The sequence below is a fragment of the Crinia signifera genome, chromosome 4 (genome assembly GCF_055691185.1).
Source record: "Crinia signifera chromosome 4, ASM5569118v1, whole genome shotgun sequence".
Classification (NCBI taxonomy): Eukaryota; Metazoa; Chordata; class Amphibia; order Anura; family Myobatrachidae; genus Crinia; species Crinia signifera.
The window spans coordinates 40,383,324-40,450,920 of NC_139220.1; the positions used below are offsets into that span (position 1 = coordinate 40,383,324).

The 67,597-nt window shown below is 44.3% G+C and overlaps 1 protein-coding gene across 1 annotated transcript; it reads left to right on the forward strand.

Moving 5' to 3' along the window:
* The first annotated feature begins 1,205 nt into the window (after nucleotides 1–1,205).
* Nucleotides 1,206–45,255, forward strand: LOC146073984 (solute carrier family 45 member 3-like). Its single transcript, XM_083181623.1, has 5 exons — nucleotides 1,206–1,492; nucleotides 20,743–21,027; nucleotides 33,768–34,595; nucleotides 40,669–40,934; nucleotides 41,856–45,255. The coding sequence occupies exons 2-5, from the start codon at nucleotides 20,880–20,882 to the stop codon at nucleotides 42,315–42,317; spliced, it is 1,704 nt and encodes a 567-aa protein (XP_083037749.1). The 5' UTR covers nucleotides 1,206–1,492; nucleotides 20,743–20,879; the 3' UTR covers nucleotides 42,318–45,255.
* Nucleotides 45,256–67,597: the final 22,342 nt, after the last annotated feature.

Here is a 67,597-nt window from a genome sequence, read left to right on the forward strand (position 1 = left end):
AGATATCGAATTCGATATCCGTTCATGGTACATTGTACACATTCGATTTACTAGATCGGATTCAATATTTCCTTGGCTGCACAGTAGATTTTTCTGTTCGATTTTGTGAAAACGGGAGCACACATCGAATCGAATGTAGATCGAAAGTGACACAAAAGCCATTCGATTTCATTTAGGATTCGATTTTGCTTCTATAAGCTTAATTGAATCGAAAAATCGGGAAAAATCGATGCATGTGTACAGGGCTTAACTCTCTGCACAGAGAGCCCCACCTGCAGTGCATATGGTTTTGTCCATTAGAGAGTAATTGCGCCTTTCCGAGTGAATCAGAATAACCCCCAAAATGTGTACATAGCCTTTACATTAGTCTACAGTATATACACTTGTATTTATGAGGTATTATAAAATACATTTTACACATAAATAAAAACCACATAAATAAATATAAAGCCTATGTACGCATTTAAATCAATTTAGACATGTTTTCCAGACTGTAGCTGCCCTTTTTGCCCGTCACACTGTGGGGACCGAGGCCCGGATGTCCTGCGGTGAACTGATGGAAAGCTTTCCCTCTGTCCCTGCTGTTTTTGGGAAACGTAACGATATTCTCCATATAATGCCATTTTGAGATGGCGTTATACAAACTCTTCTCGAGAACGTCAACGTTTTTATGCTTGCTGAATAGTGCGAAACATTAAACCACTGTAGGGACCCACGGCTTGCTCCCTACGGTGCGAGATGGGAGGAGATACTTCTCTGTTAACCCTTTGCTGAATAGTTTTGTACAAAAACGTGGAAATTCTCATTTCCAAATTTCTTTACGAGGAAAGTAATGTGCGGAATACAGCCCTACATGTATATCACAGAAATATATGCTCACAGAATAGCAATAATGATTTGTATTGCCTATTATCGTTGATATACCACCTTAGGATAGGGCACCGAGAACCACTGTGTATCTAAATATATTCTGGCACCATTGAAAATAAAGAAAAAAATAATAGAAATAATAATAATAATTATATATATATATATATATATATATATATATATATATATATATATATATATATATATATATAAATGTTTTTTTTTTTATTATTTATATTTTAAGCATATGAGAAGTAGGGAGTGTGGTAATGATGATGATGACTCCCTGCCTCCAGCAGCAGCAGTAGCCGCCGCCTGGTGATGATGATGAGCCCACCCCCGTTGATCCCCCTCCCAGGCTCCTCACACCCACCGGCTGTCCCCCCTCAGCCAGTCTCGCCCTGTGTCTGTGAGTCAGGCTCACAGTCTCGCCCCCTCTCCCTCTCTCACACTTCCCGGAGTTTCCGTTTCCTGCTGCCTCCAGCAGACCCCGAACAAGCCTGGAACTTCCGATCCTCGCCGCCGCCGCCGCCGCTGTGACCGGTGCCCCGGAGGGATCCGGTAGGAGGAGGAGGAGGATGATGAGAGCGACGCTGCCCCGGATGGTGGGCAGGATGGTGGGGTAAGCGGAGACTGCGCTGTATCACACTCACTGCCTGTGCCCCTGTCACTCACACTTATATAACTGTGCGGGACAAACTTTCCCCGGCTTGTCCCGCACTGTGCTCTGCTCCTGCTGCCGCTGCCACATCAGCCCGGATTCCAGCACACAGGAGCAGCCTGGTACTGCAGGACACAGTGCTGATGCCAGCTGCCTCTGCTGTGCTGTGGTGGGCTAACTTCTCTTGTAGTATAGTATTACACAATATAGTGCAGGTAAGAGCGCATGCTGGGACTTGTAGTGCACCCAAAGCAGTTACAGGTGAACTCTGGTTGCGAAAGCATTAGGTCGACAATGGCATGGTTGACAGTCAAAAGGTCGACTTGGATTTTTCATTTTTTGTTTCCCGAATGTCAACATGGACACCGTCTAAGCGCACTGCGTCCCCTCTCATGGTTTGCTGCGCGCAGGTGCCATTTTATTCTCACACCACGCAGTAGTGGATGGTAGGGCATGAAATACTGCCGAAATACTGTCGGCACATGTCAGCTGAAAAAATAAGTGGACACCCATGTTGATTTTTGACTGTCTACCTAATTATTGCATCCTTGGGTCAACCAGCCATGTTGACATTAGGTATTTCAACCTTTTCAGGCGTCGACCTAACGACCATATACACTTGACTAGTATACATTGCAAAGTATTAGGGAGGGTTACCCGGTACATGTGAACGTGGTGGTAAATGAGTACAGTTCTGCGTGACTGCCACATGGGTTAAGTTGTAATACCGCTGCTAATCCTATATCTAAATAACCTATATAATACTATATCAGTTCTGTAATTTGGGATCGTCCGATTTAGGTTGAGTGTATATAAGTGAAGGGACTAGTCCATTTTCTTGGTGTGATGCTGTCTTTTTCAGTGTTGTATATAAGGTGACCTACAGATGTATCGACCTTGGCTCAGGTTGCCCCAGGTAGCCTCATCTGGACCGCCACAGACTTTTCCCCCACCAAGCGTCCCTTTAAACATGCCGTGTTCACACTGCTAGGCAAATTCCCAGGTGAAGCAGTTCTTCCTGGTAATTTTCCTTTTAACACATTTTTTTTGCAGTGTGAACGGGTCAGCCCGTGTCTGCATACCCGGATCTCAAACACGGGTAAAAAGAAGGGTTTTACCCGTGTATGACATCCGAGTATGCAGACAGTTCACACTGCAAAAAAACCTGTGTTAAAAGGCAAATTACCGGGTCGACATGCTAGACCCGGGAATTTGCCAGCAGTGAGAACGGGGTATTAGTTTAAGTCGCATCAAGTCAAGTTCCCTTAAACTCCCCTGGGAGCAATTCTGTGCAATTTTTTATATCGCGATTTATCGTATGTAATAGGACTCCTGGGGAGCTGCCGGGGGAGTTCAAAGGAAATCGGATGCAAAAATCACAGGTGCTAAAAAGCACACGCAATATGCCGCTGGAGGGACCAATTTCAACTTATCCTATGTTTGGCAGGTCCGACCTCCAACTAAAGGTGCCCATACACTTGTCCGATTTGGGCCAATTTCACCCAATCCCGACGGATCGGGCCAAGCAATCGGCCCACATCAGATGTGTTTGATGTTCCCCTCGTGTCCAATGCGTGATTTCGTTCACATTGGACATGAGCCGGAGGTCGGACCTGCTGTTCGTCTGACCTCCTACTCTTCCCACTTCCCAGTGGCGGGGAGCGGGGTCATCTGGGAAGGTCCCGGGCAGCTCAAGGGTGTCGCAGTATTACATCACAGTAGTGTATGGGTACCTTTACCAATAATGTGCCCGGGAATGCACATCGGATCTGATCAGACTTCATCCACCTGCTATTTGGCCACTTTTCATCCGATTTCTTGGGCCGATCCTTCGGAATCGGATGAAAACAGGCCAGATTGTACTAGTGTATGGGGCCTTTAGTTGTGTCGCCAATGCAATAAATGTACATTGCGTGGGAGCATGGACTACTGGGGTGGCATTACATGTAGTTGTAATACTCCCAGCTGCCTCATGTCTCCCTGAATGTATGACTATGTTCAGTCTGCAACTTTGTATGCCTTTATACCAATTCCTTTGTGACATAAGTAGTGATCTAGTGTCCCGTGTTCACTAGTATCTTGGTATTGAGCTATGATGCGTAATGAACGATAGGCTGTTTTAGCACTGCTCGATATTTTTAAAAGTTAAAAGGGCCCTGCCCAAACAGCCAACATGCGCAATGCGTCTATTAATATTAACCAGACAGCTTGGAGGAACCCAGCACATCCCTCAGTGCCGGGCATGCCCCCATTGGTGATGTTGGTGGGGCTGCCTCCCCCACATTGGTGAAACCAGTGGGGCTGTCCCACCCACATCACTCCACACTCATGCTGCCCCTATACCTCTGAAATCTGCCCTACCCTGATTCTAGCGGGATCACTCCATAAAATAAGCGGATATACCACACCTGGGGTGGAGCATCTACATTTTACATACCTCATACTTGGTGACTTTTTGGCTGCCCTCTCCGGGAGCTCAGGGGACAGGGGCAGAGCCACAGACATGCTGGCCTGTTTGGGGGTGTGGCTAGAGTAATCGTGTCATTTTAGCCAACCCTGATATACGTCTAATGCCATTTGGTGTAAAACATGAATTGAATGAGAACACTTCTGTATATGACAAGTTGTGTATGTAGCAGAGATAGGTAACTGTAGTTGTGTACACACGGGCAAAAATCGCTGGCAATATGGACGCTGAGTGACCATATTGCCAGTGATTGGAGTGTGCACCGGCGATACATCGCGAGGTGCGCGCTCCTATTTTTAGCCCCCTTATGATCGCAAGCTCCTGTGACCAGTTGATTCCCTCTGGGGCTCCACTGGCAGTAGTTCCCTTTAGAAAATGGGCGATATATCGCCCCGTGTGTATGCACCTTATGTCCTTCAAGCTTTGCGGAAGTAGATGCTTTAGCATGCAAACAAGGGCCTGCAGCTCAACATCAACTAGAGCAGAGTTTCCCAAACACAACTATTTTAATCCAGGTTTTAAGGATATCCATGTTTGAGCACAGATGGATTAAGTAGTACCTCAGACAATTTGATTAACCATGGATATCCTTAAAACCTTGCCTGTAATAATGCCGTTCGGGAAGCTGAACTAGAGCATCACAGTCTGAACCTTGGTTATGGTTAGGAGGGTTTGGGCCCTCGTTTCAAAATCTGCTCAGTAGTCTTGGCTCGGTTGGCTTTGAAAGTTAAGTAAATATAAGATGTTCAGTGCAATTATTTACTGTTGTAAATCCTGGTTTTAGTAATTTCTTAATCCCGAGTGCATAGCCACACAATGGGGGCAGTCCATTTTGGAACAATGGTGCAATGTATTACGCCTGACAAAGTGATAACGCACCAGCCAAATCCACTCCGGACTGTCCTTATTCAAACACAGCTGATTGGCTGGTGCTTTATCATCACTTCATCAGGCTTAAAACATCTTCCCCAGAATGCACTACGCAACCTGGCTCTTCTGTCATCTTCCCTCACACACATAGAGTTGTGCATACAAATTAGATTACTTTTAATGAATAAACTTACACAAAGCCAATAGGCTACACAGAATCATCACTACATCTCAGTATATCTGAGCTTGATAAATACTGGTCATCCTGGAGGCTGAGGGGAGGTGTATGAAAGATTAGATAGAAATTAAGTATTCACCAATCATCTCGTCACAATCATCTCGTCATTTTTTCAAACCTAATCTGTAAACAGAAGTTGATTGGTTGGTACTTTATCTTGACCCAAGCGATGATAAATCTCCCACTAGATCTTCACACACACTAGATGACCCATGGGACGGACACTATCCGCTCACGAGTGGATGATATGGTGCATACGCACTGAATGATATTATTCAGTTACGTCACCAGCACCCAATAGTCTCCAACTGGGGAGTGACTGATAGTTTATCTAGTTTCATTATAATGGGCCAGATGTACTAAAAAGTGATAAAGTGGTGAGTGATAAACAACCAACCAATCAGCTCCTGCCTGACAGTTTTCAATCCCAGCCTGTAACATGGCAGATAGGAGCTGATTGGTTGGTTGTTTATCGCTCTCCATTTTATCACTTTTTAGTGCATCTGGCCCAATGTCTGGCCCGCTGCTGCGGTGATTCACCTCCACGACATCATCGGGGCTAACTGGACTGACACCATAGTGGTATTTTGAATAATAATCATTTGTTTTCTTAGTATTCGACACCTATAGAACTATTTCTTTTTACTACTCTCACATGTGGAAGTACCACTGTTATTTTGGTGTCGTCTTGCTCTTCCCCTACCTCAGACATTTGCACTTTAGACAACCTTTTTGGACTCTGGCCAGTTAATTAGCCATCAGGGTTGACCTCTTTTGACCTCAGGCTGCCATTTATCTTAAAGGGGTCCTCTGCCTAAATAATGGCAACCGACTACAAGTCTGCAAATGTATCAACTGGTCTCTTAATGCAAAGGCCATTTGTTTTTGGCAGTTAACACATTATATCAATATTCTTAAGTATGCGGCCACAAGTGTTAATAATTAATAATTAATATAATAATTAATAATATAATACTAATTGTATTTCTTTGATCATTTATATCAATTATTTCTTATAAGAAATGTCTGCAGAAAAACGTATGACTTTTTAAAATGTATATTATGGGGCAGGTTCATTTTTGGGCGGGACAGTCAAAACCCCTCGCTATCCAATTACAGGACTGGAAATGAGATGCTGGCATTTCTATAGAAATCACTCGCGCCTCAGGGACAAGTCAGATTAAAATAGTTATCTTAAGGAAAAATCACTGGGACATGCTGTGGCATATATATACAACTAACTACTCCTCACCTTTAAGAGGTGAAGTACCTTCAATGACAACTAGAGGCCAGTCGACAGGCCAAATTACTCCTTTGTGTGCTAAACTAACAGACTGTGAAAGCAAATTTTGCAGGGACCCTGGTCTGTTTCAGACTCGCTGGATATGGAGAGAGGGAGCTGTGAAGACAGGGATTGGAGGTAGGAGCAGATAGGGACTGGGGGTGGGAAGGAAAGTTTGTGGGCTAAAAACGGTCACAGCTCAAAATGAAACTAAAACACAGAGAGAAAGTACATTGCAGAAGTCGTCATTTTGATGGGCTTTTAACTAGTTACTCTACTTCCGAAGCAGTGTCTTCATTCAGTGTCGGGATCTGGACTGCAGTAGTGTTGATTATATAGTATTGTGAATGTGTGTGTGTGACGATATACGGTCGTTAGGTCAACAGTATTAAGGTTGACCACTGAAGGTTGACAGGCATAAAGTGGACACAAGAATAAGGTTGTCAGGGTCAAAAGGTTGTCGCAAGAATTAGGTCGACATTGGGAACGTAGACAGTCAAATGGTTGACTTGGTTTTTTTACGTTGTTTTTTTTTTTTTTTAGCTGCCATGTGCTGACAGGCGGTATTCCATGTTCTGCCATCCTCTAGGGCATGGGTCCTTAAACTGCGGCCCTCCAGATGTTGTGAAACTACAAATCCCAGCATGCCTTGCCACAGTTTTAACACTCCCTTATAGCAAAACTGTGGCAAGGCATGCTGGGATTTGTAGTTTCACAACATCTGGAGGGCCGCAGTTTTAGGACCCATGCTCTAGGGCATGGAGGGAGAATCATGGCAAGCCATGCGAGGGAACATGGTGCACTTTTTCGGTGTCCATGTTGACTATGTCGACAGGGGGGGGCTTGACAGATCCATGTCGACCTATTGGCTGTTGAACTTCTTAATGCTTGTGTCAACCTTTTGACCCTGTTGTCCTTTTTCCTGTGTTGACCTTCAGTGGTTGACCCAATGCATGTCGTCCCAATGATCCTCACCCTGTGTGACCACCTCTTGTGTGTGTTTGCCCATGGAAGCATACATCGGCTGCCACTAGATGGCCATTCAAGTCTTGCTCCGTTTGGGCATGCACACATAGAGGGGAACACATTTTATGTAGCTCGCAGTCTGCTCACTGTGATGGGTTTAGCTCAGGGATGGGGAACTTTCGGCCCTCCGGCTGTTGTAGAACTATACATCCCAGCATGCCCTGCTACACGTTTGCAATTTGGCTATGCTAAAACTGTTGCAGGGCATGCTGGGATGTGTAGTTCAACAACAGCTGGAGGGCCGAAGGTTCCCCATGCCTGGTATAGGTAATATTGGTAATAATGGCTGTGCATACAAGGCATTTGTACCCAACAAAAAAATAAACAGGTCACAATTAAAAATTATTGTTTAATGCAGGCATGTCCAAACTGTGGTCCTCCAGCTGTTGTGAAACTACAAGTCCCATCATGCCTTGCTACAGTTTTTCTAATAGGGAATGCTAAAACTATGGCAAGGCATGCTGGGATGTGTAGTTTCACAACAGCTGGAGGGCCACAGTTTGGACATGCCTGCATTAAACAATCATTTTTAATTGTGACCTGTTTATTTTTCCTTCATGAGAGGAGCGTTTCAAATGTCTGCAGTGTGCTTACGTCCTACTTCGGTCAGTCAAAGGCGATCTTCTTAGATTTCGTTTTGTTACAAAGAAATAAAACCCCTGGCCATGGTAACAGGGTCCTCTCCCCTCAGGTTATAGATACAGTTAATTGATAACCTGCGACAATTGGATCATGTATTGTAGAACGTATGGAATGCAGTTGGCGATCCTGCCAGATACAGTAACACGTGTATTACTGCCATCGTTGGTTCCAGTCTCACAGTGTCCTAGTCCGTTGCGTTCCATTCCGCGCATACCTTGATTCTTTGTGTCTCTGCTAACAATAGATTGCAAGAGATCATTCTGGACCATGTGACTGCGAGGAGGAGAATCTCTGGATAACAGTGGAAATAGGATTAGGAATCTAGGGGCAGATGTATGAAGCAGTGATAACGGAGGAGAAGTGATGAAGTGCCTGGTACTTTATCACCAGCCAATCAGCTCCTGACTGACCCTTTTCAAACCCAGCCTGTAACTTAACTGTCTAGAGCTGATTGGCCGGTGATAAAGTACCAGGCACTTGTGTATCACTTCTCCATTATCACTGCTACATACATCTACCTCTAAGTTTTGAATGTGCTTGATGGTCCTTTTGTATTTCATAATACCATGTTGTCCAGAGGGCAGCCCTGGTTCATCTGCTATGGGGCAAAGTGGCACCCAGCTGGAATCTCCCTGCAGTCATCAAGTTGGTCAATAATGTAGGGTCTGATTCTGGTTAATTTGGACATATTTGCACTGGTGACTGATGTTTAGTGCACATGTGTAGGACTGCTGTGCGGACGCCTTCGGCAGGCGGCGTAAGAGTGAACCAGAATCAGGCCCTTAGTACTGTGCGTAGGATCTAAAGGATCCCTTAAAGGAATGCATAAGGCATAGCTACATAACTGTAGTAATAAAACACTACCACCAGCAAAAGCTTGTTATCAAAATTCAGTCTTTGCAAATTGCTTACCCTTAGGCCCAGGGAATAAATACGGATGACCAGCGGTGAGGCTGCCGGCGGTATAATAGCGATTCTGGCATCCAGTCCGTCAGGATCGTCACCACATCCCATCCTTAGAAGAAACTGAATAGTACTAGGGCGGCCTCTGACCCTGGTAATTTGCAGCAGTGTCGGAGACCCGTAGTTTAAGATCCGGATTAACCCTTTCACTCAGAAAAATGACCTGTGTTTTTCATGAAATTCCTGGGTGGATCTGCTTGACCTGGGAATTTCAATTTTTTTTGTGAAAGGTATTAGAAATTGAGAACAGATTGCGCCGCATGTACACCCTCCCAGCGAGGGCAATGCGCGGTCCTGCGTGTCGCCATTGCCTGACTAGATTTAAACTGCGTGCAGTATACATCTAGTTAGATCGCCAGTGTTCTCGGCATAAAACATTGGTCCATCGCATGTGAGCTGAGCAATCTGTGCTAACCTACACCACATAGCACGGGGCATCAGAAGCTCTGTGTGTATGCCACGTAAGTCTACCCACCTTACATTACTTTCGGCAGAGAAGAAGCTTGTTTGTGTTACAGAAATGTATTTGACAACAGTCCTAGCTTAATCTACTTTTCCTTTTACAAATGTGTCCCTCACTACTTGGAATAGGACATTTCCCAAAATAAATATTCCAAGAATGAAGGCTGGATGGAGCAGAATTCTCAGTGTGCCCATATCACAAGACATTTCACATTTTCAGATGATCGTTTTCCAAGCATGTCGCTACTATGTTTGCGCTTCAATAATTACGTTCTGTATTCTGAAATAACTTTATGTTCTCTCAAAAAAAGAACGGAAACAATATTGCAGCATAGTGCATCGCAGAGGGTCTCGCCTCCAGCCCTCACATACCACCAACAGCTCATGTGCTGTGGATGTCCAGTGGCAAATGCAGTATTTTTAGAGGGGAGTTTCCAAATGTAATACCCCTTTCAGACAGAAAAGTCTGAAAATCCCGGCAAATACACAGCATTTCAAATGCCGTGTCATTTTGCCGGGAGCAGCGTGACCCCCCTTCATACGGAAGAACAAATTACTGAGTAGAAAATTTCTACTCACTCTAGGGAGCCAGGAATCAAGGAATTCAGGAACCACTGGTATAGTGGAAGTAGCAGGTTCTCCCTGCAGCACAGAGTTGTGATGTGACGCGTACCCAACCAACTGCTCATATTATTAGTGAGAGTTACAATTTAGATTCTTTGTCCTATGGCAGTTTCTGCCATATTAGGTTACCATTTTTTTATTCTACTATCATTTACAGCGCTTTACAGAGAATGTTTGAACATTCACATCAGTCCCTGCTCCAGTGGAGCTTACTATCTATATTCCCTACCACACACACACACACAGACATTCTAGGGTTATTTTTTTGGGAGCCAATTAGCCAACCAGTATATTTTTGGATTGTGGGAGGAAACCAGATTACCCAGAGAAAATGCACGTAAGTACGGGGAGAATATACAAACTCTACACAGTTAGGGCCATAGTGGGAATGCATGCTATACAAAATGCCGTACTGCCAATATCTTTAACGATATCGGCAGTGCCACAAAGCGAGGGATTTCTGGATTAAACACTGAACAATATCGTTCAGTGACGCCACCGTCGAAGTCGTCCGATTTGACGGAATGTTCAGACGATATGGGTTGTCCTTAACAATCTGCGGGAGAATGCATCGTTAACACAATAGTGGGGACACACTGGACAATATGCACAATTATATCATTATCGTGCATATAGTCCTGAATGTTATATATAGGGTGAAATGTAATAGGATGAGAGATTCAGAAAGTGAGAGATTTGGTAAGAAATCTCCAGGTTTTTTTTTAAAGCGGCAATCATTTACACTGCAAAATCCAACTGGTATTGCAGTGTAAATGATTGCCGCTTTAAAAAAAAAAGTGTTTCCTCGCCTTAAGGGTTCCCTGAGCACCGAGTTTGAGAAATGTGATGGCTGTGGGAAAAGTCTCCACCTGCTGTATTTAGGAGGTCTGATACTCCCCCCCCCCCCCACTGACTTTCAAAATAAAATGTTTATCATGTAATATCTCAGTGTTTGCCACACTAAAATTGGGGACGTTCTGCTGGTGTCCCCTGTGCATTCTGTAATGCTTGATTGCCTAGTAATCCAGTCACTGCAGGAAGTTATACAGACAGAGAGCTAGGTGATCAAGGTGTCCGTCCGAGCAAAACGGCATTACCCATAATCCACCTCATGCTCTGCAGCAATAAATCATGTTCCGTTTGTTTGAATTGTAAATGGAGCGTGGCTCTTGATCACTAGCGGGTGGCTGATTATGTATATCCCACGCCTTCAAAGAGACAACTTAATTTCCTCTTCCTGTCGTCAGTAATATATATCAAACTGGAACATTAATGGCAGTTCATATTCTGCTCTCCCTGCATTCATTTACATGGACATGGAAGTCTTCAGCCAATTATCCTTCTATCTCTATACAAAAGACGAAATTTTAATATTCATTTTTCTATGGGTAACGGTTTCTTTTTTTTTTTTTAAATAAAAAGGGGGTATCAAAGCTTGAAGAGAGATTTCCAACCAATCAGCTAATTTTACAGGCTGTGTTTGAAAAATCTGAGAAGCTGATTGGTGGTTTCTTTTTTTCTTGTTTTATGTACAAGCTTCGCTAAATCTCCCCTAAATTTCCATAACCCTAAACGGTTAATACTCTAGCATAGCAGTTATGTGTGCAAAGTAGACCTCTCTGAATGTAGTTTGCATATTTATAGCCCCTAAAAAATAGACTCTGCTTTTCCTCACAATGCATTTTCTTATTCTTTGCCTCAAATCTATGGTATTGAAAGTGTTCCTTTTTCTAACTTCCGCTATTGAAATTTAGATCAGATTTCTGGCCATTAAGTTGCGGGGTAAGCCTCTCATGCCAATTATTGCAGTCTGGAAATTTTTAGCATTCCGCAAATTATTCCCAATCCGTCTAATTCTATTGTGACCGGTGTCTTCATCCTTACTTGAATCAATAGAAAGGATTCATTGTTAATGTTTAATTGCACCACATAAAAGAACACCGGCATCGTTATTCTGCATTTACAGGAACTAATATAGGCTGCTAGAATGATCTGTACTTTTGTGTTTTTCAAAACCTTTTTTTTTTACAAAATTAATCAGAAGTTTTGTTTTTTTTGGTATCAGGATTAAAAAAATAAATAAAAATAGTGGCTTCTGATAGACTGGAGTGTACCGATTAAACTACTCTATGTACTAAACCTTGGAGAGCAAGCGATAAAGTGGATGGACATAAAGTACCAGCCAACCAGTTTTTGTGATTTTTCAAACACAGCCTGTAACAAAGCAGCTAGGAGCTGATTGGCTGGTACTTTATCTCTCAGCAATGCTTAGTACATAGACCGCATTGTCACCTGTTAAAGCATCATTAAACAATAACTTTTTAACTATGTTGTTAAGTTTGGTGGTGAAGGGTTTTTTTTCTTAAGCTGGGAACACAGCTCAGTCACACATCATTGTACCTCATTATTAACGTCTTTGATACTTACTGCCCCGAGAGTTACATATTGGAAGAATAGTCCCAGCAGCACAGAGTATATCAGGAGCCTAGTGATGTATTAGTGAGGATGGGGCTGCATGTGGCAGGAAGCCACATAATGAGGCTCACAGTGCTGAGGTCATGGGTTTGATTCTCACCATGGCCCTAACTGTGCAGAATTTGTATATTCTCCCCGTGCTTGCATGAGTTTCCTCCGGGTAATCCGGTTTCCTCCCACAATCCAAAAATATACTGGTAGGTGAATTGGCTCCCAATAAAATTAACCCTAGAATGTCTGTGTGCACATGTGGTAGGGAATATAGATTGGAAGCTCCACTGGGGCAGGGACTGATGTGAGTGTTCAAATATTCTCTGCACAGCACTGCGGAATATTTGTGCGCTATATAAAATATCTGTTAATAAATAATAAAATAAATTAATAATAATGAGAGTTATACTGTATAGTGCAGTGGTTCCCAAACTGCATGCCTGGGCACCTTGGGGTGGCACGAGACTCTTGCAGGGGTGCCCCTGGTTGGTGGTCTAGGACTATATAAAATGATTTATGGTCAAGGTGATAGGAAAAACCAGTGCTGGTGGCTGCCAATCATAAAACATCTAGCCAGTCGGAAGCACAACTATACACCACCATATAAAGTAACCATAAGGGGCAAGCAACCATTGAGTTGTGTGCTTAACTATTGTGTTAAGTGAATAAGGGTGGGCGATTTCACTTAACTTTCCCTGTGTGTAGATCGCCCATACACACGTAGCGATCTGGTTATTATAAATAGTCAATCGCAATCACTCATACTGAACACACAGAGAAGCTTAAACCCGCTTGCTAAGTGATCTAACTAGATTTTGCCTGCCTGTGCTAAAGATCTGAGCCAGGACCGTACATTGATATCGCGTGTACACACACAGCAATTTGGGCTTAATTTCTAAACAATCTAAACCGATCATTTCGAAAATAGCCAAAAATCGCCCAGTGCCCATACGAAGGACAGGTTTCGCAGTCTTTTTCTTTTTCCAAATGTATCAATAAAAAAAAAAAAAAAGCTTTTATAACAGGCGTAGTAAAAACAATGCTGATACTCACTCTAGTGAGCCTGGATTCAAGAACATTCAGGAAATAGTGGAAGTAGCAGGTTCTCCCTGCAGCACAGAGTTGTGATGTGAAACGTACCCAACCAACTTGCTCATATTATTAGTGTGAGTTACAATTTAGATTATTTGCCCTATGTCAGTTTCTGCCATATTGGGTTACCATTTTTTTTATTCTACTATCACATGCTTGTTATTTGTGTTAGAATTTTTACATGGCAGACCCATGAAGCTTGTTCTGCCTGGTCTCGCCAAAAATTAGGACTACCAAAACCTCAAGCATGATCCCTTTTATAAGGATTTGATAGCTAATTTCTGATTGCCGCTGTCACACACACACACACACACACAGGTGACTACAATAATAAAGAAAGCAAAAACTGCAGGGGCAGAGCAATTTGGGGGTGATTCAAGATTGATCGGACGGGGCTGAATTCATCCCCATTCTGATGGTGTCTGCGCATGCGTGTATTTGTGCATGTGCAGGCCCCCTGTTCGTACGCCTTCGATGAGTATCACACTCATTCACACGGGTGAAGTAGGGGGGCGGCACCATAAAAGTGCTGGGCGTTCTCCTGGGAACTCGGGCAGGCCGATGCCTGTCACATGACATCAGGGCCCGCCCCCTCTTCAGCGGACTCCAGTGGAAAGAAGTCAGTTTAGGCTGACTCTTATTTCTGAAGGGGAGAGAAATCATTCGCTGGTGCGAGGGGAAGGTGTTCTCTGACCACTCCCCTCGCATGTTACCGAGGGGATGCGGGCGGGTCTGGCGGCGGGGAGACAGTAAGCCGCTCGCTAAGCTGACCTCTGCTTATCGGTACTGAATCTGCACTGCCTCTGATAATCCCCTCTACCCTGCATATTTCTTCTGCCTCACACATTGTAGGTTCCAAGTGTCTGTAACTACAACTATGAAAAGCATTTTGCTGTACAACTGCAGTGTAAATGACGAGAAGAGCGCGTATAGCAATATCAAGTACTGTAAATGTCACATAAGAGGATCACACAGAGCTCTATCAGTTTAGTGTAAGATGTGGACCTTTAAATAGTCTTGTATAAAGCAGTGACCTTTACCTCACTCATTGCTCCAGCCCATCATGCACTCTCCTGTGAAACTCCTAGAATCTGAATTATGGTACATCCCTCACTGACTGTTACCCAATACTAAGAGGGGGAATTAGTGTCCTGTAAGCTCTAGGGTGATACTCTTACGGTGGGGACTAACAAAGTGCGTATTACTTATGTATGTTCATATACAATCTATATATCAAGCATACGTTTACATGTGCATGGAGTGTCCTCTTTAGTTGCTATTATTCTGTTATGCAAATATTTAAAAAAAAAATGTGTGTCACAGATGTTACTACAAACAGTAAAACATGGGGTACAGGTGGGATCATGTACTGATTTCTCAGGCACTAAGAATATCTGGCAATGACAGAGGAAGTGATAATATATCTAAAAATAAAAAACTCAATCCGTCTCCTTTTCATGTCTTTCTCCCTGCCTCGCTCGCTGGCTCACTTCCTGCCTCGCTTGCTCTCTCTCGCTCTTCCTCTCTTGCCCACTCTCTTCTTAACTATGTCTGTCTTATGCTCTCTCTGCCTGTTGTATCTTTTGCTAGGTCTTTATCTCACTATGGAGCCGATTTAGTAACATTATTTTGTTTTTGTGTAAAAAGTGTTCCAACCTTTTTTTTTTTTGAGCCCTGTGATAACAACGCTAGCTTCAGCTGGTGTTATTTACAGGGCTCACTGCGAATCCTGGCAGTGCAGGGACAGCAAAATCCGCCGTATGTGTGTCCGATAGACGCACAAGCTGAACACTGTGTAAAAAATATGATACTCCCCTCCCCAGGGACCGCTTATCAATGCTCCTGCTTTCACAGGCACTTTACTGCACCGGGGTAACAGGACTCCCTGTTGTGCCTGTTATCCCGGTGCAGTAAAGTTCCTGTGAAACAAACCCCAATAATGCTGTAGAGGACCATCGCAGGGACAGAGCTTTTCCACAAGCTCTGTCTACCCCCACGTGTGATAATTGACACATCCATGCATTGTAGTAAATTATCGCATTCTGGATATTATTACAGATGCGGATGGTGATAAATCCCCCCCCCCCCTCCCCATGTGTCTTTCTCTTGTACTTCTTGGTATGCGGGCAATAGACCGTTGCAGCAGCTGGCACTTGCGTCACTTATTGCTGCACACTGTGTACAGCAGAGACATCATCTCACGTGTATCTTCTCTGTAAACACAGCTGCATAATATACAACCAATGGCGCCTGACACTGTAGACTAAATAAGGAGGATGCCTGCTTTGCTGTGGCTGTACCGTGATGAGCATTGGAAATATGGCAGAATCCTTCTGTTTAACAGATTACTACGTTAATATGTTTACTTATCATTTATGTTTTACTAACTGGCAGTAAGTAAATAGGTGATTATCTACATGGGATAATGTACGCCTAAAGGCCCACACACACTGGCCGACTTTCAGCTGAAAGCCGCTCAAAACAGCAAGTTTGAGCGTCTTTCAGCTCAAAGCCACCCAGTGTGTATGTGCATCATCGCCGGGAAACCCGCTCACCTGCTGGTATTACCAGCAGATGAGCGGCTTTGAGGACCGCTTTGCATATTGCTGCGCTTGGCAATTGCATTTTAAAGTAATACCACCTGTGAGAAACTGGGATTATAAAATTAAAGTAGGGTTTTTATTCTGTGTGTTACATGTGTATGAATTTTGTAACACACCCATAGTGGGTGTGGTATAGGGGTCCGACAGTCGGGATCCCGACAGTCATTAGCCCGACGTCATAAGCCCCTTGCGGGCTCGCTGTGCAAGCCACCTATTCTATTCTCCCTCTGTGGGGGTCGTGGACCCCCACGAGGGAAAATAGCCGACGGTCGTCGGGAACCCGGCTGTCGGTGTTTTGAAAGTCGGGATCCCAATGTCGGGTAAATGCCTGTTGGGACCCCGTCCGGCACCCCCCCATAGCTGGGGCGCAGATGTCTTTTTTTTATTTTTTATTACTTTTTCTGTTAAAATGCATCTTTTATGCAAAACAAGGTGAACAGGAAACACAGGCAGCTTCTGCTGATTAAAAGGATATGCGGTTATGATGTATATTCTGTGTGTGACTACGGATGTATCTGCATACAAAATGGAACTTTACAGTGTTTCCCAGGAAAATACTGCAACGTAGCATTGTGTATGCAGCTGCAGTCAGACACCAAATACAGACATTCTGCATATAATTTTAATCTGCAGATGCGGCTTGTGTGTCCTATTCACTATGTTTTGCACAAGTCTCAAAAAAAAGATCCCCCAATGCTACCGAGTCATATGTCGCTCACGTGTTATGTATAATGCTACTTGTATTAAACGATGATTAGATGTCTGTGCCCACATCTGTACCAGCTGCCTCATTGTTCGTTTATATGGCTATTGGTCCTAATATCGTATCGTATCCCAGGAAACTCTTATTGCCAGGCAGGGATGGATGAAATCTGGAATCTGCATGGTCCACATCAGCTCTGTACTGGATGTTCTAGGCTTCAGATTGTTTCCCAATGCACATTCAGCATTACAATAATATATGCGCTAGCAAGGTGAAATGATGAGACGCTCCTTTAAATGTTAGTGAGCCATGTCAAGGCGACCTCTCCGGTTTCCTCTTTATTGCTTGTAAATGGTTTTTGGTCTGACATCATGGGTTACAAATACGGCCTTCAGTTACTCTGTACCAAAGGATACATTAGCTCAGACTAGAAATCACATAATGGGAGAGAAGGGGATACTGTAACGTCTTGTAACAACCCGCAGCGGCACTGGCTTGTGTCCAAGCGTGACTAAAACAGGGCTACTGCTATCAAAACCCCCATGACATAGGAAGAGGGAGATATTCCAACCTCAGACATGGTTTTGTTTCTTGCATAAGACACAAGACCTAATGAAAATGGCATTTTCACAATCTTAGTTGTTAATATGAAAGTTTTGATGTCCTTGTAGAAATAGCTTCCTTTTTACCTTAATATATGTGAAATCCTTTTGCCCCAGGCGTAAATAAATGACCAGAAATAATGCATAGGGGATGATCCATATATAGCGGTGTTCTGCTTAACATCCCTTATTTTCTTGCTCCTCTATTGGCCACCGTTTAAATTGATCCCATAGTGCTGTGCTCTTCTGAACCTTGCCAGGGTGCTGTCTGTTTAACCTGAAGCAGAAACATCCAGGTGGTGCTATTATGGTGCCATTATGTGCAGACTTTGAGAACCGACCTTCGAACGGCGTGCGCGCGCATCGCGTCGAATGGTACACATTTGAGCATACAATCATTTGATTTATCGGCCAGATGTGGTTGAAACCGAATGATTGCTTGCAATATCTCACAAGTGTATGGGCAGCATAACAATGACCTTTTCACAAAACGCCATGCTTATAACAACTGCACGATGTGTACTCTATACTACGACCTGTTTATTAAGCTACACATGAAAATAAATGAAACAAAACCAAAAATATGATCTTTCACCAGCTTCCCCAGCGGCGGCACTATGCAGCCTGCAATCTGGTTGGATTTTAGACCTGACTGTTAAGCAGGAACTTCTAAGCATTCCTTCCCCAGTAATCCCTGTAAACGGAGCTCATGATGATACCGCTGCAAACTGAGCTTGTCAGGGAAGATTAATTGTTGTTAAGAGAAGCCCCATACACACTAGACACTTAGGGCCCTTCCAAGCCATATCGTTTACTCCAGGCATGGCCAAAACGACAGCCCTGTTGTGAAACTACACATCCCAGCATGCCTTGCTACAGGTTTAGCATTCCCTAATAGCAGAACTGTGGCCAGGCATGATGGGACTTTTCATAACAGCTGGAGGGCCATCGTTTGGCCTTGTCTGGTTTACTATTTAGTCTAGTGTGTGTGCTCAACACTTCCGCAAATCTTTAACGACCTCCTGCGGGTCTCGTCTGTTCAATTCAGACTAGGAAGGACATGCTGCAGCTGTACAAATTGGCACCAAAAAAGCATGAAAAACTAATTTGGCGGCCATTTCCATGCTGACCTTTTGCTTTTGTTAACATTTTGTTTACTTCAGCTTTGTGCGTGACCATTTGTTGTTGACCTATTCACTGTCCCTCGTCACATACAGACGGCTCTATATGTGACCAGGGACAGTCAAATGCGGAGAATGGAGGCTGTAGTTAGTTCCAGACTGAGTTATATAGTGGAAGTAGCAGAGTCTCCCAGCAGCACAGAGTATATTAGGAGATTAATGATGTGTTCCTTAACACTGCTCTGTATGTGACAATGTGGAAAATGGAGGCGGTAGTTGGTTCCAGACTGAGGGGCAGATTTATTATGCTCGGGGAAGTGATAAACTGTCTGGTTTTTATCACCGGCCAATCAGCTCCTACCTGTGAAGTTACAGGCCTGGTTTGAAAAATGACAGGTAGGAGCTGATTGGCCGGTGATAAAAACCAGACACTTTATCACTTCACCGAGCTTAATAAATCTGCCCCTCAGTTATATAGTGGAAGTAGCAGAGTCTCCCAGCAGCACAGAGTATATTAGAAATTAATGAAGTGTTTGTGGAGACAGCTCGGTATGTGACCAGAGACAGTCACAAAGGAGGCAGTAGGTACAGGTAGTTTCAGACTGAAGTAGTGTACACACCGTGAGATTTACTTGTTTATTCAATCCTGATTCGATCTGGAGCGAGTCGCATGGTGCCATGTACACATTTGATTTAGACTATATAGTACAGATCTGTACTGTATAGTCCTGCCAGCGAAGTCTATTTTTCTATTCGATTTCGATGCCGAAGGGCCGCGCACCAGGATCGACCCGGGATTGAATGCGTTTGATTTCAGATATCCATTCAATTTCTCTTACGTAAGCATATGTGAATAGAAAAATAGACCAAATCGAACCGTGTGTACACCACATTGGTTATATAGTGGAAGCAGCAGAGTCTCCCAGCAGCACAGAGTATATCAGATGAGTGATGTGTTAGTGTGATTTCGTAGTGACAACAGGACTGCATGTGACAGGGGCAGTGTCATGATGTTGGAAGGGAGATGGAGGCAGCAGGAAGCCACAGACTACGGTGTCAATTTACTAAAGATTCTAAAAATAAAAAGCGGTGATATTGCCCATAACAACCAATCAGATTCTGGCTATCATTTTCTAGGATACAAAAGAAAGATTATAGACCTAGAGGGAGATTCTTTTAAGCAGAAATGCGGTAAAAACCCAGTTATCAGGGTTTTTACCGCATTTCTGTATGCTCTAACCCCCCTCTGCAGTGACAGCGCTGCGGAGGGAATCGCCAGCAAAAGCTGGCGATTCCCTGCAGAAGCCTATGGGCTTCTTACCGCAGCGCTGTGTGAGGGATCAGTCACGGATCCCTCCCAGCATGCGGCTGGATACGGTGCTTTGTGTATGCGCCGAAGTCCAGCATCGGAGCCGCATCGCAAGGGACAGCTCTTATCGAAAGCTCTTATCGTGTTAATAATCGCATATGTTAGAGCAAATGCGATTATTGAGAATGTGGTGGCCGGTGAAGGGGGGCGAAACATAGCTGCGGATGTTAGAACATCCCGCCCATAATCTGATTGGTTCCTGTGTGCAATATAACTTTTTCCTTTTTTAAAAAAAAAGCTTAAATTTACCCTGAGGAGTTACTGGGCTTTAGGAAGGGCAGTGGCAGTGAGATGAAGGGAATGAAGGCAGTAGGTTGTTCCCGACAGAGTTATATATTGGAAGGAGCAATCTCTCCAGCAGCACAGAGTATATCAGGAAATAAGTGATTTGTCAGTGAGGACAGGGCTGCACCTGACAGGGACGGTGAAGAGGGAAATAAGGCAATTAGAAGCTACAGGCGGAGTTTATATAGTGAAAGGAGCAGGGTCCTCCAGTAGCACAGAGTATTGATGTGAGGCTACTGTGAAACTGTGTGCCATCTACAGCTCTGTATAAAATAAAGATCATTAATGCAGTCAGATTATTTAAAATGATCTTTATTACTCTCCTATTGTAAATATTTCATGGGTTTCCTTATACATTATCAATCAATTATTTTATTTTATTTTTTTACTTTGTAGGAAGTTTCTTTAAGTATGGCAGCCCGGAGAGAACAAATGGCGGCGCTGGTATTAAAGTCTGCTGTTCAAGATAACCCTGTGCCGAAAACAAGATCATCAGACTTCTTACATATCTGGTGAGAGAGAGGCTCCGAAACATGGAGCTGTGCAGCTTATCGTGGCACCTTGTCCTGCTGAACTTCATGACGTGTGGCCTTGAAATCTGTGTGGCAGCTGGGATCACCTATGTCCCCCCGTTACTCCTGGAAGCTGGAGTAGAAGAGCAATACATGACCATGGTTTTGGGTGAGCTGTTGTTTTATTGTTGGGGTACAAATATCTAGGTTATTTTTGCTTTATAAACTTGGTTCTGTCATTTTGCTGTGAACCACCAACCGGATTATTTATCATTCTCTATATTTTCTTATATAGAAATGAGATCCAGCATTTAGTGAGGTAGTGGTGGTAATTCTCTAGGCCGTGCCTGGCCGTGATAGGCCGTGCCTATCGCTCTCCAGCTGAGGTGAAACTACGAAGTCCCAGCATGCCTGGCCACAGTTTTGCTATTAAACTATGCTAAAACTCTGGCAGAGCATGTTGGGATGTGTAGTTCTAAAACAGCTGGAGAGCCCCAGGCTTGCTATAGACTCTACTATCAGGGGGGAAATTTTAACTTGTATTTATTATTATACTTTGTTTATGTATATGGTGCCGCAAGGGTTCTGCAGCACCTACAAATACATAAATGAGCAAAAACAAGAAAATAATGACTTACTAAAGTACACGGTTCGTTAGGACAAGTACACGGTAAATAAAGATAGGGGACAGGACACTTAAATAATTATTAGGCCGACAGGGAGGGATAGGGTTAGGTGCTGTTGAAAGGTGCAAGATACATGTTTTATCCACATTAATGTGCATGGTACTCTGTGCGCATGCGCTTAGCTGTACATACGAAGGCTGGCTTCTTGCAGGGTGATTGATACCCTGGATACTTTTGTATTATCACGGCGCCCAGTTATGTTACGTACGCTAACGTAGTGAAATCGCATCGCATTACGTTATAGTAGCCTGCGATGCGATTTTACCCTACCCGCTCCCTGTCATTCCCGCCCCCTGTCAGATCTTGTCAGAAATCACTCTGAGGTGATATTCTGTCGTGAGAAGAAGTGTACCTCAGAGCTGGTGGTGTTTTCCTGTGATTTACAGTGATTTGCTTCAAGTTATTGAGATGGCTGCATCAATTAGCTTATTTACGCTGCCTCAGACAGAGGAGGATGCTGTCAAATTTTTTCAGGACCATCACCTGCTGCCAGTGACAGCTACTTGCACCAATGGGCACCCCATGCGCTTAACGGTGATGTAGTGTATGTGGCGGTGGTCCTGTACAACGGCTGGATGCGGGAGGCCTGTACCATGGACCTGCTGGCACAGCCGCAGCGCCGTATTGGTGGACCGGGCCAGATAGTGAAAGTTGACGAAAGTCTTTTTGTCAAAAGAAAAAGTAATGTGTGACGTGTTTACCTCAGGAATGGGTTTTTGGAGGCATCTCACTTGAAACAGGACAGTGCTTCATTATTTTATTTTTATATATATTCTTTGTATTTTTGCCATACTTTATAAACGTAAAACTCCAGCATATACGTTAGTATGACAGGAAAGGCTGTGTCTCACCTGCCTCATACCACCACACACCACTGCTGGACATTGGCGGATTCAGGGGTGGGGGGCAACCGGGCACGTGCACCCGCTGGGAACCGGAGATATCGCCTGGCAAAGCTGTAACGTTTTTTCCCCATAGGATAATATGGGACCCGTTAATTCTGACCCCCACCTAGTTCCTATGGCTGCCAGTTTCCCCCCCCCCCCCTGGCATCACAGAAGTTTGTGGATGATCTCATTCAATTCCAAATCGCTGGGCCTTCAATATGATACCAGGCTGGTCCATATCGGTCAATCGGTTCCAGAGATATTGCGGATCACTCCTTTTTTTTTATTTTTTAAATGTAATTTCGCAGGCTGTTCATGTTCTTTGAGGGCAGATTACTCTGGAACCAAACGTTCCAGTTTCACGGGACCAAAATCATTCAAAGCCCACTCAAAAGTTCCTCAATATGCTTCTTGTCTCATGTAAATGGATAAGTTGGTTACAAAGATATAACCGGTTAAATGAGATAACTGGTTAAAGGGGGAGGTGTGGTTTTCTTTCCCCCTCACACCAGAAAATGCAGGGACTAGGCTGGTGTAAAAGGGGCCAACCTGGGAATGCATTTTCTGATGTGAAAGGGGTATTATTTTAAATAGCTGGAACCTGCAGTGCTCTGAATACAGCCAGGCTCTGCCACTGTCAGTGGCTATCACTTCTGCCTGGCGGCTGTCCCCCATTTACCGCGAGCATGTATTCCCCCTTGGCAACAAGCATGGAACCTCTGGCAATGAGCATGGAACCCGTGGCAATGAGCATGTAGATAAGCAACACTTATGTAGCATAATTTTAATAGGCACTATGGTGTTTGGCATAATACATAATGGCGTGTAACTTAACGTGTAATGGACATTATGGTGTAAATGTTTAATTGCGTGCCTTTGGCGCTCAATGTCCCTGTTTATGAAGCGTATTGTGAATTTTGGCTTAATCTGTGTGGCATTATGTGAATTTTGGCTCAATCCATTCGACATTATGTGAATTTTGGCTCAATCCATGTGTTATTATGTGAATTTTTGCTCATTCCCTTTGCCATCATGTGCAAGGGGCAAGTATAATGGGGCCTAGTATTTTGTTGCAGAATGTGTAGAAGTTGTATATGGTGTGGTACACTACACTCAAGGACACGCCCCCTGTTGAGTGACCACACCCCCTTTTCCAGAGCGTGCCTTCTGCGCGCGCACAACTACACCCATGGTAGGCCTGCATACTTTAAATACCAGGGCCTATTTTTAATCCCATTCCCACCCTCTCTCTGCTGCTCTCTTAGCATGTACACTGGCACCACTAACACCGCCCCTCCCCCACCGAAACCCTCTTTTATCATGGTGCCCCCCCTGTCATTTTATCCTGGATCCGCCCTTGCTGCTGGATACTATCCTGGCCTTTCACGGCTTGGCTTCCAAGTTCTGAAGGTATTGGGCAGTCCAGTGAGGTATGATGTTATATATGGATTGTGCTCCAAAACAGAATGCACGTTACACTGCCGATGGGGCCATGTACCCCTGACAGATGAATTTAGACTGTATAGTCACTTATAGGCAAATATGGCGGCTATCAGCAGGTGATAATTGGGCACTTATAAGTTATATGATACGCTGTTTAGGGGTCTATCCGTAATGGAGAGCCCTATATTATGAAGTAGTATACCATCGATTTAACAATTTACCAATTAATTATCTTAGTCTAAATAGACTGAATAAATGTCCTCTATACCTTGACAATCTAACTCACATTTTGGCAAGTACAGTTGTTACAGCTGTAACCTGTAGATGCTGCGCTCTGCAGACAATCTGAGTGAGAACTATTTTTATCAGTATAGATTGCCGCCTATGTGCAATTTGGTAGGTGCAATGTTCTGCAGCGCTGTTGAGTAGTGCAGCTGCCTGTGTGCTATTTTATACAGTGCTAGTCTGCAGCAGAGTTAAATGGGGCAGTAAAGATAGAGGTTATTGCCAGTATGTATTTTCCACTGATGATCCCAATGTATACTGCATAGATAGTGGTTACAGTTATCATGCTCAGGAGCAATGTTCTGCAGACAAAGTACTGTTCTGCAGCAGAGTTAAATGGGGCAGTAGAGATATATGTTTAATGTCAGTAAGCTTTTTCCACTAATATTCCCAATTTATACTGCAAAGAGTAGACATGTCCAAACTATGGCCCTGCAGCTGTTGTGAAACTACAAGTCCCATCATGCCTTGCCACAGTTTTGCTATTAGGGAATGCTACGTCTCTTTGATACTTTCAACACTCTACTTCGCCCTGCACCACCCCTCCTCCCTTCATCCCTCACTGCCACTGACTTTGCCTCCTTCTTCCTCTCTAAAATTGAGGTAATCCGACATGATATCTCCTTCCATACCCCCTCTGCTGCCCACCCACCCCAATCATCCTCCCCTACCAACTACCCCACTCTGTCATCCTTCTGCCCTACTACAGCTGAGGAAGTCCGCTCCCTCATCTCATCCTCTCCCCCCTCTACCTGTCCCTTGGACCCTCTCCCCTCCCGTCTCCTCAGTTCCCTCTCCCCCACTGGCTGCTCCCACCTTGCTCACCTCTTTAACCTATCACTTTCTTCTGGCATCTTTCCCTCACCCTTCAAACATGCTCTGGTCTCGCCTATTCTTAAAAAACCTAACCTGGACCCATTATCTCCCACAAGCTACCGCCCTATCTCTCTTCTCCCATTTGCCTCTAAAATACTAGAACGTCTGGTTTACAGGCGTCTCACCAGCTACCTGTCTGACCACTCCATCCTAGATCCCCTTCAATCTGGCTTTCGCCCACTTCACTCCACTGAGACTGCCCTAGTGAAAGTCACCAATGACCTGCTGTCAGCCAAATCCAAGGGTCACTTCTCCCTGCTTATCCTTTTGGACCTATCTGCTGCCTTTGACACTGTGGATCACCCTCTCCTCCTCCACACACTCCAAAACATTGGCCTCTCTGGCACTGTCCTTGAATGGTTTACCTCTTACCTCACCAACCGTTCCTTCTCAGTCTCTGCTTCTGGCTCTACCTCACCACCTTCTATCCTTCCTGTCGGGGTCCCTCAGGGTTCCGTCCTTGGCCCCCTTCTGTTCTCTCTGTACACCTCCTCTCTGGGTGCACTCATTAACTCCTTTGGCTTCCAATATCACCTCTATGCAGATGACACCCAAATCTACCTCTCCTCTCTCCTGATCTGTCCCCCACTGTTTTCTCTCAAGTTTCCAACTGCCTCGCTGCCATCTCTACCTGGATGTCTGAGCGATTTCTGAAGCTGAATATGGACAAAACCGAACTTATTATCTTTCCCCCACCCAGAGCTATGCCCCCTACTAATATCTCTATCACTGTTAACAACACCATCATCTCCCCTGTTCCCCAACTCCGCTGCCTGGGTGTCACTCTTGACTCCTCCCTCTCCTTTGCACCCCACATCCAAGCCCTGGCCCATTCTTGCCGGTTCCAGTTACGCAACATTGCTCGCATCAGGCCCTTTCTCTCACAGAGTGCAACTAAGCTGATCATCCACTCATTAGTCATCTCACGGCTCGACTACTGCAATGTTCTCCTCACCGGCCTCGCTCGATCCCAACTGGCTCCTCTCCAATCTGTCCTCAATGCTGCAGCCAGGCTTATCTTCCTCTCCCGCCGCTCTAATTCTGCCACTCCCCTTCAACAAAATCTGCACTGGCTCCCATTCCCCTACAGAATCCTCTTCAAACACCTCACACTCACATACAGGGCCATCTCTAATTCCATTGCTCCATATATCTCTAACCTCATCTCCATTCATACACCCTCCCGCCCTCTACGGTCAGCTGACGACTGTCGTCTCTCCTCCACCCTGATCACTGCTTCCCATGCTAGAGTACAGGACTTTGCCTGTGCTGCACCCCTTCAGTGGAACGCACTCCCTCGCTCCATTAGACTCTCCCCGACCTTGCAAAGCTTCAAACGGGCACTGAAAACTCACCTATTCATCAAAGCGTCCCCTTCCACTGCATAAACCAGCTGGTTCTCCGACCCCTTGCCTGTTTACATCCTGCTATCTAACCACCACCCCCTCGCTTGCACCTCTTGTAATCTGTCTGTCTCCCCTTCCTACTAGATTGTAAGCTCCTCCGAGTAGGGCCCTCTTCCCTCCTGTTGTCAAAGCCCACTTCTCTTCACATTTCACTCACAGCTCTCCTTTACCACACCAGTTGTGTATGTATGTATGTATGTATGTGTATAATCAAGCTGAAGCCCAGTATCTATACATAAACATACCCCACTCCACCCCATTATTTGAAAAATGTCTCAATATAAAACAAAATTCTCATGATGTAAAAGAATATATAATAAACTTTTTTATAATAAAACACATAGCTTTTTTGGCAGAACATGGAGTGCGCCTTTTTGGCACGGGGCCTCCGGCACAGAAGAGAGAGAGGGGGGCCCAATTATGAGAGGAAATAAAGGTGAGATTGTGTAGTAGCAAAATTACATTTTATTAGAATGGGTCACAATGCTCAAATATATGAATATTGAGATACTGAAACAAAAAACACATTACCTGCACGAGTTTATGCGTGTGAGATAAATGTAATAGCACCAATTAATAATGAATGCAGCGATGTATGCGGATTTACACATCTTACATGGTACCAGCTGTCATATTTTAGTAAAAACATCTAACCTACTGTACATCAAGGGACCCCAGTTCTCTGCAAGTCCCTAGGCTAGCATATACATAACTCCCAACAGTCCCTACTCTAGCATATACATAACTCCCAACTGTCCCTACACTAGCATATACATAACTCCCAACTGTCCCTACACTAGCATATACATAACTCCCAACAGTCCCTACTCTAGCATATACATAACTCCCAACTGTCCCTACACTAGCATATACATAACTCCCAACAGCCCCTACACTTTGACCATGTCGGCATAATGAATGTTAGCATTTTTAATGTGTCTACTGTACCTGTTACAGCTGCACATCAATTCTGTATAGCAATTCTAATATTGAATACTAGTAAGCCCGCTCGAAGCAAATGCTTCGAAAGCTATTTGGCTACCTTGTGATTGCCTCCAACAGATGGCAGTGTTTCGGAGACACAAACGGACACTAGAGAGAGAGATATATATATATATATATATGTCGATGGGTTCTGGCACTCACTAATACAGGTAAACTGCGTCCGTTGCCTTCCGTTAATAAGGAGTGTAGGACCTCCACAGGTAGCAGCAGGGGTACGGCGGCACTCGGACAAAGAAACAGTCAGACACACAGCGTAGATGCCAACGTTTCAAAGAGGTTTACTCTTTTTCATCAGGGCAATGCATACAAAAATAACTCACCGTTTTATGTGTTCCCCATCACCACGTTTCCTGTCTGCGCCGCGCGGCAGCACGCCGGTCACGGCCCACTTTGATGACGTCACCCAGTGCCCGTCACCAGATTAAAACAAACTTTATGCGGCTGTCAGAATATAAACAATATGTATAATCAAGATGCAAGAATACTAAGTTCATAAAGAAACACATAATATCATCCAATAAGGAACAATAACTAAAGCATATTAGCGTTAAAAAAGCATAATTATAAGAGCACTTTGTAGAAAGCACAATTACAACCAGCGCAATCATAAAAAGCAGCTTAAGCCCAGGGTTTCATTTAACCCCTTAGGGCTGAGTGAATCCAACTTAAAGATCCACTCTGCCTCCCTCTGCAGAAGAATCTGGGATCTGTTACCACCTCTAACGAGTGGAGGGATGTGGTCTATTATTTTGTGTTTGAAAGCAGTAGGTGAATGCCCCATTAGTGCATAATGCCTGGCGACAGGCTGTTCACTACTGCCAGTGAGCACAGCTGTACGTAAGGCTTGCCTGTGTTGCGCCATCCGTGTCTTAAATTGGCAGTCGGTTTTGCCGACATAAAATTTACCACACGGGCAAACCAAAACGTAAACCACATATTTAGTGGAACAGGTGAGTCTGTGCTTGATGGAAAAAACTTCATTTTTGTAAGGATGCTTGATACTGTCCCCAGTCCACATATACCCACAAGTAACGCAACCTGTGCATTTTACGCATCCTACCTTGGCTGTGCCAAAGAAAGGAATAGTGCCTTGTTTATCAAAATCGGTAATGTCACTATGGACTAAGAAATCTCGGAGGTTGCGCCCCCGAGAATAACTGGTGACAAGTTTTTTGTCTGACAGACCAGGGAGTTCACTATCTGAAGAGACTATTGGCCAATATGTTTTAATGGCCCCATATGCCAGGCTACTACCGGTGTTAAATCGATTGGCCCAAAAAATTCTGTTGTTGTTATTCTTTTTATCTTTATTTTTAAGGGTTTTAGCCCGAGGAATTTTTAATACTCTATTTTTAGTGGCCAAGAGTGCATTATGGTCATAACCCCTATCTAGGAACTTTTGGATCATGATATCCAACTGTCTATTTAAATCGTGATCATCGCTACAGATCCGACGGACCCGCAACATCTGGGAATATGGTAATCCTTTTGCTACAGATGCTGGATGGAAACTATTTGGGGATAATAACATATTCCTGTCTGTCGGTTTGACAAAGAGTGATGTACTCAAACAACCATCCTTAACAGAAATGCGCACATCCAAGAAATCGATAGAGCTACAAGAATGGTTACATGTGAGCTTGATGGGACTAGCACTGGCATTCTGTCGATTTATCACATCAAGGAGGGCCTCTTCTGTGCCTTTCCACAATAAAATCATATCATCGATATATCGTGAATAATATACGATGTTGTCACTAACCGATGTATCGGTAAAAAAAATGTCCCTTTCAACAGCCATCATGTAGGCGTTCGCATACGATGGGGCCACTGAGGACCCCATCGCACACCCAGAGACTTGAAGAAAAAATCGATTATCAAAAAAGAAATAGTTTTTGGTTAAAACCATTTCTAAAAGGTCACAGAAGAAGCTCACCTCAGGTCCAGAGTACAATGAATCACTGGAAATTAACTGGCGTGTGGCAGCTATCCCTTCTACATGGGGGATACTTGTATATAGTGCATTAACATCAATGCTGCAAAGTATACAATTAGATGGAATCATGGGTAAAGAATTCAATGAGGTGAGTAATGCAGTAGTATCTTTCAATGAAAAGGCAGAGCCTTGAACAACCGGCTGTAAATACACGTCCAAATATGCAGACACGGTCTGGAACAGTGACCCCCTGGCAGAAATAATAGGTCTACCAGGGGGGTGCTCCAGCCGCTTGTGCACCTTCGGAAGCGTATATAACAGTGGTTTGCGTGGGAAGTCACATGTCAATAAAGCTTTCACTTTTTTGTTAATCACCCCAGAATCAACAGCTGCTGACAAATATGTATCCAACTCTCTTTTAAAAACGGGAGTTGGATCGGCGGACAAAGATTTATAAGTTGTAGAATCAGCGAGTTGACGCTGTATCTCCAACTTATAATCGGATAAATCTTGTATAACAATCGAGCCGCCTTTGTCTGCGGCTCGAATAACTATGTCACGCCTATTGCTGAGGGATTTTAAAGCAGAAAATTCATCCTTGTTCAAATTAGGATGTCGTGAGACAATGACCTCATCCAACGGATCAATGGAAGATTCCACCATGCGTACAAAGGTTTTAATTGAATTATTAAGTGAGGGAGGATCAAACTTAGACTTAGGGGCCAATTTGGACAGTTCTACAGGCAGACGTTCCACTGATGGAGTAGTGTCCCGAGATCCATAATATTCCTGGAGTTTTAATTGCCTGTTCAATTTGAACGTCTCTGTTTTCCAAAGGAAAGGATCAAATCTCGTAGTAGGGACAAATGTCAATCCTCGCTGTAGAACATCTTTCTCGATCTGGGTCAAAGGTGTAGAGGACAGGTTGAAGATCACTTCTTGTTCACAGGGGGTTTGCGAGCCCTGGATGCGTTTCCACTGTCCTCCCCTCCGACAGGGTCCCCGTCTCCGGCCACTTGTGCTCGGGTACGTACCGCTAAAGGGATCACTCTCTTTTTATTTGAGGCACCCCTGCGGCGTTGATCCATCTCGCTGGCAGAGTCAGCAGATTCTACAGAGGATCCAGAATGCGGTCCTCTTCTGGCTCTGCGTCGATTCCTAAAACGATTGGAATTCCCATGACTCGCATTACCAGTTAACCATCCATAAACGTTCTGTGACTCATAGTCATTTTTTACTTTACTGAATTTCTCTCTTTTGTATTTGAGTAAGTCCCGTTTATAGATATCAAGTTGGGCCTGTAATTTCTCAAGCCATTTTTCAGAGGGATCGCTAGCCAAAGTGTTCTTATGTGTGCCCTCAAAGCTCACAATCTTCTCCTTAGTGGCGTTAAGCTCTCTCGTGGATTCTTCCACCACCAGCAGGAGCAAGTTAAACGAGCATTTATTTAAAATGGCACACCATTTCCTGCAGAATTGAACATTGTGCCTCCCGATTGTAGGGATGTTGGCAATGCGGAACCCTCTCGGGATTTTCTTCTCAGTAAAGTATTCCGACAGTGTAGCGGCGTGGTAGTAAAAATCAAGTTCACGTTTCCTGAGCTTAATCAGCTCATGATACAGATCCGCTGCAGAAGTGTTTTCTGGGGCTGAGAACACTTTGTCTTTAAATATAATTTTGTCTGCGTCCAAATCAGAATAAGAGTGCGAATCAGCTGCATCCAGCGTCACTCTCTCAAACGTGTTGTCCATTGTGTAGACAGAGAGTGTGTCGACAGCCACAAACCAGGGAATGAATCCCAGGGAAACGAGAACACAGTCCCCGTTCCTCCTGCTGGTGGTGGAAGAATCCACGAGAGAGCTTAACGCCACTAAGGAGAAGATTGTGAGCTTTGAGGGCACACATAAGAACACTTTGGCTAGCGATCCCTCTGAAAAATGGCTTGAGAAATTACAGGCCCAACTTGATATCTATAAACGGGACTTACTCAAATACAAAAGAGAGAAATTCAGTAAAGTAAAAAATGACTATGAGTCACAGAACGTTTATGGATGGTTAACTGGTAATGCGAGTCATGGGAATTCCAATCGTTTTAGGAATCGACGCAGAGCCAGAAGAGGACCGCATTCTGGATCCTCTGTAGAATCTGCTGACTCTGCCAGCGAGATGGATCAACGCCGCAGGGGTGCCTCAAATAAAAAGAGAGTGATCCCTTTAGCGGTACGTACCCGAGCACAAGTGGCCGGAGACGGGGACCCTGTCGGAGGGGAGGACAGTGGAAACGCATCCAGGGCTCGCAAACCCCCTGTGAACAAGAAGTGATCTTCAACCTGTCCTCTACACCTTTGACCCAGATCGAGAAAGATGTTCTACAGCGAGGATTGACATTTGTCCCTACTACGAGATTTGATCCTTTCCTTTGGAAAACAGAGACGTTCAAATTGAACAGGCAATTAAAACTCCAGGAATATTATGGATCTCGGGACACTACTCCATCAGTGGAACGTCTGCCTGTAGAACTGTCCAAATTGGCCCCTAAGTCTAAGTTTGATCCTCCCTCACTTAATAATTCAATTAAAACCTTTGTACGCATGGTGGAATCTTCCATTGATCCGTTGGATGAGGTCATTGTCTCACGACATCCTAATTTGAACAAGGATGAATTTTCTGCTTTAAAATCCCTCAGCAATAGGCGTGACATAGTTATTCGAGCCGCAGACAAAGGCGGCTCGATTGTTATACAAGATTTATCCGATTATAAGTTGGAGATACAGCGTCAACTCGCTGATTCTACAACTTATAAATCTTTGTCCGCCGATCCAACTCCCGTTTTTAAAAGAGAGTTGGATACATATTTGTCAGCAGCTGTTGATTCTGGGGTGATTAACAAAAAAGTGAAAGCTTTATTGACATGTGACTTCCCACGCAAACCACTGTTATATACGCTTCCGAAGGTGCACAAGCGGCTGGAGCACCCCCCTGGTAGACCTATTATTTCTGCCAGGGGGTCACTGTTCCAGACCGTGTCTGCATATTTGGACGTGTATTTACAGCCGGTTGTTCAAGGCTCTGCCTTTTCATTGAAAGATACTACTGCATTACTCACCTCATTGAATTCTTTACCCATGATTCCATCTAATTGTATACTTTGCAGCATTGATGTTAATGCACTATATACAAGTATCCCCCATGTAGAAGGGATAGCTGCCACACGCCAGTTAATTTCCAGTGATTCATTGTACTCTGGACCTGAGGTGAGCTTCTTCTGTGACCTTTTAGAAATGGTTTTAACCAAAAACTATTTCTTTTTTGATAATCGATTTTTTTCTTCAAGTCTCTGGGTGTGCGATGGGGTCCTCAGTGGCCCCATCGTATGCGAACGCCTACATGATGGCTGTTGAAAGGGACATTTTTTTTACCGATACATCGGTTAGTGACAACATCGTATATTATTCACGATATATCGATGATATGATTTTATTGTGGAAAGGCACAGAAGAGGCCCTCCTTGATGTGATAAATCGACAGAATGCCAGTGCTAGTCCCATCAAGCTCACATGTAACCATTCTTGTAGCTCTATCGATTTCTTGGATGTGCGCATTTCTGTTAAGGATGGTTGTTTGAGTACATCACTCTTTGTCAAACCGACAGACAGGAATATGTTATTATCCCCAAATAGTTTCCATCCAGCATCTGTAGCAAAAGGATTACCATATTCCCAGATGTTGCGGGTCCGTCGGATCTGTAGCGATGATCACGATTTAAATAGACAGTTGGATATCATGATCCAAAAGTTCCTAGATAGGGGTTATGACCATAATGCACTCTTGGCCACTAAAAATAGAGTATTAAAAATTCCTCGGGCTAAAACCCTTAAAAATAAAGATAAAAAGAATAACAACAACAGAATTTTTTGGGCCAATCGATTTAACACCGGTAGTAGCCTGGCATATGGGGCCATTAAAACATATTGGCCAATAGTCTCTTCAGATAGTGAACTCCCTGGTCTGTCAGACAAAAAACTTGTCACCAGTTATTCTCGGGGGCGCAACCTCCGAGATTTCTTAGTCCATAGTGACATTACCGATTTTGATAAACAAGGCACTATTCCTTTCTTTGGCACAGCCAAGGTAGGATGCGTAAAATGCACAGGTTGCGTTACTTGTGGGTATATGTGGACTGGGGACAGTATCAAGCATCCTTACAAAAATGAAGTTCGTAGAAAGCATTGATTGCACCCCATTATATTACAAAACTTCCCAGACCGGGGCTTTCTGCTCCACTGGCACAGACCGAGATTTGATGGGCAATTTGAATAACTTTATGAAGATCTTTACAGTGCACAATATGTTATATCTTCTTTTACGTCTTATTTTTTTGGCAGGTATCGGACCAGTTCTAGGGCTTATCCTCGTACCACTAATTGGATCTGCTAGTGACAATTGCCAAAGCAACTATGGCCGGAGACGCCCGTTCATCTGGCTGCTATCTCTTGGTGTCCTCGTTTCACTCTTCATCATTCCACACGCAGACTCCTTGGCTTCCTACTTCTCATACGGTGGGAACCGCGTTCATATTTTTTTCCTCATTTTCGGGGTGGGACTGTTAGACTGTTGCGTACAGGTCTGTTTTACCCCGCTGGAGGCCCTGTTGTCTGACCTCTACCATGACGACGAAGGCTGTAGCCAGGCCTTCGCCATGTTCTCATTCATGATCAGCATCGGGGGTTGTATCGGATATCTACTGACCTCCGTCAACTGGAATTACACGTACGTGTCCTTTTACCTCGGTGGTCAAGACGACTGCCTATTTATAATGCTAACTCTCATATTTGTAATAAGTGTCCTTGTTACTATGAAGACAGTGGAAGAACATTGCAACCACGGGCAACAACCGATCGTGGACCTCAAACCTTCAGTGACGTCCAAGTCCTTCACCAGGGGATGTTGTATACCAAAATTAAAACTCCGCTCTTGGAAATGCAACCCAGTGTTCTGCCTACTGAGCCTCTGCTGGTCCATCACGCCCAGAATATATCACAGTTACTGCCGCATCCCGGCTGTCATGAGACAGCTGTGTGCCGCCCAGTTGTGCAGCTGGATGGCCGTTATGTCTTTCATGCTGTTCTATACAGATTTTGTTGGAGAAGGATTGTACAAAGGGATTCCGAGCGCAGCTCCTGGGACCGAATCGAGGATCCGCTACGATGAAGGTAATGCACAATGACACAATATTACCACTGACCTATCTAGTGCAATTCCATGTACAGTACAAGATAAAATGTCCTGCTACAGCTCTGCTCCAATGTACTCTGCAGAACATAGGGGCAGTACGGACGGTGTAATGGTTAGCATTACCGCCTCGCATCACTGAGGTCTTGGGTTCGATTCCCACCATGGCCCTAACTGTTGGTTTACTCCGGGTACTCCGGTTTCCTCCCACAATTCAAAAATATACTGGTAGGTTAATTGGCTCCCAACAAAATCGACCGTAGAATGTCTGTTTGTGTGTGCACTTGTGGTAGGGAATAAGCTCCACTTACAAAGCACTGTAAAACGCTGCGGAATATGTGTGCGCTATAGAATGAAACTGTTAATAATATTCCGAAACCCCCTGTCAAAATCTTACAGCTAATGTGACAAGACTTGGATAAAAGTACATAACGTGCCTGTTTATGCTTGTAGTGGCATCGCTGACCATGCCCCAATGTGTGGCTCTGCCAGGCTGTACACAAAGGATTTCTGTTCTAAGGTTCCATCATAGCCCCAGAGTGATGATAGTATCAGCCTTATATTCAGCAAAGCTACGTGACAGATAGCATGGGAGAGTCTAGAACTGTTCCGTTAACCCCTTCAGTGGTTCACCCTGAAATTTTCCGGGGCTAGCTGTACGGATGGCACTGGTCACCCCGGAATATTTCCGGCTATGTACTCTCTGTAATCCCCAGGGATTGCCATTACTGATCTCCCTGCACCTGGGCACCGGCATAAACCATAAGCGTTAAGCCCGTCCCCCGGCTGGGGGGCGGGCTTAACTGTGTAATGGTTTGTTTTGACTCCGGGAGCCGCAAGATATGATAACACTTATATATGTGCTTAGCAAATCCCCCCCCCCCCCTGCACTCCACATTATTGTAAAACACACCCTGGTATGAAGAACACTTCACTTATTTGAATATATTATCCATAAGAACAATATTTAAAACCTTTTAAATGTCCAGTGTGGCATTAACTTTAAATGTCCCGCTATTTGTACCTTTATTTTATATCCAAGAATGACACACTGTTTAGGCTTCACTTGGCCTTATTATTTATTACCAGTTATTTACATAGCGCATAAACAGCGCATTACAAAGAATGTTTGAACATTCACATCAGTCCCTGCCCCAGGGGAGCTGACAATCTCTGTTCCCTACCACATGTACACGCACACACAGACATTCTAACGTTAATTTTGTTGGGAGCCAATTTACAGTATATTTTTGGATTGTGGGAGGAAACCGGAGTACCCAGAGGAAACCCACACAAGCACGGGGAGAATATACAAACTCCGCACAGTTAGGGCTATGGTGGGAATTGAACCCATGACCTCAGCGCTGTGAGGCAGTAATGCTAACCATTACACCGTCCGTACTGCCTTAAAGTATGTTGTTGTATATCCACCCTGCCTTACAAAAAAAAAAAACAAGAACGGTTACTTGTCCTTTAGCCGTTCCTCCTAGTTCACATGTTGGTCTTAAATGACCATTAATTAACCATACGATCCCCTCCCTGTGACATAGATTATCTTTGGCTGCAGTATTTATATGTATGTGCTATAAACAGAACAGCTGTGGACCTGTGACCCACTCCGGTCCTTGCAGTCTATATATAAAAGCCAAATGAGCAGCACTCTGTACCCACTTAATACTGGCACGGATTAGATACCATTACGGGATAAAATGATACTTTATAACTAGTGTTATTTAAAGAAGAGATCCATTCTTCAGTGAGGAGGAGGAGGCCGCATAGTCCCTTCTTGTATCCCGCTCTCTAGGTAGTACCCCACCGCCCCTATTCACTCTGGAGCCGGCACAAGTTCTTGGCACCCACTATACATTGGCCCTTATTCAGATCTGATCTCAGTACAAATTTATTCTCAAGATGGGCAAAACCATGTGCACTGCAGGTGGGGCAGATGTAACATGTGCAGAGAGAGTTAGAGTTGTGTGAGTTATTTTGTTTCTGTGCAGGGTAAATACTGGCTGCATTATTTTTACACTGCATTTTAAATTTCAGTTTCAGCACACCCCACCCAAATCTAATTGTCTCTGCGCATGTTACATCTGCCCCACCTGCAGTGCACATGGTTTTGCCCATTTTGAGAACAAATTTGTACCGCGATCAGTTCTGAATAAGGGCCATTGGCAAGCTAGAGTTACCTGGTGGAGGCTCTGGACCTGTCCGCTCCTTTGCTTTCCGGTCCGATGTAGTGCTCTGGCTACACAGTTTAACCCTTTGAGTGCCAACCTCGCTGTGATAGATGTGCACAATATCCACTGGAAATGCCAGGGCCGCAGTCGAGGAATGTGAATCACTTTAGTTATTGCCGGCAGATGATCTGAAGTCACTTAATGGAAGGTTGTTTATATATTGCGCCTCCCCAAAAATAGTCCTGTGGCATTTTTAGCAGATATTTTGCACAGCAACGTTGGCATTTAAAGAGTTAATGTAGGAGCCCTTGCTCTCTTGTATACAGATAAGTGGGGGAAGTCGCATTTAGGGGGTGATTCAAGTTAATTCGCAGAAGCGCATTTAGTTTGCTTATTGACAAAACAATGCGCACTGCAGGTGGGGCAGATGGAACCTGTGCGGAGAGAGTTAGATTTGGATGGGGTGTGTACTTCAAACTGATATCTATTTTGCAGTGTAAAAATAAAGCAGCCAGTATTTTTTGCACAGAAACACCCAAATGACTCGCCCAAATCGAACTCTCTCTCTCTCTGCACATGTTACATCTGCCCCACCTGCAGTGCACATGGTTTTGTCCATTAGCAAACCAAATGTGCTTTGCGAATTAACCTGAACCAGGCCCTCAAGCTGGCCATACATCAGAAAGATCGATCTTAAGATTGATTGCGCTCATGATTGTGTACAATTTCCCTTGAAATCCCCGGCAGTCCTTGGTGGTTTTTGGACACACAATCTACACACAATCCATCATACAATCAGTCATACAATCCATCTGATGATTGATTGTATGATTTGTGTACACAAGATGTGCACACAATCTGCATACAATCCATCTTACAATCAATTGAGATTGTATGATTGGGTACAATATCTTTCTGATGTATGGCCACCTTAAGTGATATGATTGGATTATACTTCTGACTTTTAGCAAGGCCCGTGCAGGCGGCCCAGTTGGGTTGTGTAGGGGCATGTAGAGCCACTTTCTGGGGGACCCTGGAGACTGGTCAGGAGTCCGGGAGATGGGTACGGATCATTGGGTTGTCCAACCAAATGTCGACATGGCGTAGGTCGACACCGGAATATAAGTCGACATGGATGGAATGTCGACACAAGCATTAGGTCGACAATGGCAAGGTCGACACTGGTTTTTCTTTTTATGCACGAATGTCGGCATGGACACCGTATCGGTGCACCGTGTCCTCTCGCATGGCTCGCTGCTCCCGCCATGCTTCAAGGCTACTATGCTATTCTCTCTCCACCCCCTAGTGGATGGTAGGCCGTGAAATACCGCCTGCAAAAACCCATGTCGACCTAATTCTTGTGTCGACCATCTGTTTCAACCCATTTCAGGTGTCGACCTAAGCTATATCGACCTTTAGCGTTTGACCTATTGCATGTCGACCTTACAACCGCATACCCGGGAGATCTCCAGTACGATTACAGGAAGCAGACAAGAATGGATTTTATACAGAGCCGCGTGGCATTGATCATACTGTAAGGCTTTCGATATGGCACCGTTTGGGTATTTCTGATGTTCCTGCGTTTTTCTAGGCTGTAAGTGATCTGATATTAGTCAAGCATATGTTGAGCTTATATCGGTCTCCGATCTGTAGATATGACATCTCTCTAACTGTATAAGCTGCAGAGGTTTTATTAGCTGATCGTATATGTGTGCGGACATTGTTGGGATAGCTGTGCACTTAATCGGGGAGGAGAATGTGCAGCTGGCTCTGTGTGGTGCAGAAGAAATCTTTCCTACACTTATTTAGAACCATAGGACATGGTAACATCCTGTAATGCTTGGTGCACAATGGAAAGATAGTTATGGTTCCTAAAGAATAGCAAATATATATTGTTTGTTTAAAGGGCAAAGAAAAAATACTAGTCCTATAAAAAGATAAGGGGCCGCTCAGGGCCAAAATTGGGCCCCCAATATACTTGGCGTTAACCTAACTTTCTAGCTATCCCTGTAACTGCAAAGTTATGTAGGATACACACATTTGGCCCCGATCTACCCAATTTTGATACAATCTTGACCGATTGTATGTAAATTGGTATGTTTTTGGCCAAATACTTTCCGATCTGATACGCGTCCCCACTGGTTGAATGCAGGGCCGGCTCTACCATTAGGCAGCTGCCTAGGGCGCTGGAATCTGGGGGGGGGGGGGGCGGGCGGGCGCCATTAAGTCTGCCTATCAAAATATCAATGATTTCTATGAGGATCCTTGTTGTACTTAATGCAGCTGGCTGCTGTGGAAACTCTAACAGTGAAATTTAATAGTATGAGAGAATCAGAAAGTGAGCGATTTGGTAAGAATTCTCCAGTTGTTTTTTTTTTTTTTAAAGTGGCAATCATTTACACTGCAAAACCAGATTGTTTTTGCAGTGTAAATGATTGCCGCTTTAAAAAAAACCCTGGAGATTTCTTACCAAATCTCTCACTTTCTGAATCGCTCATCCTATTACATTTCCCCCTAAGACTTACACTTCATACTTTCCCTTGGGGCATATTCCCCTACTTTGCTGCCCCCTCCTTTGTACTCTGTTGCGGGTGGCAAAGGGGGGCCTACAGGGAAAGCAGGGCATATGCTCACCTTCCCAGAGGGCTGGGAGGACCCTCGCCGTCATTCCAGAATGTTAGGCAAGTAGTATGCCTTAAGGGGTTGGAAAGTGGGTATTGGTGGCAGTATGGGGTGGGCAGTAGGTTGAACTTTTGCCTAGGGTGCTGAGAAGCCTAAAGGCCCCCATACACTAGCCGATATTGGTCAGATTTCGGCCAGATCAGTCGGATCTGGACGAAATCGGACCAAAATCGGCTAGTTTTGATGTCCCCTCAGATCCGATGCGCGGTCCCGTGCGCATCGGATCTGCGTCGGGTGGTCGGACCTGCTGCACGTCCGACCACCCGACTTGGGACCTAGTGGGGCGGCGCGGCGGTGGAGGGAGCAGGGGGGGCTGGGGACGCGGCGGGGGACACAGGCGGCATAGAGCCAGGCAGGGGGAGCCGGGAGCTGTCAGTACTGAATTAAAAAAAAAAAGCCCATACAATGAATGGGCGGCCTGTGATTGGCTGAGCGCTCTCTCAGCCAGTCAGCAATTGGCTGAGAGAGCGCTCAGCCAATCACAGGCTGCCCATTCATTGTATAGGGTTTTTTTTTCCAGCACTGACAGCTCCCGGCTCCCTCTGCCCGGCTCTATGCCGCCTGTGTCCCCCGCAGCGTCCCCAGCCCCCCCTGCTCCCACCAGCAGCCCTGCTCTGTAGCCCCCCCCCCCCCCCCCCCCTGCTCCTCGGGTTATTTACATGTGATAAATCGAGACGATTTATCACATGTAAAAAATGGCACATCAAGTGCCAATCTAATCAAGCTTCCCCAGGGAGCAGCCGGGGAAGCTCAGGGGGAAGTCGGGGGCGACTTGTCCTAAGGACAAGTCGCCCTAGTGTATGGGGGCCTTTACACCGGCCCTGGTTGTTTGATCATTTTACAGATCCTACCTGCAGCAGGTAGGATCTGTAAACAACCATTCAGCTTGGTACAGGTCATGATCAGATTTGATTCAGATCGTAAGTAGATCATGTGCTTTAACAGATTGTGAGATGATTATAGGATCATCTTACAATCTGCTCAGGATCTGAATCGTTCTGGTGTGTACCTAGCATAATCTTGACAATAAGTATAGCGCCACACTTACCAGCACTGGCCATATCCTCGCAGGGAATAGGACTGTCTCTTGTGTAGTCATTGTTATGGCAGCGTCTCCTGTCTAGCAGGGAGAACTGACTATTCTGTATTGCATCACTTGTGTGACCCAGATTGGCCGTTCTTTGCCCCGCAGGAATCCGCATGGGCAGCCTCGGCCTGTTCCTCCAGTGCGCTACGTCCACCTTCTTTTCCATGATCATCAACAAGCTCGCCAGGCAGTTCGGGTCACGGAAGGTCTACCTGTCCAGCATGATCACATTCACCTCTTCCGTCCTGGTTATATGTCTGTCACAGGATATCATCATAGTCACCATCATGTCATCTCTGACCGGCTTCGCCTACGCTACCCTCCAAACGCTTCCATACACGTTAATATGTCTCTATCACAAAGAAAAAGAAGTGAGTATAGAAATGATCCCGCTTGGGGATGAAAATACAAATGGGTCACCTCTGTACTCATCCCACACATGGTCACCAATGGTGCCTTCAAAACATTAACAGGTAAGGGAAATTTAATCGGGTGAGAGAATCAGAAAGTGAGAGATTTGGTAAGAAATCGCCAGTTTTTTTTTTTTAAAGCGGCAATCATTTACACCACAAAATCAGTTTGATTTTGCGGTGTAAATGATTGCCGCTTTAAAAAAACTGGAGATTTCTTACTTAAGGGCCAGATGTACAAAGCTTCAAAAAGTGATAACATGGAGAGTGATAAACCATCAGTCAATCAACTCCTACCTGTCATTTTTCAAACCCAGCCTGTAATATGAGAGTTAGGAGCTGATTGGCTGGCTGTTTATCACTCTCCAAGTTATCACTTTTTGAAGCTTGATACATCTGGCTTGATAAATCTCTCGCTTTCTGATTATCTCACCCTATTACATTTCACCCGTGATTTGTACAGTTGTCATGAATTTTAGGCTACATTAATTTCGGAGTAGCCGCGTATGGGGATGAATTTCTGTTCAATGCAGCCGTTTTCAGCTAGTTTTCCCCCCGATGCAGGTTCGACTTTGTTTAAAGTTGAATCTGCATAAAATAGTCGAGAATAGATGTTTTTTCTTTTGACGAAAACACGTGGATCAGCGAATAATTCGCCAATCCATGCGTTTTCCAACCATTAATCATTTTTTGGCTTTTCTGAATAAACACGGAGGCCAAAACCTGCAATTTGTATTATTTATAAAATCTTTCTTAATTTACTGATAAGAAGTTCAACATGCAAAGAAAAATTTACTAGCCTCGTAAAGTAATAATACGTATTGATGTAAAATCATCTCGCAGTGCGTCTGACTCAGGATATATTATTTTGTTTGTCAACAGGTGTTCATGCCGAGAACAGCAGTGCCCCCACACACAAACAATGGGAATACCCTCACCAAAGAAGCTGTATGCTTTTCACCCAATGTGACGTACAGTCACCAAAACGGTACCTGTAAGCAGCAAGGAGCGGGGCACAACAATGAGGAAAACGTATATATTGGAGAAGAGCCGTACAGCTATGCACAGTCTCAGAACTACTATACAGACAACAATAACCAGACTTCTAACCCCGCGGCAGAGACTTGTACAGACGTTTACGCCAAACGAGGGATCGGCCTTGACTTTGCCACTCTGGACAGCACATTCCTCCTCTCTCAGGTCTTCCCGTCCCTATTCATGGGGATGATAGTACAGTTAATGGAGAATGTCACAGTGTACATCGCTTCTTCTGTCGTTTTTGGGGTATTTGCCATTTATTTTGCAAATCGCATTGTTTTTGACCAAAAAGACTTGAAGGTGTGAAGGACTGAATGTCGATGAGTGAGAGGAGATGTTAAAAACTTTTGTTTACAGTGTTCACGTTTACAGTAACGGAAGTTTTTCTGTCCTTTTCTCGTTGCCCATGGAACTAGTAACTGTATTCTTTTATGTTATTGTTTTTTTATTGTAAGGATTTGTGCAAAGGTTAAAGGGAGCAAGGACGACGTGTGGTAGCAGATATCGACATTGTCGAAACATGCTGTAGAGAATGTCAGATAACCAGATATTGGGCCAAGAGTAATACGGTGTGAGAATCAGTTTTCCCTTTCATTTAAATCGGCAATCAATTAAATGGCAAAATTCACCCTGGTTTTTCAGTGTAATACCCCTTTCACACCAGAAAATGCAGGGACCCACCCAGGAATTCGGCCCAGGGATAATGCCAAGGCATTCCCGGGTTGGCCCCTTTCACACCAGAAAAGTCCCTGCAGAGGCAGAGCTGGGATGGCGGCGGAGGCCGGTGAACAGGACTTACCCTGGGTTGCTGGTCCTCGGTGCAGGTCGTGATCCACACAGACGGCGGGTGCAGATGACGCAGCTCTCCGGCAGCAGTAAGGGCGCCGGAGAGCTGTGTCATCTTCATCCGCCACCTGTCCTGTCATCTGCGCCCGCCGCCTGTGTGGATCCCCGGCCTGACCACCCGCACAGTGGACTGGCAACCCGGGTTAGTACCCCTTTTCACACCGGCCAGGACCCAGGGTTGAACCCAGCAACAACCCTGCTCTATAGCAGAGTTGAAATCCCAGCAAATTTTCCCAGGATTTTGGCCAGGAACCTTACAAACCAGCGCTAGTCGAGGGTTGTTTCTGGGTCCAACCCGGGAAATTAGGCTGTGTGAAAGGGGTATTAATGATTGCTGCTTTAAAAAGTTGAGAAAACTGTTCGCACACCCGATTACGTTTGGCCCATTATGTTGAAACAGGCGGGCGATGTATTTAATCATTTTAGGACCACTAAAAGTAGAAAAATTGAGGAGCAAATTTAACAATGACTGATATTCTTGTTATCACTTGTTAAAATTTATAACCGGTCTTCCAGCCAATCTGCTCCTAAGTGACGTGTGTCAGAAGCTGATTTGCTGGAGAACACACCATTTACCATTCAGAACAAGTGATAACAAGAATATAGCTCATTGTTAAAAGTGCCCCTTAGTCTAAAGGTCCATACACACTGGGCGATTATGCCCAGCGTGTATGGAAAGCAATGACCGCTGTCATCGCTGGGGGGAAAGCCGCTCAGCGCACACACTGAGCGGCTTTCCCCCTGCCCGACGCCATCAACAGGGGGAGGACAGCTTTGCAGAGCTGTGCAAAGCTGTCCTCAAAGCCGCTCATCTGCTGGTAATACCAGCAGGTGAGATGCTTTCCCGGTGATGATGCGGGAGCGCGCAGCAGCGCTCACCGCTGGGCCATTCACACTGGGCGGCTTTGAGCTGAAGCCCGCTCAAAGTTGCTGTTTTGAGCGTCTTTCAGCTCAGTCACCTAGTGTGTATGGGCCTTTAGGCTCAGAAGGGATGTATTTTTTTAATTTTGCTTAGCAGTGGGAGAATTGCCCATAGCAACCAATTACATTTTTGCGATCATTTCTCTAGCATTCTAGAAAATGTTAGAATCTGGTTGGTTGCTGGGGACTTCATTCCCACTTTATAAACTTTATTAAATCTACCCTCAGTGTCACTATGACATCAGTCCACAAATCAGTTCTTAAAACTTTCCAGCTATGATCAAACTACGACTTAAGTGCAACCTCCCCAATTTGGGAAAGGTATTATAAGTGCTACGCTATATAATATAAAACTCGGTCTCATGCATTTGTATTACATGAGTTCTCATGTATTATAGACGTGTCGTTACTATACTAGGGATGAAACCCTGCGAATTTAATCCAAGGGAAAGGAAAAACTGGAAGTTTACATTCACATGTACCTGCATCTAATTTATTTTCTTTCGTAGATTATTTTACAATTAAATATAATGTACTGTATAACGTTTTTATCTTCAGTCTAACTTGTATGGAATATTAACTACTGTTAAAGCTGCTAGCTTTGTATGTTTTATTTTACTATGGAGAACCGTGGGGTTTTTTATTTCGTGGATTTCTTATTGTGGAGATTTTTCATATAACAAGTGGATCATTCATCAGCCAATGTTTTTGTCTGGCTTAATGTTGGTTTATTTCAAACTGCAGCGTTCTACCCAGGGTTTCGGTTTTCACACTGAAATCGTGGGGGCAACCTGGGATAATGACCAGAGTTTCCACCCTATGTTTTTATATACCCTTCTCACACCGAGAAAAGAATTCGAGAGAAACCCAGGTTGTGTGTTCTTGTGAACTGGGTCAACTGTCGTTATGCTCTACTACCCTGGTCATGACCATGGTCTTTTTACGGGTCCATGTCTCAGTGTGAATGGTACATTAAAAAGAGCTTCTTTTAACATAACCTGGGTAGCGTAACCCGAAAATACCCTTTAACACCGCAATGTATAAAACTTAGACCTGGGAAAAACTCAAGACTGGTGCGGTGCCGCCAGTGAAAAACCGGAAGACCCATTTAAACAGTCACACGAACTGGGTTTTTTTGCCTTGGTGTGAAAGAGATATAAGGGCCCTTATTCTGATTGACTCAGTCGGGTGTGAATTTGCACCCTTGCGAGTCACTCTAACCCTGCCTTGCAAATGGTTACGCGGCGCCACCCAATTTCACGACGAATTCGGTGCAAGGCTTGAGGATGGATGTTTTGCTTGAACATCCATTCGCATGCCAGTGGGAACCTCCCCCATCTTTCGATGATCGCCAACCATCGAATGATGTGCAAAGTGCGCACATATGTAAGGGTGGTCCAGACCACTCGTACATATGAGCGTAGAAATTCCGGGAATTGGGTGGGCAGCTGATCTGGTTTTGTCAGCTGTCCGCAACCCCCCCCCACCCCACCCCCCGGCATGTGCCTCACAGATGCATTAGTATGTGTATGCCCTGTGTTTTCATGGTAACGCCCATAAAACACTGGCCGTTCAGATATGCTAATGGCCCAGGCCTGCACCCCACGCCCCTCTCCACCCGCGCCCCGCTTGAAACGTGCACATGCACAGAAATGCTGCTGAGCATACACAAAACATCGGTCCCGGTGCGAATTCGCGCCCAACAGAATCGATCAGAATAAGGGACAAGGAGGATGGTTCCAGTCCAATGCTCCCATTTATTTTCAAGTAGAAAGCGGACACAGTGGGAACGATACTCGCGGCGAATGTCTCAATATAGATTTCTTCAGGTCACGTTTCCTGTGTAAAGTTTGCTACAATCCGTAACCCTGATCCCTGGGCTGCATTCATGTTTCAGTTTCACATTGACAGAACTTTGTATTAGCACATTGACTGCACAGTTACCGATGCTGCATCGCAGTTTGAATAACACAAGTGGGTTTGTAGAAACGCAGCAGAATTTATATCCCAAGTGCCTGATCACAACTGTTTTTTATTATAAGAAAATACAATATTTATTGGGAAAAACAAATGTAAGTACTGAAGTAATTTATAAGGTAGGATGTTTTCTAACTTTTGAACAATTATCATGTATATACTATGTATACAAAATGTCATAAAAATCATTTTAATAAATTATTCCTCTATCACTGTTAATACACATTATTGTTGATTTATGTGTTTCAAGAGAATAAATAACCTTTTTTCAAACATGTTGTGTAAAAAAAAAGATTATATTTCCTATATAAGGTAAACGTTACAGGTCATTCTGATGAATACAAATGTTTGCTTGGGCAATTTTGACACCTATTTTGACAAATTCACTTGGCACTCAAAGGGTTCAGAATTAACAATATACACTTGGTGGTAAATATATAATAGTGTCTTACAAGGAGTTTTATATACTACCCCCACAAGTCATAAGATAATAACAGGTCTAATGGTGTGTACACATGGTACTTTTTGCCTTCCGATGTTGACGATATAGTCAACATCGGATCGGAATCGGATGCAGAACGCAATGGTTTTAACCCTTCCGATCCGATGCGCGTTCACGTATCGCAAGGCAGAAAGTCTTGTCTGCCTTGACTATATAGTGCAGATCTGCACTATATAGTCCAGGGCTGGGCAACTCCAGCCCTCCAGATGTTGATGAACTACACATCCCAGCATGCCTTGCATCAGTTTCAGCATGGCCACATAGCAAAACTAATGCAAAGCATCCTGGGATGTGTAGTTCATTAACATCTGGAGGGCCGGTGTTGCCCAGCCCTGATATAGTCAGACTTGTATGCAAATCGGATGTGCCTTCAGATACTATCCACGATCTGATCGGATCGTGGATAGTATCTGAAGGCACATCTGACGGTGTGTACACACCATTATAGAGGACAAAAAGCTGAAATGATAAAGTATTTCAAAGCAGCTATTGTGACATCATTGCCCCCCATAGCTGGTATAATAGGAGTTAAAGGCCATCCCTCGACTGTTAAAGTGAACAAATGCTTCATAAAGGTCTTTTTTGGTCTTAAATCTTTCTTAACACTTGACGCAGCTATTTTAATTTGATAAATATGGGGTATGGGATGTGATTTGTATAAATGGTCCAAAATAAGATGGGATAAAGGCATGTTTCCTTTGGCGCTCTAACCTTTGGGTATCTCATGTCGGTGAGCATGGTGCGTGAACACACATTGCAAACCTAGCCAATCCCTTGTGTTTATCTACAAGGTAAAGATTAACCATCTGTAGAGTACAATAGCGCAACATAACACAACAAGTAACAGAGAACTAGAACAATGGAAGGGAGCAGAGGAAGGAATGAAGGAAGAGCTTTAAAGAATCCATAGGCTCCAGTTCCCATGGGGTCGAAGGACCTTATTCTGGTTGACACCCCAAGCTGTGAATTTCGCAGCTTTGCGTGTCATCTATGCGCTGCCCGCCCGCATGCCGAAAATTTGACAAAATATTTTGGCTCACCTCTATGGTGTCTTAAATCTGTAGGCTCCCTGTTTGGGAAGAGGGTAGGCAGCTGACATCTGACATCAGCTGCCCGCCCCCTGCACCCGCGTCATCGCCAAATCACCATGGGAATGCTCATGAAATGCTAGGCGTTCCCATGGGTGCAGTCCCTCACTGCCCCCTTACGCACGAACAGGACACCAAATAATCAATTCGCCAAACCCGCTCACACCAATCTGCATACACACTCCCCTGTGTGAAGGGGGGGGGGGGGGTGTATGGACTACAATAAGGTCCTAAGTGTAGAATTTTGTATGTGCTGACTGCACCCTGAAGCCTCATATATACGTTTAGTCGATTTCTATAAATTCCAACCACCATGATAAAATGATGCCCTTTTAAACTCTTGTAGTATCCAGCCTGGCAGTCCTTTAGGATTGGATGGGAGAAGGGTATCCAAGGCCAGGACTGTCCTGTTCAGGTGCTTTAACATCGCATGACCCCCTGAATGTGGTACTTGCCACAAATGTTTGAAGACTCCGACCATATCGGTTAAGTGCATGTGCCCTCCACTGTTTCTCAGTAGACATCGCCAACGTATTCCTGTTGTTCACTCCCCATCAGAATGCACCCACCCAGGCGAAGCAAAAGAGCGTGATTTGGCTTAAGGCCTTGAAATACGATAATCACTTACTGCAAATTACGCATTAATGCAATAATGCGATATCCACCGTGTTTACTCGACGCACCAATGTTAAATGTACTGTACTACACTTCTCTCTAGAAAACCACAGATTTAGTTTTTTGTAATCGTGACTTTTTGTGGTGAGTTATTTATGGACTATAGGATATATGGTGCCTGCATTCAGAGCAGCAATATAAATAACCGCTATGGAATGTGTACATATTATCACTGCCCGTGGCTATTATTAGGTAGGTAAACAAATCAGGGCAATTAAAGTCCTAGCATTTGGTAACTAATTTTAAAGCGATTCTGGCATAAAATAAGGGTATTCCCTTCTGTGAGAAGCTTTCCTCCGGACGGCCAAGGCAAGCGATAAGCCTGTAATATAAAGTGGCGGCAGTTCTGCTGCTGTGTGTAACCAAAGTCCTTTTCTCTTGGCTGAGGTGAATATGAAGCATATAAAAAGTTTTCTGCTCAGAATTCCTTTTACACAGTATTTTTTTTTTCTTCTGTTCGACATTCGGGCGATTTTTCTGCCATTGGAAGCTCCTGGTTTCCACAGTATATACTAAGCAGTTTTATTATTATTTTTATTTTTATTTAGAAGTTACCAATTTTGTTCCATACCACATTGAATTTGCATACAATATGTCCATCCACAAGGAGGATGAGGTAATCATGGCAAATGCAACATATATAAATATTCTTCCTCAGAGCTTTGAGGCGGTATGGATATGACGGCCCCCTGGCGTGAAGCGCCGACTGCTGAACCAGCAGTGGCCAGGGAGCTGGTGGAAACCAATTTGATCTGTCAGGGGGGTTTCTGGGTATTCAGACCCCCTCTTCCTGCATCCACTCTCGTGCTGTTGTGCAACTACACACCCCAGCATGCCTTGCCACAGTTTTAGTATTCATTATAGCAAAACTGGCAAGGCATGCTGGGACTTGTAGTTTCACAACAGTTGGAGAGCCACAGGTGTGCCAGACCTGACTTAGAGGGCAAATTGTCCATAATGAAGATACGGCTAGTAAAAGCATTGCCCTTTTTACATATTGGGCACAAACATGCTTAAAAGTGCTGGATATTACTACTGGTTGCTTTGTCAGTGCCAAATAAAACACTGGGAGTGACAGGGAAAATGCAGGCGTGCCAAAGCCTGATAGGGGAGGGTTTGGGTTGTTGGGAGTGTCTGTTTCATTGCAGCGCCGAGTAAGTTCTGGGCTACGCGGTCCCTACGATCAATTATTCAATGGTGATCCTGTTACAAAGGCTTTTTGGACATAATCGCTCTGGTGCGAACAGATGAGCACCCGTACAGATCCATTCCCCCAGCGAGCACATTCATTTGCAAATTGGAATTTCAATGGAGCGGGGCTACAGCTTAACCAAAGCTGTCCACTGCAAATTTGCGGCCATGCGATCAGGACTGAATCGGGCCATATATCCAAAAATGGCTGTGAGATTGATGATGTAAGGGAGACTCTCCATCCTACCGACAGAGTTGGTCAGTCTACCGCTGTCGCCCACTTCAGGGATCATGTGATTTGCAACATCTAGACTTGACCCCACTCTGTAAATTGCTGCAACATTGAACAATGAGGCTATGACGATAACTGCGCCAAGGCATCCCCACCCATAGACAGGGGGCCTAATTCAGAAATGGTTGCAGTTTTGCAAATTTTAACAAAACTGCAACCCCTGGTGGTAGCCTGCGGGGAGGTGGTGCCCCACACTCCGGGTACTGCCCAGAAACGTGCCTGCAAAAATGTATGGTCACATCACTAAAGTTGCAGCAATTCACTCCACAGTGAGCACTCGCACTTGACTAGCTGCTACCCAGGTGCGCAGTCTAGTTGCGAAGGCAGGTGCAGGCCAGCCATGTTTTAGGGAGCAGCCCGGACATGCCTGCCTTTTCCAGGCTGCTACCAGAAAATGGGGGGACTGAGGATTGAGTTTGAGAACCTGTGTTATAGAAGACACCCATGCTTCTCTGTCCCTGTCTGTTTCTGTATGTTCTCATTATTTCATTGTTACTGGTCATTTTGTTTCTGACGCAATTGGATGTGGAGCAGTATGGTTCAGAATAAAGACAGAGACCGACTCAGCACACACAAAAGCAAAGATCTTAGGGAGGCTGATTTTGTAGAGATGGGAAACTGTAAGGGATTCTTTGGCAGAGTGGAGGAACTTGGAAGGAGAACTTGCAGGAGAAGTGGGAAAATTTAAAAAGTGCAATACTAAAAGCAACAGAACTTTGTGTCAAAAGAGTTAGCAAAAACACAAGGAAAAGGAAGCCGGTGTGGTTTGTGAAAGAAGTAGCAAGTATTGTGAAAGGAAAAAAGTTGGCCTTTAAGAAATATAAGCAGACGCAGAATAATGAGGACAAAGCGGTGTATGTTGTTAGACAGAAGGAGGCTAAGAAGGTAATCAGATGTGCAAAAGCACAGGCTGAGGAGAAAATGGCCCAGTCAGTGGGTAAAGGGGGGAAAACTGTTTTTAGGTACAGTATATACTGTAAGTGAAAGGAGAAAAACAAAAAGTGGAGTAATAAGACTAAAGACAGAGAGTGGAAGTCTTCTTGAGGGGAATACGTAATAGAAGATCATATTAATAATTATTTCTGCTCAGTATTCACTGCTGAAAGAGAGGGGAAGGGGCCACAGTTAAGTTGCAAGTATAGTCAGAAAAATGAGGGAGAAACAAGTACATTTACAGAGGAGAAAGTCCTCCCAGAACTCTCAAAACTGAAAGTGGATAAATCAATGGGGCCAGATGGGATACATCCAATGATACTAAAAGAGGACTGGAAAACAGCAAATGTAGTCCCACTGCACAAAAGTGGAAGCAAGGAAGAGGTAAGCTACTATCGACCAGTGGTGGTTGAATGGATAAGATCTTGGTTGCAGGACAGAAAACAGAGTTGTAGTAAATGGAGTACAGTGGAAGGAGGGAATAATTAAAAGGGCAGTATTCAATGAGAAAAATTCTCCGTGTTTTATGGCGAGTTTGTGCTTTTCTCGCCTTGGATGGAGACTTTTGCTCTCCAAAAGCGAGCAACCCTATTCAATGTGAAATATTCGCCGTCTTTTTAAGTAATTTTCGCTGTCTCTCTCCGTGTAGAAATTCTCCATCTTTTGATGGAGAGCTGGAATGTGAACTTTTAATCTAAAAGGTTTTTTTTTTAAATTTTGGTGTCAAAAAATCAGGTTTTTTTTTCTGTGAAGGGGCATGTTATTTTTATTCATGTGCTTATAGCACATGAATATATATTTAATTAAAAAAAATATATTTTTTTTAAATTTTTTTTTTTTTTTTTACACAGTGCAGCCAGCAGGGGGCCGGAGCGCTCGAGCCGCTCATTAGATATTCATATATTCACTGCACCCGAACGTAACTATGCACGAACGGTGCAGTGAATACTGGGTCCCCCGCTGGCTATAGGGGGGTGCAGCCTGGGTCCTGGAGAGCCCCCCCCTCCACAGTCCTCTGGAGCAGCCAGGGAGACTTTAATCTCTCTGGCTGCTTCCGGCTCCCTGAAAGCTCCCTGCTCCCTGCAGGGGTTAAGACTCGCCGCGAGTGGCGGCGAGTCTTAACCACATTGAATAGAGGGAGCAGGAGTGGCAGCGAGCTCTCCGGAACACGGAGAGTGCATGGAGAGCGAAATAAAACGCTCTCCATGCACGGAGAACTTTTTCATTGAATACTGCCCAAAGTGGAGTACCCCAGGGATCTGTACTTGGACCAGTGCTTTTTAACATCTTTATTGGTGATATTGCAAATGGAATTGAGGGTAAAATGTGCCTTTTTGCAGGTGACACAAAGGTATCCAACAGGGTACACACACACAAATGATTTATGATCTAGGTAGATTAGCAGAATGGTCAAGAGCATGGCAACTACAGTTTAATGACAAAAAATGCAAAATCATGCACTTGGGTCTCAAAAATCCAAAGACTAAATATAATATAAATGGCACTAATGGAAACTACTGAGGAAGAGAGGGATCTATGTGTCACTATTTCAGGGGATTTAAAGGCAGGTAGGCAATGTAACAAAGCAATGAAGAAGGCAAGTCAGATGCTTGAATGCATAGGGCAGTGGTTCCCAAACTTTTTTGAATCATGGCACCCTAGAACATCAAAATATTTTCAAGGCACCCCTAGGCCAAATGCTTCTTATCGAGAAATTCAGAAAATAATTATATAATTAAGTGCATTGTGTTTATATATCACAGTTATCTGGTGAGGGACAGGATTTGCTTCTGTTTGTCCACATATATTATGATTGGCAGCCACCAGCACTGGTTTTGCCTGGTACATTGACCATAAATAATATGAATTGATCCTGGCCACCAACCCAAGGCACCCCTGCAAGTGTCCTGAGCACCCCAGGGTTTCTAGGCACACAGTTTGGGAACCACTGGCATAGGGAGAGGTATCAGCAGTAGAAATAAAGAAGTAATAATGCCACTGTGTAGGTCATTGGTACGACCTCATCTAGAGTACTGTGTTCCGTTCTGGAGGCCATATTTCCAGAAGGATATAAATACATTAGAGACTGTACAAAGTGCATGGCCTACATCACAAGACGTACCAGGAAAGACTAAAAGATCTTTATATGTATATGTAATATGTAGAGCAGAGGAGGGAAAGGGGGGACATGATAGAAACTTTCAAATATATAAAGGGTTTTAACAAGGTACAGGTGGGAGACATTCTTCACAGGAAGAGGAGCAGCAGAACACGAGGACATGCACTGAAACTAGAGGGAGGAAGATTCAGGGGAAATTTGAGGAAGAATTGCTTCACAGAAAGAGTAGTAGATAAGAGGTGGTAGAGGCAAATACAGTAGAGCAATTTAAACATGATTGGGATAGACATATTGATATCCTTACAAAAAAATAAGGATCAAATATGGTTTGAAGTAATGTTTAAAAAAAGGGGCAGACTAGATGGGCCAAGTGGTTCTTATCTGCCGTCAAATTCTATGTTTCTATGGAGTGTGATCGTACGCACAGGTCAGAAGTGAAAAGCAAGTGGTCCTATAGGGCCAGATGCACTAAGCTTCAAAAGTAATAAAATGGAGAGTGATAAACAGCCAGCCAACCAGCTCCTACTTGCCATGTCACAGACTGTGTTTGGAAAATAACAGGCAGGAGCTGATTGGTTGGCTGTTTATCACTCTTCTTTTTATCACTTTTGAAGCTTAGTGCATCTGGCCCACAATCTTATAAAATTTCCACTGGGGTTGGGACTAGTGTGGTATCCAGTCACATGGCCAACAGTAACCATGTCAAGCTACATAATGTTGACACTAGAATGCATACCTCCCAACATTGCTCTGCATCTAGGAGGGCCTTTTTGCGCTAGTTGAAGGCAGGGGGTGTGGTCTTGAGGTAATTGATTATTTTCACTATATTTGATCATGCAAGCGCCTTGTAATATAAGACAGGAGCGTTGTATTGTATTACTCATATTCTATGTCTAGCGTGGTTAAATGTGAAAAATGCGGGAGGAATTTTATTTTCAGCGATTGCTTCATGAATCTGTAAATAAAAGGCTGACAGATGAATCATACTCTAATTGTCATCTGATGGTTTGGGCGAGAAATAGCTGCACATAAAGATGCATGTTTACTGTATTCTATTCTTATAGACTTAATAATGAAAAATAAAATGTTTTCCTGCATGAAGAGAGGAATACAGCGTATTAACTGACAGGACAGTAAGTGTTTGTGGTTTTTTTCCTCTTTTCTTCGGATTATTTTTTGACTGCTGATGGTTGTTTATTTGATGTCGTTTTTTCTATCTTTGTGTAAAACATTTCTGTGGGCGTCTTTAAAGCTAATTTGTGGACCACAGAAAATGCAGATCAGCACTGCTTATGTGTTTATTATATCTGCAACGTCATGGTCCATAAAAAGCCTCTGTAAAATTAAGCTGCTCCTACGTTTGTGGGTTTACAGCAGGGATGGGGAACCTTCAACCCTCCAGCTGTTGTTGAACTACACATCCCAGCATGCCCTGCAAGAATTTTAGCATGGATAAATAGCAAAACTGTAGCAATGCACACTGGGAAGTGTAGTTCAACAACAGCTGGAGGGCCAAAATCCCTGGTTTACAGGCTCTCCTGAAAATGGGGGAACATCACTTCAGTCCGGTCTAGGGAAGCCAATCCTGGGGTATTTTTTCAATCCCGGGATTCAGGATTGAAAAATGCTCAATCCCAGGATTCCCGGGATTGGCTTTCCTAATAAAAAAAAAAATGCCCTGGCCGCCCCGCATTTACTTACTTTTGCGGCCGGGTTGCTGGGTGGGTGGGCAGCTTCATACTGCCGGGACTCGGGTTGCTGCTTGCTGGCTAGGTGGGCGGCTGCTGGCTAGGTGGGCGGGCGGGAGTGCGCCTTCATACTGACGGGAGCTGTAGGGGAGCGAGACTGCAGAGTTGCTTGCTGCCTTGCTGTGGGTGGGCGTGATCTCTGCCTGCCTGCCTGCGCAGCGTGACCTCTGATGTCTCGCTGAGAGGTCACGCTGCACAGTGCTCTCCAGGTATGGGAGAAGACGGGCAGCGTCTGAGCGTGTGTTCAGACGCTGCCCGGCATTAGACTTGCATGCGCAGTCTAATCCCGAAATCCCGGTATTGGAATCTCCAATCCCGGGATTGAAACCCCGGGGTTTTGGGAGCCAAATCCCAGGATCCCGCCGATCCCGAACCTTGGATTGGCCACCCTAGTCCGGTCTAGTGAAACCTTAGTCGCCATCTTTTCATTTAAACATTTCTCATTTATGCTTTCAATTAAAAATAAGGGTAAGTCGCAATCGCGATTACTGGTTTTATGAAAGTGGTGAAAGTGTGTCTAGACCTCTTCTTTTCTGGAAAAGTGCAATTGGGTTGTGCAAAATAAAGGACGAGAACCCCAAAAATAGTCTAGTCGAGGAGAAAAATTTTGCTTGGTTGGTTTGCAAAAGAAAACTGCTTCTTGAATGGACAAATCCAAGCGCACTGCAGGTGGGGCAGATGTAACATGTGCAGAGAGAGTGGGATTAGGGTGGGGTGTGTTGAAACTGAAATCTCAAATGCAGTGAAAAGAGGCATGGCAGCATAGCCCAAACCCAACTCAAGAGTTGCAGACCCGCAAACCCACTAGTGATAGCACTGCTTCTGATACTTCTTTCATGCAACCCACTCCAAAAGGGTGGGATGGTACGATCACACACTGGACTACCTTGGTCTTAGAGTTCAACTTGGATCCAATGTCAAGTTTTCTTTGGCTCTTTTTCTACCATCCTTCTGTTTGATCTGGGGTCAGTTTTCCTCTGGCAGTCACATCCAGTGAGGCTGGCTACAGTCCCATGGGATTAAAACTTCTTAATAATATTTGCATCTGTAGTCACAAGAACATCAAGCTGTTTGGAGATGGTCTTATAGAATTTTTCTTTGACATTCTTATCTCTTTCTGATCTCCTCTTACAGCTCTCTCCTTTGCTTTCTCTGGTTCATGTACAGAGTGGGGCACACCTTGATACCAAACAGCAGTGACTACTTTTCTTCATTTAATTGTATAATGAAGAAAATGATTATATTTTCTAAGAGGTGCCAACAAATCTGGCCAGACCATTTTCTGAATATCTTTGAAGAATAATAAATAATTTATCTGCTTTATTATATGACATAGAAATGGTATGCATCTGAACATGAGGCAATGGCATTTCATTTCACCACAGGAGTAATGAAGCATTGTTTCAATGAGGTTTAAGGCTACTAACACATTTGTCCACGTCTGGATGCTTCTGTTAATTCATATTTGGGGTATGACTGGTCACTTGTAACTTGGCTGCTGCCACTTTTATTTCAAAGGAGTTTCCAATTGTTTGCAGAATGACATTTAATTGCCACCTCTATTGCATAATTTGTATTTCCCCACAACATGGAGTGGGCGGCAATAAAAACCATCTGAAGGGAAATTGGTTTCTTAAACCCAGTTGTGCAATCAGAGCAAGTCTTTCCACTTCAATTGGTGGATGTATCATTTCTTTTGAGGTCACCCTTTCTTAAAAGAATGTATAATAAAGAGTGATTTCTTGCCAACTGATATATATCATACACCCACTTATTTGACTGTTTTTTTTTAAAATGGCAATTTGTGGTGCTTGTTTTCTTTTCCATTTTAGCACCGAAGAACCATATAAACCAGATCCCCAGATATTTTTCCTGTGGAAAGGAATCCAGCCAAAGCTGAAAATCAGGGCTTAAAGTGGTCATGCGGAGGTGGGGGAGCTCATTTCTCTATGCCACCCAATTACCCCTCCCCTATTAAGCAGAGACCGGGCAAGTGGTAGGGTTTTTGGCATCCCCCTGCAAACTAGACTGCTTTTCTGTGAGAATTACTCTAACTGGCCAATGTGGAGGTAAAAATGTTCCACCTCACCGTTATAGATGTTGGAACTCAGTTCCACTCTGTTCCCCCTCACTTTAACCCCTGCTGACAATGTTGTTTAAGGTGGAGATTAAGAAATTATGCTTCAGAATTCTACTTTTCTGGGTAGTGCTGGATTAACAACAGGGTGGCCATTGTAGCATCCTAGCAGTCCATCCCAAGCATTGGCCTACTTTAGGCGGGGGGGAGGGGGGGGGGCAATATTGCTACTGTCGGTGAGAGGGAGGAGGAAGGAAGGTGGGACTGAGTGGGAGGAGCAAGGAGCAGGAAGAAGGTCCAGTGGTAGGACTGAATCATAGCATATTCTCTTTTGAAGATCCTGCTGCTTCTTCAAGGTTCCAAGATCACAGGGTAGTAAATAACAGTAGGGATGCTGGGGCAACTGGTTCAGTGCCTCATACAATCAATGGATCAATATGTGTCAACAATGTCCACAGCACTCGTTGATGAGTGACTTACTCCTCATTGCTCATTCAATGTTTGAGTATCTTCTCACCATCTCAGGTCACATCAATCTTGCTAACTTGGCAGGCTGCTACCTGCAAGCTCACAGCAACAAAACTCATCCTGCTATGGGGTGAGTCTTGGTGAAATCTAGGTAGTCTGTTAAGGCAACCGATCCGATGGACAACAAGGCCCTGAATAAGCAAGTGCATTCACACCTGTGCAATAAGGGGGGAAACGGAGCAGTAGACTATGCCATGCTTCATTCTGAAGAATGGCATCTTTTTCGATGTCTTCTAGTTGACCCAACAGCAGGGACGACCAGAAGCTTAAAATCACTGGTACACACTAAACAATCAGGCCGATATGTGGTTCTGATTTGACCAGAAATGACTTATTGGTCCAAGATCCTTCTAGTGTGTACATAGGCTTAGACTCTTAGTAGTGCTAAACCAAGGTAGGTCGACTCCGAACCCTGGAATGATGTCATAACTACTGTATGTTAGAGATTCACTGTAGTAAGAGACCATTGTGAATAGTTGTAACAGTGCAGTATCTTGGTACAATACAGATCCAGGATAACAAAGTATCACCAAGGGGATGGAGTCCCTGTAAGTGTTCAGAACCCATCACACAATTGGACACTTAGTAAATAAGCCCCTATATCTTTGGTGTGACATGTTCTTGGTCTTCTACAGTAAGTTTTGTAAAACAAGAAAGAGTGAGGATATCTGTTGCATGGGTCTGGGATTGAGGTGTCAGTTTTAGGTTGCAGTGTGCTATTATCTGCTGCAGACCAACGACATGGTGGGTATGTGGAAGACCCCAAAATATTTATCTTTTTTTTCTCCTGGAAAAAAAATTCCTGTGGGTTCCCGCATTTATTTTAGCGCCCGTAGCTTGTGAAGCCTATGCTAAAAGTATCCGGGTCTAAGATTTCTGCCCCGTAATTCAAGCAGCAGATGTTTTTACGGTAAATGAAGTCTTTGACTTTAGAAGAAATAGTAGCACTGGTCTATTTGTGATTTCCCATCTGGAAATAGACATTGTACGTGAATGCCCCAGTCCTTGTTTATTAGAGCACAACTGCAACCAATCAAATAATAGGTATGATTAGCACAAGCCAATAATTTACCAGTTGCTATGGGTTACAGCACATGATGCTTGGTGCATGTTAAAAAAGGAGCTACGCCATGGGCCTGATTCAGTGTGGGGCCAAAGGGGAGATAAATCATTGGATAGTCTCCAAAACTGACTTTTTTTTCCGTCGGTCTTCCATAGAAGTGGTGGGGTCGACGTCATGTAATGTCAGCCGTCCGCCCCTGGTAGACATCAGCCCAGGGGAATGCCAGTCTTTTCATGGGGACACCCATAAAACGCTGGGGACACCCATAAAACGCTGAGCGTTCCCCCTTCTCCAGACCCTCAAATTTGAGGGGCCGGAGAAGAGCCGCAAATTTGGCCAGCAGAGAGAGGGGGTACGGGGCCAAAGTGGGGGGGGGGGGCACTAAATGCAGGAGGCTTGTCCACCCTTCCAGAGGCCCAGAAGGTGGACCCGATTTTCATAGGGTGTGGATCAGTTGGTCACCAGCAAGTCATTAGGTCGACATGCAAGAAGGTCGACATGCAAGAAGGTCGACATGGGTTAGGTCGACAGGGTCAAGAAGTCGACATGGGTTAGGTCGACAGTCAAAAGGTCGACATGGGGGTTTTCAATGTTTTTACCCGAATGTCGACATAGTCCACATGGACACAGGTTGCTTCGGGCTTTATTCTCCCACCATGCCCTAGTGAATGGTAGGGCATGAAATATCGCCTGTCGGCACATGTCGGCTCAAAAAAACAATGAGAAACTCCATGTCGACCTTTTGACAGTCGACTTAACCCATACGACCTAATGGCACTGTCGGCCTAACCCATGTCAACCTAGACTCATGTTGACCTTCTTGCATGTCAACCTAGACACATGTTGACCTAAATGCATGTCGACCTAATAACTGTCTAACAACTTGCTGGTAAACCAATGACCGTATCCCTTTTCGTGACCCTCCTGGCCATGCCGGGAGGGTAAGTAAGTATGAATAAGTCAACTCTATGGCAAAAAAACTCTTCGATTGTGCTTTTCTCTTCTGAAAAAAATCAACCCTTAAAAATGATGACAGCAACATGTGTTGTAAAAGAGAGCTACATGCTGTAAATGCATTAGGTCGGCGAAGGACCAATCTGCAGTAGCTATGCTCGGGATGTTAGCAATGGTGACTTGTGTGGTGGAGAAAACCCATGCTATTACGTCACTGCATGAGGCATCTCCTGGTGGGTGACAATGCTGTTTGTGTAGCACTAACCTTAAATCACACAGCATTGAAACTATCTGCTGGGAAAGTATGCAGGCATCTCCATCCAGGATGATCGTTTCTGATTGATAGACATGTACAGTATGCCTTTGAAGTTGTGGAGCCTCAGACAAAATCACGTATCTGCCACTGTGCACATACCTTAGGATCATTGCAGTAAAATTAGAACCGTACCGCCACTTATCCATTGCTGCACACAAAAACAGACGTTGCCTGCGATTCTCAGTCCCTTCATCATTTTACGATGCCCTTAACAACAGCTGTTGTCTTTACCTGTTTTATATATTTTATATATTTAAATACCTCAGTGTGAAAATCGCTAGTGAAACCACAGTAGACACACGTTGCTATGAACAGTGATTGGAGATATTGGGCTTTATTCAAACCTGATCGCAAGACATATTTGTTCTCAAAATGGGCAAAACCATGTGCACCGCAGATAGGGCACATACCTCCCAACTGTCCGATTTTTGGGACGGTCCCGCGACCTGCCCAGGGCCGTCAGTGTCCTGTGGTAGGGGCAGTTGGGAGTCCACACTGCCTGGCTCTGCAGAGTGGGGAATAGACGCTGTGCTCATGGAGGCGGAGGGGCTGGGGACATGGCCAGCAGCTTACACAGCGCTGGCCATACCCCCGTAGTGATGGAAAATGGGGGCCACGCCCCCTTTTTGGACACGCCCTGATTTCTCAAATGTGAATGTTTGGCAGTTTTTGTGTTATATGTGCAGAGAGAGGTATTTTGTTTCTGTGCAGGGTAAATTCTGGCTGCTTTATTTTTACACTGCAATTTAGATTTCAGTTTGAACTCATCCCACCCAAATCTAACTCTCTCTGCACTTTACATCTGCCCCACCTGCAGTGCAGCATGGTTTTGCCCATTTTGAGAACAAATTTGCTCTGTGATAAAGTCTGAATTAGGCCCAATGACTGCAGTCCCCTGCTGGTCTGTGGGGAGGTGGGGATGCAAAGTCTACAGCTGGAGATTCTGACACTTACAACTAGGCTTTGTACAACTGTCTGCTCCCGCTTACTACATGTATGTAGTGTATATAGCTGGAGATGTCCATGCACATACAGATTTGTGTGTGGAGCTGACACAGACAATAGCGCAGTACAGTTACTAGTGACCACTGAATGTTCCTCCAGCCCTGATCTGTAATAAAAGAAAGACCCTTTTATGGAAGTACATTTATTTATATATGCAAAGTCTATCTAATTTATTCATGTCGCACGCAATCAATGATTGAATGTCCAGATTTATAACCAATGAATATTATTTATGAATGTAAACTGATGAAACTGTATCATGGATTACAAAATATAACAATACAGGTATTATACATATTAACGATTATTTTGCCAGCATCCTTAAATACAATTAACCTCAGTGTTAAATACTGTGTATGCGAATACAGCGCGGGAGGGGGCGTGGCTATGAAGCAGCCATTTTGTGATACCAAGTCTTTGTGTCCGCCATTTTGTGTACTGCCGCATGGCACACAAAGGAACCTTATTGTCGGCCATTTTAGATTCCACTACATAGCAGACAAAGGAACCTTAACTAAAGACTAATAACTTCCGCCTGGCGATCACACATAAACTGACTGTACTTTCCTATATCTTTCCACAACATTTATTCCAAATTAACTCTAACCTGCATCATGCGATACTCACAATCCTGACTATACTTGCACATCCATCAAACACACTATCCCTGCAGCATCATGCTAACAACACACAAAGCATTCACACTCTTCAATACAAAGAATCCAGACAATAGTGGACTACCCTCACAGCACATGTTATCTTACAGTTGCATCCGATTATCTAGATAATCTAGCCAGACAATATACTTTAAAAGCTTTCAGTTTTAAACCCACACATGGACACACTGTGGCTAGTCCAAATGTTAGCTGTTTACCTACACAAAAGACTCACTGCAGGCCAGAGCCTGCAGCACATGTCTACACATTCTGCTTACATAGTAGTAGCATTCACCATGCTCAAATCAGTATAATCACTACAGCTTATCCTTACAAATAAACGTACACTGCTATCTCTACCAATTTAAGCATATCCTCGCTCACAATTCATAACTACAGGCTAGCTAACCATCATTCACACAGATCACCTTCAACTACAGACAGAAGCTTTCTTTGTCCAAACCATAGGTAAACATACGCTGGGCCTATGCACATGTTAATATCTGAAGACAAACTAAGAATGGAAGTTAACTACTCTTAAACTCTCTAGCATAATCCATATACCATAACCGGGGTCCTAGTACACAATATATCGGTCCTACAAGTTTATACATTACTCAAAGCCATGTGTCCAATCTTATCCAATCTTTCTCCAGGACTGTTGCACTGCATCTTGACTGGCTCAGGTTCCAAAAACAACTAACTTAAAACTGTATTTTTACTTCCCAAGAGAACTTTCTAGGGGGAGGGGTTGATCCTATTGTCTTCCCCTGGTATCACTAGCTTTTGTTTACAGTATCCGATGACTGGCTCAGGTGCTTTCCAGAGAACCATTCATTCACCTCCTTTCATTAGCCTACAGACACGCCCCTCTGTTTGCTGTATCTTAATATTATGTGAACTTATGATTTGTAATAACATGTGAGTGCAATATGATATGGAATTCTAATAACTATCATCTGACAGCTAGTGTAATTTCGCTCATTTAGAGTCCAAACATGACATTATGTTAATCTAAAAATATGTAAATTAAATATTCGATCTTTTCCTTCCTTATGAGATATGAATAATATTTATCTCAGACTATATTAATTTAGTGGGCATGATTATAATTATAATTATGGAAATTATATGCTGGGAAAAATTAGGCATTGACACTTTCCACCTGCGCAAGTCTTAAGGTGGCCATACACGACTGCAATGTATAATCACATGTGGTCCTTTCACATGCGATGTATCGCATGTGACCTTCTTCCCCACAGCTGGGAGGGGAGCAGAATCGGAGCACGTACGGGCAGCAGGTCCGACCTTGGGCTCAGGTCCAATGCGTATGGGACCCGAGGGGGTTGTCAAACACGGTTTCCAACCACTCTACCATGGCACAACAGTGTGCATGTAGATGTTCTCAAATGTGCCACCAGATCTAGAGATGTCCACACCAGTTTACAGCCACCACCACCACCACCTCAACTGTTATTCATTGGTTTCTTGCTTTCATTTGAGGGCCAGTATATTTTATTTTTGTTACCTGTGGGGACCAATTTGATTGTTTTGTTATTTTCCCTGTTTTTTTTTTCCCTGTGGGGTCAATGTGTTTTTCCCTGTGGGAGTCTGATGGTGTACCTTGGCAATTTTAAAATCTTGTATGGTGGGCAGCGAGTTAAAAAAGGTTGAAAATCACTGCACTACATACTGTAGATCTGCTCAGCTGCATTTTTTTTTCTCAAAAAGTATAAAGGAAGCTTCAAATAGGTAGAATTCTCTACCTTTCTGTGCAGGGTCAATGAACAGAGTGTCTGGCTGCAATTCTACAGGTGATGGATTTGAATCCTTGGTATGTCAGCATCTTGACCGGTATTAGAGACCAAAGGGGTGAGGGAAGGAAACAGGAGCTGTCATGAGACTGCGGCTTCAAAGAGGAGGGAAGCTACAGTATAAGCGAAATTGATACAAAACAGATAATTGACAAGTGCTGCCAACAGTGCCCCCTACCCTGCACGGCACTTCGCACCATCCTAGTTATGGCCTTCATTACAACTCAGAACTCAGGTCCTCTCACCTTTACAATATTCAATATATGTAAGTCATGGAGTCTCCACCTGGGACATAAATAAACATTGTGGGGTCATTTTTTATGGGCCTTACGTACAGAAAGCAGTGAATATATCACCTCATCTTGCAGGCTGATAGGGGTTAATTGATAGTTTAAAGTTGAAACTCAATGGTGTTCAAGGTTGAAGCAAACTCAAACTTATGATCTGAGAGTTTAGGTGGAAGTGAGGAACTCGCATACCATCTACATCTATTTCCTACTCACCATTAATGTCGACATTCATTGGGTTGACCACTGAGGGTCAACAGGCCTTAGGTGGACACATGCAAAAGGTCGACATGGCTAGATTTGAAAGGGTCAAAAGGTCAATGCAAGAATTAGGTCAACAATGGGAAGGTCGAAAGTCAAAAAGTCGACATGAGTTTCTCACTTTTATTTTGAGCCGACATGTGCCGACAGGTGGTATTTCATGCCCTATCATCCACGAGGGCATGGAGGGAGAATAGAATATTGTGCCGAGTGTAGCGTGCCCGATACATGGAGAGCGCAGCAAGCCATGCGTGGGGACACAGTGCATCTATACGGTGTCCATGTTGACATTCGGGACAAAAAAAAAAAAAGGTGAAAAACGCGTGTCGACCTTTTGACTGTCGACCTTCCCATTGTCGACCTAATGCTTGTGTTGACCCTGTCGACCTTAGCCATATTGACCTTATTCATGGGTCAATCAAAAGCCTGTCGATCCTCAAAACAGGGCTCGTTCCTCTTTGCTGCTTTATGTGGTCAGTGACATTCACCATTTCATCCATAACCCGTTTGTACTTGGGTTTAATACGTTTTCTAGCTTCAGAAAACTTTCATTATATTATTATTATTATTATTTTATTATTATTGTTATTAGTTATTAATTAACCTACATAGAAACACTAATTTACATAGCGCTTTGCAATATATACTGTATGTCCTTCCTACACACATATACAAACATTGGTCCTTATTCTGTTTCACTGGCAAAGGCAAACTGCTTCTCAAATGGACAAAACCATGTGCACTGCAGGTGGGGCAGATGTAAGATGTGCAGAGAGAATTAGATTTGGGTGAGTTATTTTGTTTCTGTGCAGGGTAAATACTGACTGCTTTATTTTTACACTGCAATATAGATTTCACTCTGAAGAGAAACCCCACCCAAATCTAACTCTCTCTGCACATGTTACATCTGCCCCCCCCCCCCCCCCTGCAGTGCACATGGTTTTGTCCATTTGAGAAGGAATTTGCCTCTGCGAGTGATCCAGAATAAGGGCCTTTGGAGTATTGCAGAAAACCTGCGCACACATAGGAGACTGCGAGAACATACAAACCCTACACAGACAGACTTAACTGGGAATTGAACTTAAGACCTAACTGCTGTTTGCTTCTTTACTGGGTTTTACATTTCTGGCTTTCTGTAGTGTTTATCAGCCATGTTTTTATATCACCAGGTGAATGTGTTTATATTGTTTCCTATTTTTTTTTACACAGCAGCCAGCAGGGGGCGCCGGAGCCGAGCAGCTCATTAGATATTCATATATTCACTGCACCCGATCGTTACATATGCACGATCGGGTGTAGTGAATATACCCGGTTCCCTGCTGGCACCCCCGGGGGGCAGCCTGTGCTGCCTGGCACCCCGGGAGCCCACCTCCCCCCCACATACGCTCTGGGGCAGGCAGAGAGACTTCCATCTCCCTGCCTGCCACCGTCCTCAGGCTCCCTGCGGCGTTCGCCGCAGGAGCTCATATTCGCCGGTCAGGGGCAGCGAGCCCCTAACTCGTTGAATACCGGAGCCGGCGAGGCTCCGGAACGTGGCGAATGTGCAGCGAATCCTAAACAGGATTCGCTGCACCTCGCCGGTATTCACATTGAATACCGCCCATTGTCTGCCTGTTGTACGTGCTGTACATACAGTTGTACAAAGACTGTAGCTTTGTTTTATATCATAGAACAATGAACATAAACAACGCTGCCTGATTCTATAAATACATGTGTGTAAAGCATGGAAGGAAGTCAGAAGGAGGAATAAAGTGAGTATTAAATTCCGCAGTAGTTTGTGTACAAACCAATAAATTGTGGGTAGAAGATCCCTTTAAAGTTGAAGTCTTAAGTTTTGAAATATTGGATTTTAGTTTATTTTTGTAAGAATCATTAAACATTGTGGTTTTTTTTTATTTGCTCTGAATTGCCTGTTTTGATTTTCTGGCATCTGGTAAACCACAATGTGATTCAATTATACATGGTATATGTTGCAATTGCTCGTAAATTAGGCTCCAAGAAAAAAAAAAAAGAAACTCCTATAAAAGAACAGATGTAGCCTATATTATGGTTCTGGAAACCTTGGCTTCTATCTGATACATTATTAGGTTAATAAGGTGTTATGTCAAGCAACTTAACATAGCAACATAGAATTTGATGGCAGATAAGAACCATTTGGCCCATCAAGGGTTAAGTTGTTAGGTTAGAGATTTGGTTATTAGATTACAATAAAGGATGAGTGTTTGGTTATTATACTGAACTAGTGATGTTACAGAACTGTATCTCCTCTCATGTACAGGCTCAGGCAGAGTCACACCAGAGTCTACTGCACATGCACAGGTCTCTTGGAAACAGTGCCGTAACTATGGTGCCACAGACCCCACGGCAGCTTGGGGGAGCCAGCACCGTCTGCGGGGTGTTATGAAGCTTCAAGTAACGGATTATGTAGCTTCAAGCAATGGATGCAGCGGTACAGGATGCAATCTACTATTCTGTCTACTATTTCTCTATTGCATCCTATTGGCTGTAGAGTGAACAGTTCCTGCAAAGAATAGTTCCAGGGGCCACAGAAGAAGCCAGAAGGCAGCAGCTCAAGGAAGAAGACGGCAATCTCAGCTGAGAAGACCCTGAGACGTTAGCGATCAGTAGATCAATGAAGATATATTTACTGTTCCCAGGAATCAAGGAAAAAGCTGTGCACCAGTGAGACCTGCAGTGGAGAAAACAAGCACACACAAGAGTATCAGCAATAAAGCCCCTTACACACTGGATGACTTTGAGCTAAAAGCAGCTTAGTTTACTCATTTCAGCTGCTTTCAGCTCGAAAGCCGCCCAGTGTGTACGGGGCAGCGATGAGCGGTGATCGGTGATGCACACTTCCACATCATCACTGTCCCGGCCGCTCATCTGCTGGTATTACCAACAGATGAGAGACGGAGTGGATGGCTTTCCATAGCGTTCTGAAAGTCGCCCACCCCATGAAAAATCGCTAAAACGGGTGAAAAATGTTCAGTGTGTAGCGTTTTTCAGCCCAGCTATTTTCTCAATCATCGGTCACCATATACGGTGGGCAAAATCACCCAGTGTGTATGGACCTTAAGACGTGCATGGGCCGAAGCGAATGTACCAAACCCTGCCTAGCAAATGGATCTCCAGCACCTCCCATTTGCATGCCGAATTCAGCCGGTCGGCATGGGAAAAGATGTTTTATGTAAACATCCATTTGAATGCCTGTGAGAATCTCCCTCATCATTCGATGGTCAGCGACCATCGAATGATGTGGAAAGCGCTCGCCCATGCATGAGTGGTCTATGAGGGATATGGACGGGCAGCTGACATCCGGTTAAGTCAGCTGTCCGCCACCCACACGCACGTCACTACTGCATTTCCATACGCACGCCCTGCGTTTCATGGTAACGCCCATGAAACGCAGGGCGTGCGCATATGGCAATGAACCTGCTCGGAAGGCCAGGAGCAAGTACTCGGCGACCAGACTTCTCGCCATGTTTGCTCGCTCCCTGCGTACAGACTTGCGCAGAAATGGTTCTGTGCATGCATATATACGCACAACATCGGAACACTGATCGAATTCGGGTCCGAGCGAAGCGATCAGAATAAAGGCCAATATCTGGAGGTAAATTCCCTCTGACCGGATTCCTGCGGTGATTTGGATTCTACAGAGTTTACACTTTGATCACATTTCAGAGGTCAATGGAATACTTTAATTGTTACGGGGAGAAAAATCGTCACTTCATTGATGTCAATTTCCCATTTATTTCTACAACACAACAATCATTTCCATAGCCCATTCATTTCAGTGTTGTTTCTACATGCAGTGCACAATTGAAAAGAATGAACTCTAGGAAAAAAATTCCTAGTGGGCATGTTCAAGAAACATTTTTATTGTCATGACTAGAGTGAGTGATTGAGATGCTTTGAACACACTGTAATGGAACATGCAGCTAACAAATGAAAACGACTATGAATTCTGGTCTGCTGTGCTTGGGACTGAAGCAGGGGGGAGAATCGGGGGTTTCTGAGTCACTTACAGCCCTCTCCCTCCTCCTATCTATGTTTACTCTGGCCGGTGCTCATGAAACCTGATATTCCTTTGTCTTTGTAAACTGTTCTACGTGGCTTCCAGGTTCCTCCTTCTGCTGCTGCACAAGAGGGAGAGTCTGTGATATCAGTGTTCTCCATCAGGGTGACCCCCAACGGGGGACTGGGGTAAAGAGTCCCATGAATACCCCCACACCCCCGCCCCTTTAATCCCACTCTGGCACAGGTGAATATGTGACTGCAATGGTTCTGTACATAATTATATATGTGGTCACAAGCGTTTGCACTTGTATTA

Bases quoted from the DNA above. Each gene is read 5' to 3' on its own strand.
- LOC146073984 (XM_083181623.1), top strand. From the start codon at position 20,880: ATGGAGCTGTGCAGCTTATCGTGGCACCTTGTCCTGCTGAACTTCATG. The intron at 21,028-33,767 runs GTGAGCTGTTGT...TTTTTTTGGCAG, and splicing joins ATACATGACCATGGTTTTGG to GTATCGGACCAGTTCTAGGG. The intron at 34,596-40,668 runs GTAATGCACAAT...TTTGCCCCGCAG, and splicing joins GAGGATCCGCTACGATGAAG to GAATCCGCATGGGCAGCCTC.